This window comes from Tympanuchus pallidicinctus, unplaced genomic scaffold (genome assembly GCF_026119805.1).
Source record: "Tympanuchus pallidicinctus isolate F22 unplaced genomic scaffold, pur_lepc_1.0 scaffold16, whole genome shotgun sequence".
NCBI lineage: Eukaryota > Metazoa > Chordata > Aves > Galliformes > Phasianidae > Tympanuchus > Tympanuchus pallidicinctus.
The window spans coordinates 16,311,730-16,383,382 of NW_026294679.1; the positions used below are offsets into that span (position 1 = coordinate 16,311,730).

Genomic DNA, 71,653 nt, shown 5'->3' on the forward strand with positions numbered 1-71,653 from the left:
TATCAGACCCATAAACTGCATGGGAGACCAGGAAGCTGTTTAGTCCTGGCATTCCTTCCCCCCCACCCCGGGCTACTTCTTTCTGGAGGAAGCCATTGATCTCTGACAGGCAGACACAGTTGGGCATTCAGTCAATCTATCAGTGACAGGCTAACATAAAACAGCCGTAAACAGCCTCGAGCAATACTGGGGATGGGCTCCCTGGCTGGAGAAGCACAGATTCAGCATTCATTCAAACTAAACTTTGAGGAATTTTTTTTATTACAGGAAACAACAATGATAATAATAATCTGGGGAATCTCTGTCAAGAAAGAGCTTTTTGGATAATCTCAAACCAAAGACATCCAGGCAGGAAATCCCTCTTGGTATTGTTCATTTAACAAGAACTTGTAGGTCTTCAGAAATATATATATATATATATATATATACACACACACACACACACACACACACACACACACACACACACACACACATATATATATATATGTGTGTGTGTGTATATATATATATATATTTTTTTTTTTCTCAGCACAATTTATAGTTGAATGAACAGTAGTAGATAAATGTAAATCAAATTCAACTTTGCATATATTTGAATGAGCGTTCCCAGAAGATTCTGAATTTCAGAAAAACCTGGAGATGATAGACAACAAAAGCTTCCTGGGGCCTTTCTGAATCCTTTTGTACAAGCTGAGTCCAGTTTGCCTTTTCTCTTGCGTGTGTGTAGTATAAGTAACTTTTTACCAGTCTAGTTTTATGTGATTGAAGTAGGGATGAGATTATTCCTTTGAGTAACATCAGTAAATTCTTCCTGATAGCCATGCTGTTTTGTTAATTTCCTTTCTCTATCCTTTCTTATCCATCCTTCTACCACCTCATTGCATTTTTCTGTCCTCTTTAATGGTCACACTGTAGACTTTCAATATCTGTAAATAATTGCAATAATTCCATACCTTCCCTTGATCCCTTTGTCAAACTAAGTGGCCCCAACCCAAACAAAACACTTCTGCATATCAACATAGCAGCATTTTATAGTTCTGCTGTAAGCCAACCCCTCTAAAGATTGCAAGACGATTACTTTCCTAGTTGATACGTATCATTCCTTCTACTTCTTGATTACTTTTCTTGAAGTCCAGGTCTATTGGAGGAAAACTTTGTGTTTGTAGCTATACATTGTCCTGTGCTCTCACACCTTTGAATGGACTGTGTGAAAAGATATACTGTGCCTTTATGGACATGATTCTAGGGCTGGCCTGAAGGGGTTAGGTTGCCTTCTGCCTTCAGATGATAAATGATATGACTTCCATTCCTGGGAAATGTTGCAGGAGAGTGAGTCTAAACCATGTTTGTGCCTTTCCAGTGTTAAACTCCTGCAGAAACTGGAGAGAGCCCTACTGCAGCTGAGGCCATAAGGCTACCTCAGTGAAGGTGTCCTCTGGACTAACATGAAACTTCTGGATTCCTCAGTGCTGTTGGCAGACTTTACATACAAAAATATACCTATCATCCCAGATCTGAAACCATTCACAGCAGATCTTGGGAGGCAGCAGAATTCTGAAGAATTTTCCCACCACTGATCCTGTCACACTGTTGATGTTCAGTAGGGTGAAGAGACTATTGCAGGAAGAAAGAGCTCACCTAACATTACTACTAGATCAAGAGCAAGCAGAAAAATATCTGCATGGAATCCACTGTCTTGTAGCCTGTGTGAAACTTATTTAATATAATCTTTCCTTTTTCTCAGTAGAAGTTTTGTTATATTATTCCACTGAACTCTCGTTAGCTGTAAACACTGTAAAGGGATCAAGGATGTCTGAGGAATTGTCAATACGCAGCACTCATTCCTGGCATCACTGGACTTATCTGGGAGGTCTCTGTTGCAGGAGTAAGGCATTTAGTATTTAACCTGGTCGTATAAGTTAGAACGCAGTAGACTGCATGGCTTGTAGGACTTTCTGGGCTAGAAAGTGATTGTATTCTTGCAAATAGCTGATATGTCTGCAGTATGGTCAGTATAGTACAGAATGATGTAAGATGTGGGAATTCGAGCATGTTGTAAGGGCAGCATGATGAGCAGTTTGAAGACTAAGGGATGCCCGTTTAATTTGTGAGCAAGGTGGAGACACTGCTCAGTGCACTGGTGAGTAGAAGGCTTCCCTCTTCTATCTCCAACAAATCAGAAAGCAAGTTGTTAATAATTGGCAAAGTTGTGCATTCATGCATGCACATTTTCAGCTGGTAATGCTGATAGGTGGTTGTTTTATGCCTTTGCATTTTTTCATATTCTAACTGATGACAGTTGCACTCTGTGTTCCTTATTACTCTTCCCCATCAGTTCAGAGGCCAGTCAATTGCCTGTGTCTGCGATCTGATACCAGAAACAAAATAGTACGAAGTCCTCATTGCATATTTGCAAGGGAGAAGCTGGTTACATTGCACAGACATATGGGATCAGACTCCTTGGAACATGAGATGTGTGTGGGTGAGCTTGGCCAAACGAGGCAGCCAAGAAGACAATTTACTGGCCCACCCTTGAAGAACATGATGGGACTCTAGAGGACAGAAACAGGGGCCCATACAAATAGTTGGAGAAGTTAATAACTTTTTTTTGTATGTCAGTGCTAGAATTTTAAGCTTCATATCAATTATCTTTCAGTAAAGAGCATTTTACTATGGAAAAAAATTACATGCATAGTGGGAGCTCACTGAGCACTCCACCAAAGCAGCTAGAGTGCTGAAATTTTAATGAAGACCTTCTTTTCATGTAGGATTTTTCAGATGTTGAGTTAAACCACTGCTAATAAAAAATAAAAACAAAACACAAAACAAAAAACCTGAACACAAGATAAAAATATATGTATCAAAATCTATGCTTGCCTTAATTTCAGTGCGAGTATGAAGGCCACTGTCTTCTGATACCATAATTCCACCAGTTCTGAAAAATGAGAAAGGGGAAATGTTTTCACAGCTAGTAGAACAGGGATATTTCTTATTTCTTATTACTTTTATACAACCAGGCAGGTAGCAGTCAAGCTCTTATCCAATCTGATTGTCTTAATCCTCAATCAAATTTTGGTAGGCTGAATCTCTGTCTGAGGGTGGAGTTGGTCTTTCATTCACGAACAGCTAACTCACAGTGGAGCTTTGCATCTAATCAGTTTAATAGAGTTCAAGAAATGTTGCCTTCCTGCATTCCCTCAGGATCTAGGACCATAGAAAAAATGTTCACTTGCAAAAATATCTTGAGGTCTTGCAATGTATAGTGGAACTTTTCAGAATCTGGACTTATCTCTACTTGTATGGTCTTCAAACTCTTATTCAGAATTTGTATTTCTGGAATATGGTCCTTTTTCTCTTGTGGGGGAAACAAGATAATATTTCCTTTTGACTTTAGCAAGGTGTTTATATCATTTCTTTTATAGAACCAAAATGGAGAAATATCCTTTTAAGTCAATAGATATTTCAAATCTACTCTATGTATAGTAAAGAACAACAACAAAATAATATACATACATATCATATAGCGTGTGTTTTGTTCTCTTTTTTTTCAAGTTATTCCTAAGAAATGAGATTTGCTAATGTGTTTTAGAGATATTACCTGCTTCAGATAAAAGAGTTGGCTTCCAGGATGCTGAAAGCTGAGGAGCTTTTAGAATGTTCTCTTGGGCCCCAGATCACTGAAATCCTAAAGGAAAGAGCAGCTGCTTAAAAAGAAAAATACAGAAATAACTCACTGAAATCGGTGCTGAACTCACACACTTCAGTTGCATTCAGATGGAACATTTCCCTGTCTGTTTCCTCTCTTATCCTAAATGATGATTCATATAAGTTTGCAACTGACAGCAACGTTTGTCAAAGAAATCTCTTTGCTCTTCTCTAGCCACTGTGCATTTAATATTTTTAGGTTTTGACATATCCTAAGAATATTGGCCCATTAAATCTAATTATCTACCTCTGGGAAATAGCCTATACCTTGAGGCTTTTGAGGAAGGAAAAATTCCACAGTTGCACCTGGTCAACTGGTTCCACATGAAGGAAATGACCCCCTGACCCTTTTAGGTGCTCTGAACATAAAACTTGTTTAACCCTCTCTTACCTACGCAGCCATAAACAACATTACTGCTCTCAAATCTCTGCAGCATATTAAAAAAAGAATATTTGACTGAAGAGCAGCAGGGATTCTTCTGGGTGGAATGAGAAAGAGCAGCAGAAATTAAAGTTGCCTAAATTTGAAAGTCTTATAGGGTTAGGAGATGGATAGTTCTGTGCATAGGTGTGGACCTTAAGGTTTTCCAGGCCCATTCTGGAAATCAGCAGGCAAAAATCAGCATAAGATATGATACAACCATGATAATTGCCATGATGAGAGTGCTGTCTTATTACTTTTTCCTGCATGATAACCGTAGAATGGCTTAGGTTGGAAGGGACCTTAAAGATCATTGAGCTCCAACTCCCTGTTGTGGGCAGGTTGACAATGATGCCTCATTGTCAGAATATTTATTTTTTATGTAACTGAAGGAGTAAATACAGTATTTCCGTTATGAATAATTTCACCAATAGTATATGGCAGAAGTAAAAATACTGTGAATCCTCTGTATGACAAAGTGTTTTCTTGGCTTCGTCAATCAAAAAGCATCACAAAAATGCATTGGTAAATGAGGCCAGATCATAGAGACCAAATTTGCATCAGTCATACAGTCTTCCAGGTCTCCCACAGAATGTAGCATGGGAGAGGGTTGCTATGGACTATTCTATTATTACTCCTCCCATTTTGGCTCCATTATATCATCTCTGAGTTTGTTTTGAATTATTTCTGAAGTTAAGGATATGTCAGAGTGGTATCCATTCATAGCTTAGTGTAATTCCTTCCTGAGTGTCCCAGAGAAGAGGAAAAAGTGAAGTTGAACATGCAAGAAGATACCAGCCAGAGACAAGTTTTCTAATTGGAACTGTGCTTGTATCTGTTCTAAGTACATAATTTCAGATTGAATATTAGGAAAAACCTACTCTCAGAAATAGTGATCAGGCATTGGCACAGGCTGCCCAGGGAGGTGGTGGAGTCCCTGTCCCTGGAGGTGTTAATGAAGTGTGGAGATGTGGCACTGAGGGACATGGTTAGTGGGCATGGGGGGGGGCAGTTAGTGGATGGTTGAGCATGATGATGCTAGCAGTCTTTTCCAACCTTTTTGGCTCTGTGATTCTATGGTAATTAGAGTGTTTGGCATACCTGCCTTGGACTGTAGATATATTTATAAGAATGTATAAGAAGTCCATCTTACACTATCTCATGTATAAGTATTTCAGTTTGGCCTGCAAAAGGAATAGGAGTTCGTCACCAGCAAGGAAAAAAAAAAAAAAGTAAAGGAAAAACAGTATTCTCCCGCCTAGACAAAACATATACCTCAGAATAAACATGAATAATGAGCTATGAAAGCACAGCAGTCAGGGGAGAAACTGTTAAGCTGTGTCAAGCAGTCACAACCCATCCATAAGGCCGGGCTCTCGCACGTCAGGGTTACAGGTCTGTGGTTTCCCATGAGACGCGCCGTGTTCTCATGCTGCAGGGAAGAGCCTGGCAGCGTCAGCCCCGCCTGCTAGACGAAGGCAGTCTCAGTGTTTCCACTGTTTCTATTTCAGGGCACTCTGTCTACTGAGATGATTTGTCCAGGCACAAGGGATCTTGAGCCAAAAGCAAAACTTCTCTTCTGGTAGAATTTTTATAGAATGGATTCTTGCAGAACTCTCTTCATCCGACATACGGTGATGGTGGTTGCTTTATCTAAGAAAAGTTTATTCTGGAATATAAAAGGAACATTGAAACTGATGGGGATCAAGGTGGCCTCTCTTGAAAGCAGTAGGGCTTGCCACGGCAGGTGGCACTAGCTGGGGCCTTGATGCTTTGGGGGATAATTAACAAATCCTGATGCTGTCAGCTGGGTGTGAGCTTACCAAGTGAATCAGGAAGGGCTGCAGAGAGGTGGAGGATGATCTCTTTTCCCAGCTATCAGATAGGATGAGAAGTAATGGCATCAAGGTAATTGTACCAAGGGAGATTCAGGTTGGATATTAGGAAAAAATTATTCTCATAAAAAGTGAAAATGCACTGACACAGGCTGCCCAGGGATGTGGTGGAGTCACTATCACTGGAGGTTTTCAAGAAATGTGGAGATGTGGCACTGAGGGACATGATTAGTGAGCATGGTATGGGATGGTTTGATGGTTGGACTACATGGTGGCTTTTCCAACTTCAATGATTCTATGATTCTATATAGTGAGTACTTTCACATGGTAAGAAGTTCATGGGTGCTATCATGGTTCTGCAGTCAAAGCAGTTTCCCTTCATACAGTGTGGCTGTTGGGTCTCCATGCCAGGCCTGCCCCTACTCACAGGTACTGCATTAGGGCACTGGAGAAATGCTGTGGAATTACAATGTGGCGTGTTGTTAATAACACAGATTCTGCATAGCCTTCATCAGATTTCTGAGACCAGTATTTCATGTTTGGACAGTGCTGGAAGATTTGGAAGGCCTTGTGATGTGCCTTCCCAGAATTAATTCTAAATTTAGTGGGAATGAAGAAGCCTGAACTCTATCTCCTGTTTGCTGTTATTATACATCTCTTCCCTTTGATAGGCAACTCCAGAGGTGAGGGAACGTCTTTCTTAAGCCAAGGAAGATCACAGAGAGAAAAAGAACAATTTGAGGTGGGCATTTTGTTTTTAAATGAGCCTAGAGGGTCTCAGCTCTCTCCCTTAGTTCAAGGAAAAGAAGCAGCAAAATGCTACGTCCCTCTAATCTGTAGAAGATTTACCTCTCAGAAAATTTAAAAGCAAAAGCTCCTATTTTCACTAGGAAATACAAGGAAAGTGCAGTAACAGGGAAAGCAGTCATGTTTCTTCACCGATATCATCATCTTTTGCTGAGCAGGGATCTTTCCAGCCTGTATATCTGATACACACACACCAGCTGGCTGGGCTATCACCGTGAGTAAATACATTTGGAAATGAATGTGCTATTGCAGCGTCTTACAAATACATCAAAGTGTGCTGCAGGCACAGCTGGGGTTTGTCTCCCTTCTTGCTGCCAGGAGCGTGTAGAGGTTCCAGCTTCTTCCCCTCTGTTTCTACAACCTTATATTCTTATTCTCTCCTTTTTCCACTCAGAAACAAGCTAAATGGCACGTTATTAATGATCTTTTAGCTAATAGTCACACTATTATGGAATATCTGAAGGGAGATCATTCCACATGCCAATAGCCTGCATAGCAATTCTTCTTGGTGTTAGATAAGCATGTAAAGCATCTTTATTACTATTTGAGTTAAAATCAGTTCTCAGGAAAATAAGAGGCCCTGACTAGCACTGGGGGATAGTGCTGGCAAGCAAAATGAGAAAGAACAAGGCATTTCGATCCCAAACTTCATAGTTAGCAAGTGATATCACCTAGGGCTGCTGGCTGTATTAGGATTGGTCCAGCAGCCAGGCCTGGAGAGGAACAGGATAGCTGAGCATCAGGGGATTCTGTTCTGGACCAGGCATGGAAATTTTCAGCTCTCCTGTAAAAAAAAATGCTAATGCTACATTTTAGACGACTTCCTGTAATCTGTGTGACACGGTTTGTGCACCAGACCCTTGAGAATCTTCGTTTCCAAAAAAGCTCCCTTGGTGGATTTCCAACAATGCAGCTGGGCGAGAAACTGGGTCCATCTCATTTGTAGCAAGGATTACTGCAGTCTCTGTTAATTCTTCTTTCCTGTGTTAATAGTTTCTTTCCGACAAAGTGCTCAGAGAAGTTTCTCTTGCTGCATTAAAGTGATACAAACCCACTCCTGCTGCCTTAGATCAGCTGCCCGTTTTTGCTGAGCCAGAGGGAAGTTGGAAGCAGAAGGTTTGTGTCATTCCAAATTTCTTGGACAGTGTTTTTTTTTTGTTTTGTTTTGCTTTCTCCCATATGGTTTGTGGATACCTTTTACCCAGTTGGAATGCAGGTTTCCCATGCTGGATAATCCCACTAGCTCCAGCTAGGATTCTGCAATGCAGGAAGCTTACAGAATTAAATGTAGAACCAGAAGTCGTTAACTGCCTCCAGAAACTTCTTCACCCACTTGGAGGCTTTAGATACCTGAACTACAGGAGCTGGTGTAAACTGTAAATTCCTTTTAGGTGCCCACACAGAGCCCCTGACGCTAATATTTGAATGTTTTCAAACTAATGAGAATGTTTTTCTGCCTTGTCAGCCTCAGCCACCTTGAATTCTGGTTTGGGCGAGCCCTGGGATAGAAGAGCATTTCTTAGGAACTGGAGGGGGAGAATCCCCACATCACAGAGTCATTTTGACACTCATCAGAAACATCCCGCCATCAATGATTGTCCTCACCCAAATCAGATTATTTTATGAGGTCGATTATAACCACAGATATTAAGGGGAGAGCTCATACAATCGTAGAATTGCTCAGGTTGGAAAAGATTCCTATCCTTTAATGAAGGCTGGCACTGATCCTGAAGCCCTCAGGCTTTCAAGCCAGGACTGCCTTCAGGCCACTGTGAGTGAATAGAGATATCAGCTCTGGAACATACTGTAGAAACTCTGTTATGTGTTGCTCAGAAAAGTGGTAAAGTTTGTATTTCACAATCATTAGCTGCAGCGGTGCCCATCTGTTAAGCACTGGTAACAATTGAAGTGTTTCATAGCAGATGTTCTTCTCCCTGAACAACTGCCCACACAGGGTTTGCTGATTTCCCATATCACAACTGTTTATCCCAAATAACTCTGCAAGTAATTGCCTAAGGTCGGTTCAGAGTAAATGCCCGTCTTCCGAATTTACCTTGGTATGAGCAATGCTGTGATTTAGCCCTGTTCTCAAACACTGGTGCACATCAAGAGGAGAGTCAGCAAAGTGTAAAACAGATGGAAGTGAGATCAAAATAAATCCTTCCACTTTTTCCTTGAAACACTTCAGATCACAGATGGGAGAGCTGGGATGCAGACAGAATATGACAGAAGGTTACTCGAACATCTGGAGTCCAACAAATGCTTCTTTATGTAAAATAATGTTTAGCAAAGAATGCCTAGGAAATGTGAATACTGGACCAGATCTTGGTCCCATGTAAGTCACTGTCAACACTGTTACTCACGTCAGCAGTCTTGCTCTGATGACATTACAAATGTCGTGTCTGAGTTATATCCGATGGTAAATGCAATTTTAAAAGTTTTCTCTGAAATTTTCTGGTAAAACTGATTTTGCCAAGACCAAACTGTGCAACATATTTCAGGCAAGATCCAAATGACCCGTATTTGGATTCTCTCTTCAAAACCACACATACCTATGAGGTGTCTCCCTCCTCTCAAGAGCCACTAAGAAACAGGCTCTTAGTCCTGCTTTGTGCCTTTTGAAATGACCCATCTGATTTAGATTTTGATAGAGCTGTTAAAATGGCATGGCAGTTTAAGATACACAGTTGTCTGACAACTTGTCATTGAACCTCTTCTCCTGAGAAGAGATTATCTCACAGCAATCCAGCTGTGAAACAGATTTAGATGAGCACTGCTTGTGCCTCTCAGTACAATACCAAATTGCTGCTTGGAGGTGGCATATGCTGACCTGAATGGTTTTTCTTTGGAGCTTATGAGGCGTATTCATGTGGGCTGTTGTAGCAGTAGAAAAGCAGGGGGCGCGACATGTTTTCTGTTTTGGAAAACTTAGAATCGAGCTCACTGAATGTTAAGATCTCTGCATGTTACACAGCTGTACTTACCCCAATGGCAATGTCTACATGAAGCCTCAAAACCAACTTTTTTTGGGAACCTGGTATTTTCATTTCTCAGGGAAAGATGAGAATTCGGTGAGAACAGAAGTTAGTTTGCATACACTTTCAGGAATACATGTGATAACAATGGTATTTAGATTGCAGTGGAGGAATCTAGAATTCTTAGTAGATATTTAGAGTAGATGAGCTCTGTGTGTCTGAATGTGTGTTTATGTTTCATACACCGAAGGACAAATAGGCAGCCCAGCCTCTACCCAACTGTAAATCTGTGTGTGATTAAGGGAGATGTGCTCCCCTCACTACGATTAAGCAGGGTTCTCTCTTATATCACTGTCATGGATCTGAATCTGATTTAAACCACGTGCTGTTGCTGGTAACCTAAGATAAATCAACATGTTCTGCCTTTCTAAGGTACTGTCTATCATTGTAGGATTTTGAACAAACTGCCTGTGTGGGAATTACTTGTTTAATCTAAAGCAGAAATACAGCCATCCAGGGGTGGGAAAGCAGAAGCAAGACCAACAGGACTCAACAACAAATAATTGGAAAGTGTTAAAGTATGCATGAGCAGACGTACATGGCCACAGTGGTGATGGGACTTCCCTAGACCTGCCCTACTATATGGCATCTTGCTGACCAACCAGGAAATGGGAGCCTAATTGGAACTATATCAGCTATGATATCAATCCCAGGGCTCTTTTGGGTGCTTGCTGCATTTCACTGAGACTGTGCTGATCTTGTAGACCCCTTAGGTTTGAGTTATTTTTTGATCTTTTGGTGAGACTGACTGGGGGTCTATAAACTTAAAATTCTCATTTTGCTGCAGAATTTAATGAGGAAATCAGATGAAAAAATGTATTTTTCAGGCAGCTCTACTTGTATTTCCAGCTGGGGTGCTCATCCAGCTCCTGAGAAGGGCAGAAACAGGGGATCAATGGAGAATTTTTCTTGGTCTATTGAAACTTCATACATAAAATCCCTTTCTGCTGTACAGCAAAAGTTGCCATTTTGTGTTCAAATGCAGTCTGAAAGAGATACATGCTTACACCTCAGGTTATTCCATGATTGTTCATCCAGATTCAGATGTAACTGCCATTTTATGTTGCATTTCAACTGCTTTTTAAGGCAACCAAACTTAAAATACACCAAAGGCAAAGAGGGAGTCACTGGAACAGACGTGTTATGTACAGAGTATGGCTGATGTTAAATGCTGTTAATTGCCTTGGCTGGTCAGCCTGCTGTTCTCTGGTTGCTTTCTGCTGTGATCCCAGCTTTTGTTCCTCTTCTGCAGTGGAAACATTTCTCCCTTATTTATTTTTGCGTGAGAAAACATGTTTCCATTTGGAGCCTCTAGATACCACTTAGGTGCCCCCCTGACCTCTCCTTGTGGGCCCAGCTCATGGAAATGACCAGACGAAGGAATGTGGATGAAGGAAGTGCCATAAAGCAGAAATATCGCTGGCTCGTAAATTCCCTCCACCACAGAAAGATTTCTAAATAAACAGAGCTACAGTCACATAGGACAGCATAACTCAGTGGGGCAAAATTCATCACTGGCTCTTGTGAAGGAGAGCAGCTTGACATCAAGATGAAACTCCTCCAGGAGTCCTTCTCCGCAAGCACTCCTGCTCACACACCAGGATTTCATCACTATTTTGTACAAACTTCACTTGGTTTTGTTTTCCATATTATTCTTATCTTCACAAACCATATTAAGCCTATTCCAAGGTGGAAGGACAAACTACAATGAACTTCAGGTCACTGGCATTTAGTGTCCACTGGCATGTTGTCTGGATGGCTTTTATAAAAATGCCCTGCTCTTGATTTAGCTGTGCTCCTGTAGCCTGTGGAATATATGTGCCTGTGTCTTCAGTATCTGAGATTCCGAACACAAGCGCTGCCGGCTGGAGGATATCAGAACTGCTTAGGCAGGTTCAAGTGTCTTCTCAGGGCTGGATCTGCTCAACCACACTCTTGCTTCTGCTCCAGGGACATTTCTGTCTCTGTTCATAAGGGCTCAAAACTTCTTATTTCTGAAATAAGGTTATCCAGATACCGGAGAGCTTCCAGGCACACAAACAGGAGGCACGGTTTATGTACAACATTGTATCTCATCTTCATGTCGCAATATTTTGCTGTCAGTTGTCCGTAAGAAGAGGAAAGTTTCTCCTTGGATTAGGAGTTTTGGAAGAGAAGGGAGCTTTCTTCTGATATTACATGTGTCCACACTTGTAGGGAATGAACAAATGGCCCTCTAACCATTTCCTGAAATCCCATGGGATTTCAAAGAGTGTGATCAAATTGGGAATACTTGAAACGGAATTTCCAGACTGGAGCACAGCTTCACACATGGACACAAGGCTCCACTCAGAAGCCTGTGCTGTGAATAACAGCAACAGAGTCAACAAACCGACCACCAGTTGTTAGTTGTCAACATTACTTGGGGCTGACATCAGAGATTTTAAGAAGTTGGAATTAAGGAACATCTGATGATCTACAAGTTGTTGGAAAATACTCTGTTTTGACACAAAATATACTGCTTTTACACTGAGACTCAGTATCCTCCCGCTCTTCTCCCCTGACTCTGTTCTTCTTCTCTAAAAATAATTTGGTTTGTTTACTGAGTGAAAAACTGAATGTTTCCAGCAACGCTGAGACCCCCCCTTTTTTTTTTTAATTTTTTTTTAATTATTATTTTTTAAAGTTCATCAAGAGCCCAAATGTCCACTGAAAAAGCTTTGATGGAAAATTTTCCATCAAACCCAGTTAAAAAAGGGAAGAGATGGGGAGGAAAACATGATTTTTGTTGTTGATGTATGAAGCATACATCAGAGTTCCTTAACATTTCTGGGAGTGAAGAAGAAAGTGCCTGCCTTTGATCTGAGGAGAATCCTATCATTTTCCTGGCTTCTGCCAGCTGCTCCAATTTTGCACTTCCACTCAGACAAAATTCTACGTTAAGATTGAGTCTGAAAGCAATGTAAACATTCCTGTGCCCTTTTAGTCTCACTGTTAGAAGATGGAGTATCAGTGGAGCTGAGAATTTACTGAATACATCTAAATTAAGTGTAATCTTCTAGAGCAAGATGGCACCAGTTAGATAGCCCCAGTCATTGGAAATAGATGAAGAAGGACACTGAAGATAACATGACAGGGCTGTAGCTGATGGTCTTTCTCGTGACTTCTGTACTAACTCTACTGGACACAGAATCACCAACAAGTTTGAAGCTGCTAAATCTATAAAAACTCCCCAAAAGACTAACTAAAATATCTGGGAAAAATGAAGGGCCAAAGAAGTTAAAGGAAAAATAAAAAGAAAGAAAACCACAGAGTATAAATGTGTGAAGCAAGCTAAGAGGTGAGAAGGAAGAAGAGGTTTGCAGATGCCAAAATGGATAGACAAAAAGGCCAGCTGTTGAGTATGCCCTGACTATGCCCTGGGTTTGCTGGCAGTGGAAATTAAGTAAGCTACTCTGTTTGAATCAGGTCCCAGCACAGGTTCCAGGTAGATCTTTCTCATCTCTCTGTGCCCCTGCAGTCTCCTATCTTACTGCTGTGGGCTGATTCCCCTGTTGAGCATGAACCTCCCACTTTCTCCCAGCCTCACTACCCTGATAGAGTAAATGTTTGGGAAATTCTGTTCCTCTTGCTCTGTAGCATCTGGAGTTAGGGCTGAATAAAGCCCTTCAGGCTGGGAGGTTTTGGAAGGAAGCCCCACACTCACTGGGCCTTCTGCCAGCGAGTTAATCCTCGCTGCATTGACCCTTCTAGAGGCAGCAGTCCCAGGCCACCAAGGATCTGATAGCCTTGAACTCTCCATGCCTGGAGCTGTGCTTGCTGCTTTTCAGCACAGAGTTCTTCCCAGCAATTTCGTCTGGAGGCCCCAGGCGGCAAAGCAGAGCAATGCAGATCAGCCATAATCGATGCTCTGCAATTGCCTTTGTGTCAATCAAGGCAGAAGATATTCTGCCATGAGCTTCAGTTGTTTTTGTTTGTGTTGCTACTGCCTTGCTAATGTACATGTCAGAAACTCTAGGCTTCCCTGTAGAGCCCTCAGATACTTTCCCATGGCCACTGGATGGAAGCTGCACAGATCATTGCAATATCCCTTACCCCCTACACCAAGCATGAAATTAAAATGAAATTGGGCTTAGGCAGAGCTGAAGGTGCACAGAAATAAATGGTTCTTGCTGTGCTGCATGCACATATGAATGTGCATGGGAGTTCAGCGTAGCACAGACCTGTCCAGGGCAAGTTAGTGCACTGTGCAAGAGCACACATGCAGTGGGGGCTTGGGGTCAGTTCTATCATTTGTAATAGGTAGATGGAAGACACAAAGTATTAATTATCTCTGGCAATGTCTGCAAGTCTCCCAGCATTCACAAGGAGTCACTGTGGCTAAGGATCACTGCAGCTATGGCAGAAAACTGTACTGCTTGAGAGCGTGGGCTTAGCCTTGTCTTCCATACAGATATTCTGTATAATCTCAAATTCCATAAATAGCTCCTGGTGCCATAGCACTCCTTCAGCAGCTGTTTGCAAAAAGCCAGAACACTTGGACCAAAAATGAGGTCAACTGGAACCAGCAGCCTGCAGCATCTTCAGCAAGCAAAGCCTGGGGTCCAGCACTACTTCCTGCTTCCCACAGGGCAAAACTCCTCACTTAAAGTCTATGCAGTGCTAAGACAACCCCACAGTAAAGTCCACATAAAGATACATTTTATACAGCCAGCCTGCCTGATTTCTTCTTCACCTGCAGCATAGACAAGTTTGAGGTGAGTTTGTTCTCACTGGCATTCATAGGAGGAGTGCTGAGAAGCATCTGCTACCCTTTCTCTCCCCCCTTTTCCCTTCTTCCCCCCCCCCCCCCCCCCCCCCATTTCCGAATAAAAGCTAAGCCCAAGGGACTTTACGACCTTTAAACAACTCAGTCTTACTCCTGCATCCCAGCTGCAGGCAGTCCACCTGGTGAGGGTATTTGCTTGGGAGGAAAGACCACCTTCTGCAAAGAGATCCAAGAGGCTTTTGTTTCCCCATTGCTACATCAGAGAGATCTGCTGTTCGAGAATGCGTGCAACACCTCCATGAATTGTAAAAAGGAAAACTATAGCCCCCGCAGAATGAGCAGGGCTATAAATCCAGGGAAAATCTTCCTGTGTCGTTTATAAGCCAGCACATCAGATACTGGCCTCTGGTGAAGAATCGCTAGGGCCAGACACATTCCTTCTGCTCCTTTCCCCTGTTACAGGGGACATTTGCTGTGTTGTTCTGGGAAAGGAGGTTGCAAGAAATAGTATTTCAATCAGATGGTCACACTTAGATGGTTGCACTTCAGAAATTCTGTTTGCTCTTCACAGGAAAAGTTGGTTAGCTATGGTATGTCAGCTGGATGTAGGAAGAAAGACCATTGTAATGTCCTGCGCTCAGTAGGACCAAACCTAAAGCCTTTCTTTGCTGTGGATTCTCTGGTGCATGCTGTCCTGGCAATTCTTCCATTTTGGCTTTCTCTATTAGATTATTGATAGGTATTTTAGCATAGGGATATTGCAGTCAGCTTCTTCTAGAAAAGCAAGATTTCACATTACTCTTGTTTTCTTGTGTTCCTAACTTTATCTTCAAAATGTTTTTTATTTGCATATATTGCTTCTGTACTTTTTCAGATATTGCAGGAGCTGGATAAAGTCCTTAAATTCAGGGGTGGATGTGGAGGGATAAAGTTGTGTTTGGTTTGTCAGAGACAGCAGAGCAAATTCTGTAATAAGTAGGGTCTGCATCATAGTTCTTTGTTCCCACTATGTTTCTAATTCCCTGTGGAGATCACGATGTGACACCTGATTGGAGCTGCCATAATAGTGGCAAGTTCAGAGCCCCACATTCCAGTTGGAGCAGAGCTCAGACACCTGGCATGCTTCAGGGATTCAGCCCTGGTTGCCCTCCTGCTCAAGTATCTGCTTCTGACCACGGCTGGGGACAGGCTTCTGGGCTATGTAGTGCTTTGATCTCAAACAGTGGAGTCTTTCTACTGCACTCACATGTCTTCTTTGGGTCCTTTGCCTCCCTAACTGTCGTAGGGCTTGTTGCTGGTTGTGCTGTCACTGATGTCTGATATCCAGCCCCTCTCTGGGCTAGTGGCTTCTGTCCAACCCCTCTTGGGGTTAGCAGCAGTCCTGACCCAAACAGACACTTTCCCATGTGCAACAGTATGTGAGTTCATGCACCAGGGGACTTGTTCCAGGTTCCTTATTACATGGGAAGCATTTCCCATTATGGGGCTCAAACAGATGCCTTCACCTCTCACCTTCATGCTGTGTTTGCTCTGAGGAGTCAAAGTAGAGCCAGGGATTGGGCCCTCAGCCTTGGATATGCCAGCAGAGCTTCATGTACATGCTAAATTAACACCCACCAAGCAAGGTGTAAGTCAACTGTGATACAGCTGTTGGGGATATGAGAGGAGAGTGACTGTGCCAAATTGAAACACCTAGCTTCTTCCCTTGTGGGAGTCTGATGTTTGAGCTTAACATATCTGTCATGGAACAAGACGATTCCAACATTTCCCATGAGAGAGAAGGTGCAGAGTGTACACACGCACAAATATTTTCAGCTATGTCTCCTTCCTGAAAACACAATCAGTGTAAATGAGTAGGAATGCAAGACTGAAGTATTTTCTTCTGAACTGCCTTCTTATTTTAATCTTGATGTTTTTCACTGAATGAAGAAAGTGTTGAAGATCCAATTCCTTCACTCATATGGTTATGAATGTGGTGATTTTTTTTCTGAAGTCAGTGATTTTTGACTATCTGCAGCTCCTAAAATTACGAACTCTAATCAGTTGTTCATTATTTGCACAACTGTGTTCCGCTCTAGTTAATTAAAATCATGGGTGAACTTCTTGATGTGAAATTCAGACTGAGCAAGTCCCTTTCCCTTATGCTCCTTACTCAGCTGAAAATAGCATACCTGGCTGCCTTGGGTGAGCTGACAGAACCACAGATGCTTACACATTTAAAACTATCTGCATGTCAACAAATGTCAGTCTCTGTGAACTGAGATGCAGTGAGAACAAAATGCTGGAACTCATGTACAAAGAAGTAATATGAACAGATATGATTTGGTTGTGTAAGTCAAATAAGAAATAGAAACTGTGTCCAAAGAGGAATATTGTGAAGTAATAAATGAATGTAAGTGGAATTTGTACACTCCAGTAGGGAGGAATGAAAAATAGAGACATTAGGGAAAAAAATGTTTTCTGATGGTGAGGTCTATTAGGCTATAGAAAAGACTCCCGAGGGAAGAGATAGAAATTGAATCTCTAAAAGCTTTTAAGAACAGATTGAACAGAATGGCAATAAATCTTCAGAATTAAGCCTGCACTGTGAAGAAAAGTTGGCTAGATGGCTTTACTGTACTTCTCTAGGTCTTGTAACTGAGTCACTCTTTGATGTTCTTTGTGGATGGTTGAAGTTTTATAAGCAGCTAGGGATCCATTAGGTTCAAAGATAGAGCTGGAGCACCAACTTGTCCTGTTGCCTCTGTGTTCCAGTATGTACAGTGATAGTCACCTGGACCCAAATTCTGACGTAGAATTGAGGATGAATGTCTATGACCACAAGCCCAAACATACTCGGAATAAGATAAATGAGTAGCTGATAATTCTGCTAACATACAGGGAGAAGGGCGGCTTATGGGCTTGTACTTCAGGGACTTGTTTCTGGAGAGTATTTCCTGTAAATGAAGCAAGGTCTTAGAAGTTGGCTTTGGAAACCTGGTTTATGCAGTTGGCTATTGGTAATAAGATCTGATACAATTCTGAGCAGGACACAACTCCAGAGAGTAATCAAACAGTGGGATTTGGCACATCACAGCCGCACCACAGCTAGGTCTGGTCCTGCAAGGCACATGTCCTTGTTCTGTGAGTGACATGTATGTTAAGTGATGTTAATGATTGTTTATTGCAAACTAAACATTTTTACCATCTGGCAACTCTAGACGACGAGTGTCAGACCAATTCCAGCGAATGAAATATTTCCATCGCCATAAACAAGCTGTTTGCTGGACCTCGCTTCAGTGTGTGAGTAATGCAGCTGCCTGTAGCCCAGAGAACAAATCAGTAAATACAAACTAGGTTGAGTTTACATTATCTGCAATAAAATCATTTGCAATACCAAAAGTGAAATACGAAGAAAGTTTTGAGTCTGTCCCCAAATGCTGCAAGGCTTCGTGCTTCCAGATCAGTGCTCGGAATGCAGTCGCTAGAGGGCACCAAAAGACCCCTAACCTCAGGCTGCAGCATCTCGACTGCAGCTTCACTCCGGGCTGGCAGGTGGGTGATGCTCTGGGGTTGTATCCACGCCAGGACTTAAAATGGATGAGAAGTGTGCTCCTGGAGTGGGCTTCTTGAAGCCATATCCCTAATTACTTTGTGTAACAGGTGTTTCTGTGTGTGTGAAATACTTTGCTTAAGGGTAAATCTAAATCAGAAAACAATCTCCAGGAGGGCATGTATGCCAATCACTGAGGAGGCATTTGGGTTTTAGGACCAGACTACAACTGTGGTGAAGCAAATTCATGTAATGGGCCAGAGACATTTCTTTGCTGTGTAGATCTGTTCTCATTTCATCACACAATTTGTTAATGTAGACAAAAACTTGAGGCCCCTAGACTTTGCCCAGGGAGAAGGTGGCTAGAAAGCTTGTGTCTGAAAATCCCCACCATGCATAGATATTTGGGTTATGGTTTTTTATGAATGCCTATCTTAAATCAAAAACAAGTTTTAAAAGTCCCAAGAGACAGATGACTCGTATTCAGCTAGTCAAGGGAAAGCCTCAGAGAAATGAGGTGGGTGCCATAGGACCTCTGGCCATTCTGATCTGGTGTTTGGGCTTGGATCTTTTCCCTTCAGGCACAAACCTGTTCTGTTGTGATGCTATGGTCTTAAGCTCTTATGCTCTGGTGCATCAAGGCAGCACTGAGCATGGTCCTAGCCAAGGCTCCCAGATGCCTCCTCTTGCTGGGAGCCAGGAGCCTTTATTGCTGAGCTCTAGGTTCCTCAAAGTGGCCTGCAAGCTCAATGAACCTGAAAGCTCCAAGCGAAACCCAAGCAAAGCCACACAGCTTTAAGTGTTCTTGGAATAAAATCCCCTCTGCGGCGTCGGGGAGAGGCAGAGCAAGCCAAGCTTGGCTCCGCTCTACCCCAAGCTTTCAGGAAACTCCTCGCTGCGAGGCCAAGAATATGATGTTTGTAACAAAACCTAAAACCAAGCAAAATGTATCACGTTTTGAGTTTCTTCACGAAAGGTTAGACCATCTTGGGATGTGCTCTGCTGGGATGAGAGGGGGGATGAATTCTGCCCTAAAGGGCCAATTTCACATGCATTGAAATCGCATGCAAAGCTCCCAGGGAAGCAAACTTAAACCTTTAAACTGCTAAAAAAGCAGCTACCACCGTTCTGTCACTTCAGTTAACCATCTATAAACAGTTACTCACTTGACCTCTATTTGATCTCTCCCTCTGCCCTCCAAGGAATCTTTTAGGCCAACAAGCTTTATGGATATCTCCACATACATAAAGGTTTGAGGCTGTTTTAGTCCAATGAGTACAGACTTCTTGCAGTTCTATCTGAAACCTGATTATTCAGGGAGATTTTATTCCTTCTGTTAGGACAGACAAATCCAACATGTCACTTTTCGTGGTTTATGCTGCTTTGTGGAAAGTACTTAGTACTAAAAGCTCTGCTCAACACGTTTGTAAAGGAGGTTGGAATCTTGACAGGACAATAAAGAAGGAAAATAATCTTTATTTTAAGCACTTTAAACAGTAATATCAAAGGCAGGAGCCAAGAATGATTTTCAGTCACTCTTGAGTTGTTGTCTTCTGGCTCTGCGTTGGGTGTTCAGCAGTACTGTGAAGCCTCCAGGCTGTCCCCTACTTATGGGTGTAGGCAAAAACATCACACACTGGAGTGTTGCAAAAATAAGGTTATTTTTAAAGCAAACAAACAAACAAACAATAACAACAAAAAAAAATTCTTAAGTAAAACAAGACTGTAAGATAGAGATAAATGTAAGGGTATATAGTCAGTAACTGAAGAAAGAAAAGCTTTATATGGATTATTTGTTTTGTTGTTGTTGTTGTGTTGGTTTTGTTTAGTTTCTTTGAAAATGTGATAAAGGAGAGAATTTCAGTATTAAGTTGCAAAAGAATCAATCTTCAAGCAGCTGAACTCTGCACTGTAAGATACTCTGCAACAGTCATGCAAGTTTAATATCAACATTTTAGTTTCCTTTCTCACGTGGCCATCACAGCATTGTGCAGTCTGGAAATGAGCAGTTTCAGCATCTGTTTGTTTGTTTTTGCAAAATTGTGTCTTGAAAAAGAGCTGCACCTATGGATGAGATAATTGTTATCCAGTTATTTTCACGTGGGCTCTTGTGTGATGTTAAAACAAGGCAGAGATAAGGTCGATTTGGTATCTTAATTATGCAGCCCCACAGCCTAATACATATAGATTTCTAAATGTAATTAACCTTAACTCTACACCACTGAGTTTCCTGGAATTAATGTGCTTGGTTTGCAATGTGTTTCACTCCATTGAGAGATGTGCTGTAAATCTTACCTCCACTTAAACAGAGATGCCGCGTGAACACTGTGGCCATCCAAAAACTGTGGTTAGTTTGGTTACAGAAAATAAGCCCAAGAAGCATTAGGGGAGGTCGCAGTCAGATGCTATTAGTGTAAACAGGATGAAATCAGGCATACTCTTTTCCCAAACTTATCTTAATTCTTAACTCACATAAAAAATGTTTCTTAAGAATATTAGTTTGTGCTTTATTGGCCAGAAATGTCTTCAAATAATCTGTGGGGGTTTAAAACAATTTCTGATGGCAGTGATTTCAGTGCTGGGCTATGCCAGTCTAAAATTATAAGCAACAGAAATTGTGTTATCTTCTCATATAAGAGGAAATGTAATTTGACTCAAATGCAGCAAAAATTTGGAATTTGGTATTATTAGAAAAGGCTGTCTCAAGCTGTGTTGGAATCCACACCAGGCTATTGGTAAGGTTTCTGAATTCATCCTTTCTTTACCAACGTTCGGATAACAGATCGGATTTAGCAGCCCCAGGGAACTTCTGGGGGCAGTTGGGTGGTGGAGGAGAAGGTTCAGCCCCCAGCTGCACCGGGTTTCTGCATCCAGAAACCCAGTGGTTAATTCTGTGGGAGTTAACATTAAGTTAAAACGAGCTTTTCAAGGAATTTAACACTTGCTAAGCCATCCGATTTTCCCTTCAAAGTGTAGAATTTGTTCAGATTACCCCGAGTTCCTAATTTTAGATTTGGGAGGCAAACGACAAAACCCCCGTTGTGAGGTGTTTTTTTTTTTTCTTTTCCCTCTCTTTGTTTCTTTTTGCATCCTATTTCTTGCTTTGTTGCTATCTGAATCTTAGAATCATTGTGTCGCAGGTAACACTTAGTTCTTGGTGGAAAACCGCAGTTTGAACGAACCGCATGCGGCTGGACTGAGCTCCGTTACTTTAACATCTCTCTCTCCCAGTAGCGGCAGCGCAGCAGCGGAGCGATGGAGGAGGACTGGGGCTCAGCGCCGGGTGCGGCGGTTCTTCTCTGTGCCCCGAGCACCAGCAGACACTTTTGGGGCAATGCGGCCTTCCCGGTGTGCCAGCCGAGCGGTGGGACAGCACTGCTCCCAGCAGTGTTTGCACTGGGATTAAGCCTCTCTTCTGCCACACCTGCAGAACGTCACAGCTGTCACCGATCTCCTAGCAAGGCTGGGGGCACTGAATGGGATTATCGGCCCTTTCAGTGCAGCAGGCTCCTGCGCTACTGGGCTGGCTTACCTAAAGTAAGCAGGGGAGCAGGATCAGCCTAAATATATTCAGGTCTCCCTAGTAAACAAGGAACAAGAAATAGGTTTAGGGGAGCTGGGTGTGATAATCCTTTGCCAACTGCTGCAGGGGAGGGAGCCAGTTCATGGCTCAGAGCACTGCATTCCCCCTCGGACATCTGTTTCCATCCTCCTGAGCTGAGGGGGTTTGAAGTTACCCAGGGTACAGTCCTCCTGTGCTGCTGTCCAGTGGCACCATGGCCGTGTCCTTCAGCCACCTCCAGGCCAGGATTAGCTTTACCCCGCCGTACCCCGCTCTAACCCAGCCCTTCGGAGGGCGCCTGCTTTCTATGCAGCCCAGGGGGTCCCAGTTCAATCAAAGCCTCGATGTTTATTTAAAGTGCTGAATGGCAACAAACAGGGCCCGGTGTGATGGGGCTGCAGACGGAGGACGAGCTCAGGGCCATTACCCTGACGGTGCTGCGGGGCTGTCAGCCCAAGTGCCAGGGAGCCCGGCAGCATCTGCACCACAAAGGAGATGAAATGGGGCAGCAGATGTAGAGCTAGGTTCGGCTACTGCGGTGAAAAGATGGTGTTTGGAGCTAAGCGCGGAGAAGCAAAACTGAAAGCTTCCTTCTCTTTAACTCCCCCTTCTTCTCCCCCCCAAAAATCCCCTGGAAAAACTATGAAGATGCTTCGTATGAGGCGCCGGATGCAATGTCCAGGGTGCCGGTGTAAGTCTAGATTTGCGCCCACGGGAGCGGAAGGGGATTTTTCTCCTCCTGGTTTGAACACTGGGACACTGCAGGATGTCCCCCCACCCTTCCAAGGCATGCAGCTGCGAATGAAGCGCTGGGCTCGGGCTGCCCTGTGCCAGGCGGACAGAGCCCGCGGAAGGAGCTCTCCTCCTGTGATGCCCGCGGTTCCGCTGCTGTGCAGAGCCCCGAGTGGGGGGGGGGGGGGGGAGGAACTCTGCCTGGGGGGGCACCGCGGGGCTGACGGAGCGCAGAGAGGAGCCCTCGTTCTTTTTGGTCCCTTTCCAAGCATTTTTTGAGAGGAGGAAGGATGTAATAACATGCCACGGGCAATAAATCATAGGCTGGCTACTCCCCCCGCCTCCCCTCCCCCGGCCCCTCTATAGACGGAGGGGAGGAGGGGACTCCGGCAGAGTGCTGCTGCCGCCGGGACGAGCTGAGCCTCTCTGAGCCTGCCCGCCTCCCCCGTCGCCAGCATGGACCTTCGCGCTCTGGCTCTGCTCGCCTTTGCCCTGGCGGTCATCTCCCTGTCTGAGGGTAAGTCAGCCAAGTCAGCGGCCAAGTCCCTGCCCGGAGCTGGGAGTGGGTGCGCTGCTGCCCCGGGGCTGCTCGCTGCAGGCTGCTCCGTGCTGTTCTCCCGGCCCGCGGGCTGCTTGGGGAAGCTTGCAAAGGCGCTCGGGGCACAGGGAGGTGTGTTTTTTTTTTGTTTGTTTGTTTGTTTTTCTTTCTTCATTTTTCTTTTCTTTTCTATTTTTTTTTAAACATATGCATTTTTATTTCTATAAAGGAAAAAAAAGTTACAGAAATGAGAAACAGGCGGCTGCTCGCTTCCTCTCCAGTCCTCTTTCGCGGCCGTATTTTGCCTCGATCGGAGCCAAAGTGGGACGGGACTCCCAGCTCCGGAGGTTTCGTGCAGGGGCTACCCTGGGTATCCCAGGCCGGCGGCAATGTTTGTCGTTGGGACAGTGGCACAGCGCTGCATGTCCACGCGTGTTGCCCGGACCTGGCCGCGGCAGTTGCTTCCTCGCCCGGCTCGGATAGCCCCTGTCCGGCTGCAAGCTGCCACCTTTTGTCCCTTCATCGAGAGCCGCCTGCTCGGTAACGCCTTTCCCATTCGGGGACCGAAACTTGGGTGTTCCCTTGCCGAGGCAGGGAAACGTGCACCTTTGTATAACCGGTGGGAGTTAATTGCTCCTGATGATCTTAATAACGCGGTGCCGAAGGCAAAGCTCGGTCTCGAGCCGGCGTCGCAACGCTGCGGGGCTTTGTGGCACGATGAGACGAAATCGTGGGGTGGCTGCTGGAGCGGGGAGACGGCTTAAAGCTGCCAGAGAAGATCTGGGTAATGGGAGAGACCACGAACTTGCAGAGAGTTTTCGTACGTCCTGTGTTGCTTTAAGCCCTGCTGCAGAGTTGCCGGGCTGCCTTGTCCTGCAGGGCAGGTGAACTCTCAGCACTTCTCAGCCACCATGGTGAAGTCGTTTCTGCCTACCGCTGCCTTACTCCTTAGGGATATGGAGCTGTTCTAGTCTTAAGAAGTTGCCAGCCCTCTCCTGATACTGACAAACGCAGACCTGGGTGAGCAGCAGTAAAACGATGCTGCCATCGAAGTGCCCATAGCAACCCTCCTGTAGGGGAGATCTACAGCATCTGCTCTATAGGGGATTTCTGTGAGCGTGTTGTCACTAGCAAGGATTTGTCCACACAGGTGGCTGTTTAGAGCTAGCAGAACTTTCAGTTGGAAGACAATCTAGAAATTCTTCTAGCCTAGTCCAAAGGGCTGTTTTCTTTGTGTGTAAGGAAATGAGACTGATAGGATGGCAGTGAGATGGCTGAATAGGTTCTGGCTCCGCTGTAACTTCTGACTATTTCAACCAAACATGCCGAACTTCTCAAAAGCTTCCTACAGAGTTAGTTCCATGCAAACTGGTGTCTTCGTGTAACAGTACCATTAATAGTCCGTACAGGAAGGCAGCCTAAGCTTGTATTCAGTGTCTGTTACACATAGAAAACCCCCAGAGCTTTCGTGCCTGCAGTGCAGTTTCAGAGAACAAGTAGCTCAATCAGCTCTACTATGCGTGGAACAATTGGATTCAAATTTTGAAAGGCAGTAAGTAAGATATGTGTCAGCCTCGAGGTAGGAGCCTGGCTGTGCTTCCAGCCTCCTGCTTCAGGACAACAGGATCCCCGTGCTGTGGGATGCCACATGCACTGGGTGTCCCAGCAGGAGCCTGACTGGGCTCAGAGCCGGAGCGCTGGGCAGGAGGTGTCAGCTCATTGGGAATGGTGCTGTTAGCAGCCTCAGTGCCGGTGCTGCTGTACCTGTGACTTACTGACCAGTTAGTGATAGTCACAATTTCTCTCCTTCTGATTCCAAGTGAGTGGGAAGGGATTGAAAGTCCCTCTCTTGCTCTCGTAGAAGACTGGATTGCATTCTCCATCATAGGACTGAACAGTTTCTCACAAATGTGAGTTTGTCTCTCACACGTTGTTTAGGGTGAAGCTTATACTCACTTTGTTAGCTCTAGTTTGCGGATTGTGCAGCTGTGCTGAGTTGCTGTATGGCTGCATGCGATGTTAGCCTCCCTTTCCTATACAAACATGCTGATACGTAGCTATCAGGCACAGATCCTCATGCCTTTCTCCATCGCTAACACCATTCAGCACAACCCATGTCTTCACTCTGAAGCTCTCCTTCCAGCTGTGCATGACAGACGGGAGCTTCTCCTGCCGTTTATTGACTCATGTTGGACTGACTGATTGCCATGAAACTGATGGAAAATATACTCCAAATATATGAACTTCTAGTCTAGACTCAGGTGTGAATCTGTAGGAGCTCCACAGACGAAGTTCTTTGTGTTTGTCCTGATCCTGACTCAGAAAAAAAGGTGCTCAGAAAAAAGGCTTTTCCCTCCTGCGGACAGGGCAATTTCACCCTGTTGTCTGTGGTTATGCATGCTGGGGTCAGGCACTGGCAAATGTGCAGTGTGCGTGCCCATCAGCTGCACTTAGAAGAGCTGTGTTTTTTCTCACCTTCTGCAGCTTAGGGATTCTCAGCCCTTCCCACTCTTTATTTTCACTTCTGCCTTTAAGGCAGCAGGGCTCAGATGCTCAGTGCTCCATGTGTATAAACAGACTGGAGGGGCAGATTACCCTGTGGGATCTCAAGCCCTATCAGATGCAGCTCTGACCAACAGCATGAGCCAGAGCTGATGGCTTATGTCTTCCTTTATCAGTTTGGCTCTTCGCAGAAGCTGAAAACTGCTCCAATGGGATATCACTTAGAATTTTAGGCAGCTCGGTCTTGACTTCCAGATAGCGCTAGTGTGTTTGTGTTTTATTGTGTGGGGGGCTGTGAAGCTTCCACACCAAGCAAAGACCTAATTTCTGTGTGCTTGGTTGCCAGTAATTAAATCTTTCCATGGAGAAACCATCTAGTAGGACTGCATCAGATGCTGCGCAAGAGCCAGGTAGCTTTTCTCCATTCGGCATGCATATATACCGCTGACTTCTAACCTAGGGAGTAAACTTAATTCTGTCCTTGTGGTGCTAGTGTTGAGGCACTCAAACAGCCTGGTAGTCCCTGATCCCTGTATGGAGTGCACACCGTTGAGAGCTGTCTCCGTGAGTTCTGTTCCTTTGACACAGGCTGGAGGGGGTCTACGGCACTCCAAATCTCTCCTGCAAACCCACTGCAATCTCGCATTCCCGGTTGCATGTGCGAACTTCTCTGGCAGCAGTTGGGCTGCGGTGGAGAAAGGTCAGGCTCTGGGCCCTGGGAAAGTCGGTACCACTCGGGTCTTTTCTGCAGCCGCTAAGTCCCCGCTGAAAGCTGCACCTGAGCCCAGCCGGTTTGATCGGAGCCCTTTGGAATTCATCGCTTTCTTCTGGCTACCTTCTAATTTGGCCTCGGGTCAGAGTCGTTTGGCGAGAACAACACGGAGGACAAGTGCCCCCTCTTTCGGCCTTTATCTTGTCTAATTACCAAGAGCATCCCCGCACAATGCAGAGCTCCTTATTCTAATCTCTTCTTTTCTTATCTCCATTTTCTCTCCCTCTTCTTTTGTCTTTCCCAAATCCCACGCGCCAGGATTAAAGGGCCGGAGACTGAGGTGAAAGGACTGCGCTGCGAGCTGGGAGTAAACGCTCCTCTAGAGCCACAGCTTTTTTTTTTTTCTCTCTCTCTCTCTCTTTTTTTTTTTTTTTTTTTTTTTTTTTTTTTTTTTTTTTTTCGGGAGCAGAGGGAGTAACGTCTCCTTTCTCTCCGTGTCCTGCAGAGAAGCCCGTCAGCCTGACGTACAGATGCCCCTGTCGATTCTTCGAGAGCAACGTGGCGAGGGCCAACATTAAACACCTCAAAATCCTCTCCACCCCCAACTGCTCGCTTCAGATTGTGTAAGTCTCTTACTCTTTCCAGCTGGGTGTCAAAAGGGAGCACCACATAGTTGGTTCCTGCTCTGTGTGTTGGCTAGCATTCTCCATTGCTGCAGTTAGGGCTGTGTCACATGCCCTGATTTCCAGTTCACCACTTCTTTCCTTGTATCAGATATGGCAGGACCATTTTTTACCCCTCACACATGTTTCTAGTAGGAGTTTCCACCTCTGATCCATGTGGTCCCGTGTCCTGCTTCTATCATGGGCATGTGGACAGGAACATCAGATGGGTTGCCAATTGCCTTCACATCTTGAGGTAAAAACTTTACTGAGATCTGGCTCTTCCAATAATTTGCATTTCCACAAACAAAACGAATTTCTAGATTTTCTGTAACCTTCCCCAGATGTACAGCTCCTAAACAAGTGCTGGCCTGACCTAAGGGCACCCTTACCAGGCAGAGTCTGACTCCACTAAGTCATAGATCATAGCAGGACAGAAATGCTGTGTTTCCAATGGAAAATAACCTCTTAATCTTTGATGAAAAGGAAACACCAGTTTTCAGGAAGAGTGGGATCATTCTTTTTGGAGTGGTTTGGTTTGGTTTGGTTTTTGGTTGGTTTTTTTTGGGGGGGAGGGGGGAGGGGGACAGGGAGTAGATTTAAGAAGGTCTTTTGGGTTGGCTTTTTCATGGTCCAGTCATTCTTCCAGTATGACAAAAATGAGCATTCATCTTAGGACAAGGAGGAACAATTTTAAACTGAGACAGGAGAGCTTTAGATTAGATACTAGGAGGAAGTTTTTCATTCAGAGGTTGGTGGAGCACTGGAACAGGTTTGCCCAAGGAGGTTGTGGATGCCCCATCCCTTGATGCATTCAAGGCCAGGATGGATGTGGCTCTGGGCATGCTGGGCTTGTAGTTGGTGACCCTGCCTGGTTCAAGGGGGTTGAAACTAGATGATCATTGTGGTCCTTTTCAGCCCAGACCATTCTATGATTCCATCATCAGCTTCTTCTGATCTGTCTGAGAGGGTCTGTGTGACTACATGGGCTCCCATTGTTGGTCCTGTGTGGATCCATGTTGAGCTCTTCCAGTTACAATTTAAAAGCTGGAAAAATCCATTCTTTAGCATCCAGAACATTTCTGCACTGAAAAAAACTGATGAGGTTTCATGATATTTCTCAGGGATACACAACCTTTTGTTCATATGACATTTTTTCTTTTTTAAGCCACTCTGGATGGATCATCCACATTTTTTAATTTGTGCTCCTGCCTTAGGATTTGATGGAGGACAATGAGAAAAAATGTAAACTTACTTGAGAAATACTTTTGTTTCAGAAAAATTACAAAACCAGCTGTGACTCTGATCTGTACCTATAAACAATTCTGGAGGCAAGCATCCAAAAGGAAAATAGCGTATGGATTTGTGTTCTGGGACTGTCAACGGATGCTATGAAAGTCCTAATGCTGAGGCTTTGTAAAGGATTTTGAATTTTTGAGAGTAGTTTCAAGAAGATAACAGACATTTAACCTTAGATACAGTGTGGTTTTCTCTCTTACTTATCACTAGGATCATAGTCATTAGACTGTTAAAAACTTGAAATGGAGAACCATTGACAGTACATGTTCTTGCCCCATACCTGGTCTGAGTTTGTTTGCAGTGAGATTCAGTGGCACAAACAACACGTGGATCTGTAGGTCACCATCTTTCTTTTATTTAAATAAGTACTTAAACAAAAAACTTACCTCCAAATGCCCCCCAAAAGCTCGAGCTTAGGTCTTCACTAGAAGAAGAGTTGACAATCAAAACTGATTTCTCTTATTGCTGGTTGAGATAGTTTCTTAACTAAACTTCACTCTGAACTCAGCAGATCTGTTACATAGTGAAGGTGTGAGTGACTTCAAAGCTATTTTCAAGAACAGAGAATGTAACTGAATTCATATGGTTTTAATGTGGATTTTTTTTTTAATTTTTTTTTTTTGCTCCAGTCCATTTCCCTTTATGTTGAGGGGAACTGTACCTGAAAAAAAGTCTAAAAGCTTTGTCTTCAGTTCCTCAGGGAGTCAGCTTTCCAAATACAGAAATCTGCTTTGTGAATGTCTATTTTTACAAAGCCAATCCTAATTCCCCTGCTTTTCAGCAGAAGGAAATCGGCATGTTTAGCATTGATTTTAGTTATTTGCCTCCTAAGAAGACATCAGAACATCTGCTGGAAGAACATTCCCTACAGAAACCTAGGTCTCCACTGTAACTGTACGAGGGAAGGGGAGGCTGAAACAGATGCCTACAAAAACCAATGTCTTCATCCTTGGTCTTCATCTCTCTCCCTCTGCATGCAGTGGGGATACGTGTGCTTTTGGTTCTGTGCTCCTACAGCCAGCTTAATAGTTCCCAGGCACTGCTAACATCAGCAAATCCATTTGCACTGTAGGTATCACTTCACTGGAAGTTCTCCAGCTTGGCACTGCTTTATGGGAAATATGAATTAGGCCCATTCATCACTTTATTGGCACAGGGCTTCCAAGGCTGGATCTTCAATGCGTTTATGTTACAACTGTGTCGTTGCATAACTTCAGACCGAGGAGACTTTTTGACCTGTTACTTCTTACTCCACATTTTTATATTCCTCAGGCTTCATTTTATGAAGTAGGGAATATTTTGGCTTTCATCCAACAAAAGGCTTAAGCAAGTACTGAACTCACTCCTATGGGCATTTCGCTGAAATTGCTGTTCTTGGCACTTGTGTGGCAAGGCTGTTTGAGGGGAGGCTTCTGAGCAGCAGGGCACAGATGCTTTGGGGTAACTAAAACACTCTCCTGAGGTACTGGGGGTCACGCCTGCTGATAGGGGTGAGGAGCTGTTTGTACTACTCATGTGCAGGTAACCCAAGCCTCCCCGGCTGCCACAGGGAATTGGCTTCAGACAGGTTTCCAAAATTTGTCTCCTTTTCTGCAGCTTCTTAGCTGATTCAGATTAGCTAACAGCTTGGCTTGGAAAGTGCAGCTCAGATATTCAGGAGAAATCCCTCAGGAAGTTTCTGCTTTTGTTTCTAGTGCTGACTGAATATACAAGGAGAAATTTGCCTCTGGCACTTTGGTACTTCCAATTATCTTCCTGCCTATAACCTGCTGGTTCAGTCTTGAATAAAACAAAAAGTGAAGGAGTGATCAGACCTTTTCAGGACATCCAAGAGTTATGGCTTGGTATCCGTTTCCAAAGCATGCAAAAATTCAATTTTGGGTTCAGTCTGAAAGCTGTTCTTAATTAATTTCATGCAGAAGTGACCTGTATTTACCACGCTGTTATTCTGAATTAAATTTAGCTGTTCCCAGCCCTCAGTTTGTAGCTGTCCAGATAGGAATTAGATTCATGTTCTGCGTCTCTCCCTCCCCAGCATGCATCCCAGCACAGACCACAGGAATCAGCACAGACCACAGGAATCAGCACAGGGGAGGCAAACTGTACCGGTGCTCCAAAGTCAGAGATATTTATGGAGGTGTCTGGAGGATCACAGGGATACCCCAGCCTCTTCATGGGGTACCCCAGAGCAGCAATGATGCCCAAGGACAACAGCTTAACTGTAATGCAGTTGCAAACCTATGAGTGAAGTAAGGTGTATGGGTGTGTGCGGGCTGAGGAGTGTCATGCATGGGACTCACTCTGACTTCTCTCCTTTGGCAGTGCAAGGCTCAAGAGCAACAGCAAGCAAGTGTGCATTGATCCCAAGCTAAAGTGGATCCAGGAATATCTGGAAAAAGCTTTAAACAAGTAAGGCGAGAGACAAACGGACTTAACAGCTAACACATCCTGAGTTATTCAAGGGTAGAACGTTAAGGGCTGGCTTTAACCATGTGGACAAAGTATTTGTGAAATCACATATTGTTTTGAAGATGGGTTTGGAGTTGGCCTAGTCTGTATTAAAACAACACCTTCTAGCATATCCTAAATGTTAAACGAAGAATTTTGCCAGGATATGAGGCAAAATCTGTCCTGAAATATCTGTGCTGGGGTCTCCAACTCATCCTCTTTTATAAAGAGCCGTTCTCCCAAGGAAAAAATGCTTCCTTTACAATCCCTCTTCTCCAAGCAAAAGTACAATTACTTCAGAATCTATATTGTTACAGTTTCTTTGGAGCCCCTTCTCCATGTCACACTGGGGGTCTGCTTGCACAGGCGGATGAGGCTAAGCGTGTCTTGGCAGTAAAAATTTTTTCTCCACTGGCCAGTGCAGAGTGCTAATAATATCAGCCAAGGCAAGATGTTGTGCTATGAATAAGGCTCTCACACAGGGCCAGGGGAAAACCAACCAGGCTTGGCAAATCCAGACTCTTTTTAATTCATTTTTATTCCCCTTGCAAATGGCTGGTCATATCTATCCTGAGGAGAACCCAGCCTATCTCAGTCATATTTTACAGTGAGCAAGAGCAGCACAGAGAATATTTCTGTGCTGAGATGCAGGGGTGGACTCCAGCTTTGTTGGAGTGGAAGATGAGATAAGTGATGGGCCTGAGCCTGGGCTGTGGTTGGTCCTGCAGCAGCATTTTGGCCAGCAAGCCCACCTGTGCACTCAGAGTCCCTCCCATCACTGCCACCACATTGCCACTCCTCCATAACCATGCCATAACCATGCTGAACCTTGTTGCCACTGCCTCTGCAGGTAAAGGCAGGGTTGGAATCAAGTCACTGACAAAAGCAATGCATCCTTGGAGAAAGATGGGGATGGGTATGGCCTCAGAGCAGGTTTGAGGCCATACAGGTAGCTGAATGCCCTCTACTGTCTCAAGGAAAAAAAAATGCTTGTTCCTCTGTGGTTTTACAGTACGAAGGAGGGAAGGTGGTACCAGAAGTAATGTAATTTTTCCATCTGGTGTTTCTGGGACCATAATAGGGCCAAGAGTTGAGGAGTGGAGGGAGGGAAACCAGCTAACACAGACTGTGATTCCAGCCCTGCCAGCTCTCCCCATCTCATCTGATGCTCAGTGCCTTCTTTGCTGCCAGCATTCAGCCCTCTTGTCCTTGGGCAAATTCTCTGCAGAGGTGATCCAAGTTAATGCTGCCAGGATGGCTTTGGGTTGGCTGTCAGGCATAGCTGAAGCCAAGAGCAGGATGTGTCCCATGCTGACTATCACAGGGGCTTTGTCTATTCTTCCCAACCTGGAAAAATCCTAAAGCCCTTGCCTAAGTTTCTGTTTGCTGCCAGCCCCAGTGAAGCCCTTTGTGCTGTTCATAAGATGTGAAACTTAGGAGGCGCTAAGAAATTCGCAGGGTTGGCCAGATGTGATGATAAGCTCATATCTTGCCTGCCTGCCTGCCTGAGGGAAACAATTTGGTTGGAGCACCTTCTGTTCTCATTTCCACCGGAGAAGGCCTGGGTCCAGCTCTGCTGAAACCAGTGAGCCTGCACCTGTTCTCCAACTAGATTCTGGGTTTTGCTTACTTAGCTGTTATCTAGAAGCAACTCTGCTAATTTCTGTGGGTTTCATCCTGCTTCACATTGAGTAACAGAAGAGAATTTGGTCCCAGTTCATTAAATAAGATGACAGAAAGCATACATCTCCATCACCTAATCCTGGTCATCATGACATTATTTTCATTTTCCAGCTATTAATGCTAGCACCAGTGGCATTTTCACACTCTGTAGACAGTCAGGACTCTGTCTATAGTGCTTTCACAAGGCATGTTTTTGATATATTTTAGTGCACAGTTTTGACTTCTTCAATGAAATGTATTTGGAATATATTTATAGCACACCAAGCGATTCATATATTTGAATTGGAGCCATATGAGTGTTGGTAGTTTAAAACACCGATATCCTTCTGAACTACTAACAGCTTGTAAAATAAATCTATATAGATCTATAAATGTTAATGTAGCTATCAGTTTCAATCAGCCATATATTATATTTTTTCACTTGTACTGAAATTGTATGAAATGTGACATTACCCTATATGCACTAGCAATAAAATGGCTAATTGTTTCATGTTATGAAAACCCAATTGTACATGGGAATTTATTTTTCTGGAATAAAATTAATACGTTTTGTAGAAAGGGCTCTTGTAGTTGATTAAGTAAAATCCAAACTGTCAAGACATCTTAATCTATACCAGTGTTTCAATACAAGAGTATCTTCTGTGTTATAATCTGCAGCTAAAGGCAAGAACAAGTTTGTAGAGCATAGCAATCTAATTCAGGTCACTGTGAGAACAGAGATGGTTTTTAGTAGGGAATTATTTTGCTCATTAATCCTGCTTAGCCTTTGTTATTGCTTTTTATTCATCACATCTCCATGTAATTTACACACTTATGAGACATCAGTAAAATGCATTCAAGCTGTCAGGAATCCAAATTCCATAAATGGCTTTAAAAATCATTGTGCAACTGCTGTAGCCAACATCATTCAACACTCATCCATTTTATAGACACGGGGCAAATCAGTCCTTTCTTGAAATAGCTAACAAATCCTTTATCACTTCTAGACAATCCCAGTCCTCATTTACACTGCCTCCTAGACTGCCTTTCCCTTCTCTCTTTGCAAGGATTTGCAAAATCAGGCCCTTGCAGAGTTAGCAGAGCCCAAAATAAAGAAACCAGAGAACAATGCTGGCTCCTAAACTATCACGATGACAAAGTCCCAGCCCAAAACCTCCCTCAGCCTGAGATATTGGAGTGCATTAAGCTCAGCTGTTACTGCTGGCACAGATGCTCTCACAGATGAGTGCTGATGGATCTGGAGAAGACAATGAAGTCAAATAGGAAAAGCCTTTCCCCCATCCCTCTGGGAGAAAGGAAACTTCCAAATTCTAGTGACTGGCTGTGATGGTAGCTGAGCCCTTCTGCTGCCTTCCACCAAACCACTTGTAAATCCAGGTGTGGCAGCTCTTCCTAGTTCCTGGTGTAATATGTAAGTATCAGCTTGAGTACAAGACACCAAACCATCAGCCTGCCAGTACTCCATGGTGTGTGTGCAGGGTGTCTGCCCTGCAAAGTGAGGACAATGTAGGGAAATGTCTTCACAACCTCACTTTAAGGCACTGAATGCCTATAAATCATGTAGAGAAAAGCCACTGTTTAATGAAGATGTCAGTGGGAATGGTGGGTGGAAAGCCAGAAATCTAGTCCCCTCCACTTCCATTCTACCTCAGCAGGTACCGTGTGGGTAGGGGGAGTGGGCATGTGAAGGGGGATGTTATCTTCATTTGCACCCTGCCAGCATATGGAAGGGCAGTAGGATAAATGTGAACAAGGCCTTTGTATGTGGATAATTTATGGCAGTCTCTTTGTATTTTTCTTTTAATTTAGACCACGTCATCGCACTCATAAAAAAAAGCAACAGAAGAAACGGGGCCCACTCTGCCCTTCCCGTGCAACACCACTAAAGTCTCCAGGGAGAAAGAATGGTAGGAGGCATTAGTTTCTGAGCTGGGATACCCCAGCTTCAAGTCCCTGCTCTTACACGGACCATCCTGTGTGACACTGGACAAACAGCCTGCCTGGGCCTCTTATTTTTCTCTGCTGTTTGTTGCAGATAGCAATCGTACTCTCCCTGCAAGGGGGTACTATACAGATACTCATAAAGCACTGGCAAAATTCAGCCACAACAGAGATGGGGGGTAAATGGGACAGAGTTTTTGGACCCCATTGTAAAGCTGTAGTGGTTGTTGGGATGTCAGTTTTATTATATCATGGTGGAGGTTTGGCCAAATTATTTCACTCTCAAAGTGGCCATGCCTTAATGTCAATGCAAATTTCATCTTAGCTGGTCTTGTTCCTCCAATACCAAACTGGTAGAGTTAAGCTATAAGTAATAGCTGTGAATTTGTCACTGGTGTTTTTCAATGACAAATTCAGCACAAGGCCTGAAATATCACATTGGTGATGGGATAAGACTTCTTCTATGGGAAATTTTAAGTTCCAGAACTTGGTATTACATATGCCAACTCTCTGGATGTCCCTAGTTCTGGCCCATCAGAATGGTGTATCCTGTCTTTCTGCAGTAAGAGGTGGTGTTACTGGTGTGGGATACTGGAAAGGGTATCTTCAAAGAGGAAAATTTTACTCATTGTTTAGTTACCTTTTTTATGCCTGAATGAATTTTCTGAGGCTACCTTCACCAAGAGTAGTCACATCCATCACTGGCTGTGGTCACAGAGTCTTATTTGCCCAGCAGGCATTGGAAAGGCTCTTCATCCTGAGTCTGCTGGCTAGATGGAACAGGCTGAGGCATCAGGATTTTTTGAATCTCCAATGTTTGCCCTCTGACACATGTATCTCAGCCTCAGTGAGCTATTCTAGATTGTAAAAGGTTGATCAGTCTGGACCAGGAATAGGGATCAGGTAAAATCTGGAGGCTGGCAGCACTGCCTGGCTCCTTGTTTTGACTGAACCCTGCCCATATCCATGGCACATTTGCACTGTACTGTGGTTCCTAACCCAATGCTCTTCTTGGGTACTTCTGGTATCCAAGAATCTTGGGTATCACCCAGTTTTGGGTGAGATTCATTTCCTTTGCCTCCTGCCCTATGCTTCCTACCTCCGCATATACAGCTCACACATCTCCCATGCAGCCTATGGCTGCTCTCCGTCCCTGGGACCCTCTTCACTGGCAAGTGGTCACCATATGGTGTGGCGTGCTGCCCACCCACTCACAGCTCTGAGGTCACAGATGGAGATGGTTTCAGGGCTGAACAGCACACGTGGGGCCTCTGCTTTCCATCCTCTCCATCATGGAAGCTGAATACCAACAAGAGCAGAGAGTGGGCTGCCTTCTTTGTCCCTTCCTTCACACAGAGACCTGGCACTTCTGCAGGCCTCTGTGGAGCACAAGGGATGCAGTGCAGGTTCTCAGCAGAGCTGTGGGTTGGGGGAAGGAGTGGAGGCATTTGTAGTGTCACTTGCTCCACTACAGGGGCTGCTCACGTATGATTAATCCCTCTTTACCCTGTTATTTTTTTTTGCTGAGTCTCTTTGCTCGCTGATAATTATTTGCTCTGGCTTTCAAGTCCAGAATGAGCTTTCTAGCCAGCCTTTCTCCTGTGTGAGCTCTGAACACCTTACTAACTGTGATGAGCACAACCTGCCCAAAATGATTCCCAGTGCTGGGCTTGCCCTGTCGGCCCCCATAGCTCCTTGTGGAGAACTTTCCCCAATCTCTTTGGCACATACTGATTAGAGGGACTGGAAAATAAATGCCTTTGTGTTAGTCCAGATGCTGATTTGCTGTTTGACTAGGCCTAATGTCAGAACTTTTGCAAGTGAATAAATCTTAATAGTGTTTCACTCTGTTCTTCATCAACAGGAGGTTCAAGATGTAAGAGGCAAGCATTGTAAGCCGTCTACAGGATTTCTTACTGTAGGACCCAGAAAGCAGATAACCAGTATTAGGGAAGGAATACATTTCACTGTTATCATACAGCACAAAAGCAACGCTTCATGCATTTCCAAAGGTGTTGTTTTGGGTTTTTTTTTGTCTTTTTTTTTTTTTTTTTTTTCTTTTTGCACAAATTGGCTTGCTTTCACAGTGCTATTTTTATGTAGTAAGATGTATTTGATTTTAAGAAAAATATGTTTTTATACAGGTTGGTTGATTACTTAGCACTGAGGGCAGATATGAATTTAAACTAACCCTATGTTATTATATAATATTTTATTTCCTTTGCTATGTAGAGGTCCTGCTTTATTTAACTTTCTTTTGGTTCATGCAAGTCTCCTGGAGATTTAAACCTAGAAGGACATGAACTGTATAGTGCAATGATGTTATGTAAGTAAAAGAAGAGTTCCTTGCCCCAAAAGTCATTAAGGCCAAGAACACAGGAAGGCTAAAAAGCATCAGACATCAGTGAAAGAGACCAATATTATCATGGGCAGTGAATATATGTATTTTGGCTGAGGGATTAAGTTCAGGATTTCAGAGCTGAAGCCATTCTCTGTAGATTAGAGATCTTGGCGACAGCTGTGAGCTTCTGAGACAATGCTCATGTGGTACTGCAAGGTGCCAGTAGTTTGTAGAAGCCAAGTGTTAGGAGCCAAGAGTGTGTTAGAAGCTACAACACTGATCTGATGTCACTTGGCATTTCCTATGTTCCTGTCTCTGATGACAAATTTTAGCACAAAAAGGAATGGATTATTAAAGAGCTAGCAGCATAATCATGTTGCAAATCACTGGAGGAGTCAGAGGTGCTGTCACGCACCAGGTGTCTGTTCCCACTCATCTGCAGAAGGTGACTTCAGCTCTCTGGACTGGCCTTGTGGTGAAGCAGGTGGAAGAGCATTAATGTAATCCTTCAGTAAGTGCTTTACCCTCTGTTACTGAACAGTCACACCTATCCGAGGGCAGCAGCACATTTGATTGTTCTGGGTACATCCAGAAGAGGACATCTGGCCACGTCTTTGGAGAAAACAGATGACTGGGGCAAGAGAGGAAATTTTGCCCAGTTTGCACGCTTCTTGAGTGTGGAGATGAAGGCCAACACTCACTGTTCACTAGTGGTCACAGTTTGCTGGTGAATGGCATAGCCTCTGAAATTTCCTTTGCAAAGCACACCTGAGGACAGTCCTTGCACCAATTCCTTCACTCAGCCAGAAACTTCCTTCTCCTGGTTCTTACCTGTGTAAACAAGTATCTTTGCTAAATAGTGTATGGAAAAAACGCCTAAAATACTATGATAATCATGTTATGCCGCACATGGAGATCCAGGGGGGAAGCACATTAGTGCAGCACAATACTTGTTTTTATATGTATCTGTGTGTCTATTGTAAACAAAAATGTCATAACATTGTATTATTTTTTTTGGAGCTGGTTGCTTCAAAGGGAATCTTCCTTCTTATCTGCAGCCTGTGTCAGGAACACTGAAAGGACCATTTTGGTAAGCATGCCTTTCCATGGCAGGCAACTTTAAGGCCAAAAAGGCATTTTAGCTAGCTGGGGTTACCTTACTGCCATGTGGATTCAGGTAAAAATCTTGTAAGTCCTTTCCTCTCTGCAAAAAGGTGCTATAACAGAGAGTGCTTTGGCTGGGATACATCACCTCATTTACTTTAAATGAAAGTATTTTGAAGTAGAAACCAACTGCTGTGCCTAAAAATGTGTGTGTGTGTGTAATTTTGACATTCCTTCTGTTGATGCCATCTCCAAGCTGATGCTTTGAGTATTCTTTGTCTCTGTTTTGGAAGGTCTGGTACCACTGTACTTTATGAGAATTGGGCTGTTGATTTCAATGTGAATAGGATCAGAACCCTGTTGTCAGGTTAAAGACAGGAAGAACTTATATAAGAAAATAAGTTTTTTGTATCCTCCCTGGAATGTGCTGTATATCCTAGGGTCTACCTCCTGTCCCTGCACATGCATCTGCAGTAGCAAGTGGTTTTTTGGGAGGCTGAAGCTTGGGTTGTCAAAGCCGAGAATGATTTTGAGGAAAGTGTGGAAGAATCTTCGTTTTTACACAGACATGAAGCTTGTCCTTCTCCCCCATGAAGATGCAATCTTAACATGTTCTTCCCAACTAAGGGCAGCTTAATGCCTGATCTATTTCCTTTGGAATCAGACCAGAGGTAAATAATCCTTTTTGTTTTGATTCAACAGCATCCCTTGTTAACAAGGATAGGGGTCATGAAGGTTTTGTTTCTAGAAGAAACATTGGCTTTCCAGTGACTAGATGTGGCTGGACAACCTTGGAGCACTGTGGTGCAGCCCCAGTTCACACATCAGAGCCTGGGCAAACACAGAGCTTGGCACAAACATTGAGATGGGCACTGCTGGAACACCTTAGCTAAAATGTAGGAAACTGGGGTCACCTGATGACCTTTTCCTATAGGAGCAAACTTGTGGGCATTGCAGGAGCAGTCTGGGAGGAAAGGGACTACCCACAGGGAACTTATATGAGAACCTGAGCAAAACTTTGTCTTGCTTTAGTCCTAATGTCAAACTTGAGCAGGAAGCTTCGCTTTCGCCTGGCGTTATTTGCAAGAGAATCATTGCATAAGGAAGAGCAGCTCTGCCCTTGATACAAGGGACATCAATCACTGGGCTGCATCAAGCTTCCTTGCTACCCTGTGAGTCATACTCTGTTCTTCCTGTGCACACTTAGCAGGCCAAGAAGCTGCACTAACAGAAGCCCACTCAGGGAGAGCACTAGATTTCCCTTTCTGCCTTTAACTGTTGACCAAAGATTGAATCAGGGACCAAATTGGAAGACGGGAGCGATGTAGGGACCACATGTGAAGGATAGGAGGAAAAGGGGTAAAACTGAACTAGTGCCAAAAAAGCAGCTTCCATAAGTGTGGAATGGTCTTGTCATGTGTGGTATTTTCAAAGTGCAGCTGTCAAATCCTAAGGTGTTTTCTTATTTGTTTGTTTGTTTTGGGAAGAGAATAGATGGTATTTATTGCTGTGCCATTTTTTTAATTTATACTAGCTTTACACTTGTATGTATGAATATTTTATCTGAATTCTGCCTGAGAAAGCATGAAGGATGACTTTTTGATATGCTTTTAATGATGTGTTTGAGCAAAGTGACTGTTGGTCTTTTGCAATGAAGGCTGTGTTCCAATTAAAATAGACACATTCTGTTGAAAATGCAGCTCCTACAGAAGTTTCTGTTGATATTTTCCCTTTCTTAGAATCCAGAGAGTCTTTTTTTCTCTGGCAGTTTGTTTTGTTTGTGTGATGTACAGTAATCAAGGGTATCTGAGACCTCATTACTAAAATCTTGTATTTTTATTTGCCAACTTTCCACCAAGATGAGTCGTGCCTGCAAACATGAAATTCATAGAATTGTAGAATGGTTTAGGTTGAAAGGGACCTTTAAGATCATCTAGTTTCAACCACCCTTCTACAGGCAGGGTCACCTCCCATTAGACCAGGTTGCTCAAAACCCCAGAATTCTGGCGGCCGCAGAGAAGAATATGTTTGTGGTGATGAAAGGGCTGCATGAACCTTCCTCCGTCTTCCACTCTGTAAGAGATCAGTGTAGTCAGAATGTGTTGAATACTGTACTTATTAAGTAAAAATAAATCCTCCCTAATAATGTGAAAAGAGTTTTGTATTTGCGTTCCTGTAAGGCAGCTTTTATGGAGGAGTTATATTATGCATTTGAAATTACTCCTTTCATAGATTATTTTGAAAATAAACACTTTTATACTGTTGTAATGTCTCCAGTAAATGTGTATGCACTTATAATTTTCTTAATAAAAATTCCTATCTGAACGAAATGATTACTTGCTTCCCATGGTTTGTCCTCAGACATGAGCTGCTGAACATTTCCCATCAGAAAGCTGTTCAGACCTCAGCTCTTCCACTGTAACAATAAGAGTGATTCCCAGCCCCTCATAGAGTTCTGTGTACAGCAAAGGCTGGAGATAATTAAATAGCTATGACAGTGAAACAGTGCTTGAGCCTTCCTGACCTTCATATTCAATAAATACTACTTAGCCAAATTGACGCAAGTCAAAAGACATGCAAAAAAAGAAAAGGGAAGCTCAGATGACTGATGATCCCTTTGCAAATCCAGCAGTGATTTAGTAAGTGGTTGTGAAAAGCTGAGCAGGTAATTGTGCATGCAGATGGCCAGTGAGAAATTCCCAGGCCACCCGGAAATAGATTGCAGTAATTAGCTACATAATTACAGATTAATATTAAAGAAAGGCTGTGTATTCTCTGCAATATTTTGCTGTGTCTTTCATCATTTCACTTGGATGTTAATGTTGGGCTTTTCACTTACTTGGCAAATCATTATGGCAACATATTTGTGAACTGCATATTCAAAGGGCTGCCTTGAAATTAGTGATGAACCCACCTTATTAGCACATCTGGCTCTCTTCAGAGGCAGCATTCCAATATTAACAAGCTGAAGGAAATCAGCTGTGTTCATGGCTTCTTGATGCTGATTATGAGCACGATATATCAGGCCCTGATGTAGCACAGGTAAGAAGACAACACACAAAATGCTTCTGTTTCAGCAGCTGCATGAAAAGTTTCACACAGACTCATCCTCACAGATTGTCTTTTTGCAGAGCCTGAAGGATAAGACACATGGGGAAGGTGGTTGCAGAATGGGATTTACGGTCATTAGAAAAGTGTGATAAGAGTTTCTGTCTCCAAATTTGAAGCAATGAGATTGATTTGAGAAAGAAAACTTGTTGATTGTTTATGTGTCTTTCATGCTATTGCTGCTTCCCTTTTTCACTGGTGCACTTGAAATGCTGAGTCACAGCTTGAACCAGTGATTGAGCACCTGGAAGGAAGGCAGAACCAACCCAGGGGAACTCAGGTGTATGCAGTACACCTGAGTGACAGGAGCACTTGGTGGATCCTGGCTTCACCCTTCCCAGACCTCATTTAAGGGCAGTAGTGGGGGCAAGGGTGTTATGCTGAGAATTGTTGTGTGCCTAAGGCCTTTAGAAGGTAAGTAACTTCCTTACTTTATTTCTGTGCCTGCAGCTGTTGCATTTGAGCAAATCCTCTCTTGTAGCCTGGGACCTTGCTGCACTATTGTCATTGCTGTACTTTCTGTTGCATTACAACCAGTTCCTCTGTTTTTTTTAATGCTGCAGGATTAAAGAATGCTTATGACAAGGGAAAACAGTTCTCTTGATGCTGTAGGTGAAATGGGTAGAGCAAGGAGAAGAGGGTAACAGCTTTATGATGGGTAAAATGAAAAGGAGTGAGCTAGAGAAGTGATCTCTGCAAGGGTGAGGATAAGTCTAAAGAAGATGGAGATAGAGTAGATGTGCAAGGTGAAATACAGGAGACTTGAGACAGTGGAAACAGAAAAAGGCACGGAACTCACATCAGGAAAAAGAAGGAGAAAGATAAGGACTTGTAGAAAGTGAAGGATGCTGCAAGAGATGGAGGTGACAGTTGTGAGAAGAAATCAAAATAGGAGAACAAAGGAGTGAACAGAGGAGAGTCAAAGGAGAACAAGGAAGCAGCCTGTGGAGAAGAGCAAAGGTATCTCTTGTTAGCTGTGGGAGATGGCAGCCTGGCAGTCTGAATTCTAAGCAGGTACCTGGAAAAGGCTGCTGTAAGGATCAGAGTCTTCAAGAGATTCAAAAAGGTGAGAGGAAACAAGCAACAACTTTAATCCAGAACTCCTCCGGGTACCTACAGAAAAGAAGCACCATCTCTTCCTATGCCTTCCTCTTGTGTCCTTCCTACCTTAGCCCAATCAGATATGCTACGTGCTGAGAATCTGTTATCAGAGGTCCCCACTTGCCACTTATCATGCCTTATCTGGCATTGCTGTTACTGGGCAATGAGATTCAAAACTAGGTATGTGCCCTGTGATTGGAGCTTGGTGGAGCCCAACAAGGCTGAATAGGAGGCTGAAAAGCCCATCTTTTTCCCCAGCTCTCTGTTCTGCATCAAGTTGTGTCATAAGTGAAGAGTGGAGTGGGAAAACTGTTAAAAGAACAGCAGCACTTCCTTCTGTTGGAATAGCCCAAGTGCTGAGGATGTTACCTAAGAGCTGCTATGATGCTACATGATGAAGGTCACTCCTAGCTTCTGGTAAACGTCTTCCTGTTTTGTAAAGCTACTTACTTTTAATTCATCCAGAGTATTTCAGACAAAACAAATAAGTAGCTTTGAGACTAGCAAAGAAATGAGGGGAAAAAAAAATTGAAAACAAAAAGCAAGGTCTAGAAGCTGAAGCCAGAGACATTCAAACTGAAAACAGATTTCTAAGTGTGGAACTGATTAGCCTTTGGAACAAATTCCCCATGAGAAGGGGAAAGCCCTGACTTTTTTTTTTTTTTTTTTTTTCCCCTTTCTTCCTATGTCTTCAGAGCAGTGCTAAGCACTGCTCTGGTGTTCACCACATAGAGCCTGATGGACTCCCAGGGGATACTGGGTAAAATACTCTTACCTCTGTTATAGATGGGGTCAGACCAGATGAGCTAATGATTCTTCTGGCCTTGGAAACCCATCTGCAGAAAGCCCCGGCTCCAAGGGAGCATTCCTCAGCTTGTGTATGATTAATAACACCAGTACAACAGCCATCCCAACTCTGCTTGAGCTGAGGCTGAGGATGGCTCCTGCTGTTACACAGGAGACAACTTTGGGGTAAAATGTCTTTGCTTTTTGTCACAATGGTTACCCTCCAGTTGAAGAAGCAGAGGTGTGGCAGAGAGGTAAAGCTGAAGCCCTGGTCCTGATCCATGCACCCCTGATCTGGGAACAAATCTTGCTCAAAAGGTTTTCTCTGTCAGGAGTGCTCATACTGGTGATCTTCTAGCAAATCCTTGAGCTTCTTCCTTTGTCTCTTATTGGTCCTCCATTCTGTCCTCTGGATCTTTGAGGATCTCCTCTTGCTTCCCAATTCTAATTGCTGCAGCTCATGTGATAAGTCTTGGTGATTCAAAGTCATCTGGTGGGCTCTCTGCCCACCTGCTTGTCTTCCTTGTTGGTGCTCTCTGGCTACTGGTTCGTTTTCCACCTCTGAGAGAGGTGGTGGAATATCTCTGTTTCTGTCATTTTTTCGTCCACTCTGTCAGATCAGGATCTGGAGTCCTTTCAGCCTGAACATTGTTACTGCATGCTCAGCTTATGCTCTTGGGCTTGTTCCACTGCTTGGACAGCTTAATCTGTCTTTCATTGCCTGCCACAGCAGCACCACCCTTTGGCACATTAATATGTCCTTGGTTTACATTCCTTCCATCTCTTCTCTCCAGCCATTCCTTGCAGAAGCTGTCTAGGAAAAGTGGTGATCTCCTATTTCTTCCTTCCTCCTGCCAATGACTAGACAATGTAACCCTGATGTGATGGACTCAAGCAACCAGGAAGGTGCTTGAGGATTTTGGTAGACCCAGACCACACTATTTTGGCCCTCATCCAGCTTGAACAGAGAGCAGAGTTTACCACAAGCTGTCAAATGGTGGAATAACACATCTTAAGAACAGGACAGAGGTTTAAAATGCTGCTGTAGCTGACTGAAACCTCAAAAACTTGATTTTTTTTTTTTTTTTTTTTTTTCCACCCTAAAGATCTGTGATCCCTTCCATTGTCTAATGTGCACTGTGATTTATTGCAGTGCCTGGAAGAAGATTTTTGACTGTGGTGAAATGTGTCTGTGCATTGACTGTAGAAGAGGAGGAGCTGAAGAAAGGACTTACTAATGATGATTAGAATGTAACAAAATCCAAGCCACCAGATAACCAAACTGTTTGACACAGTGCTGCACACAGTGCCACAACTATATGTAAAATCTATAGAAGTTTAATATCCAGCACACGCTGTTTGTTTCTGAGCACCACAGAAGCACATAAAATACTTCAGATTACACACTACAATTCCTGTGAAGAGGGAAGACTATTTACATGAGCAAATGCCAAGCCCCATTGTATGGCTAGGCCCATGTTTTCTAAATTAGAGTCTTTCCACAGGGCAGAGCATGAGGAAAAAATAGTTCTGCATAAAAATATTTGGAAAAGCATGAGGGAAAGAGGAAATATTTTCTTTCTTTAAAAATCTGAATGTTATGAAGGCAAACAGGAATCAAATTCTGTATGATGGAACTTCAGCCATGAAGGCAGCTGGATGGCAACCATTGGGCTCAGTGTCCACATTCAGGCTTAAGATCCTCACGTTCACTTTCAGTCATGTCCTCAGCCTAGCTGTTCTAGATTTTCTCCTAATTGCCTGTGGAAAAAAATCTATGCTCAGTCTACACTCTCCTGTTCTTGTATCCCATCTCCTGGTCTGAGTCTTTCTCTGTGGTATTTCTTGTAGCTGTGTTAAGGTTCCATTGTGCATGAATTGTGCAAATCAGAATGATAGTATCCCTACCTGGTAAGTTTCATGGCTGGATATTTGCTCTGCTGGGCTCCTGTCAGATATGCATGTTGCAAGGAGTGCAAGTCTTTATCTCTTTTTTGGGTGTTGAAGAATCATTACACTGGCCATGGGATGGGATGTCAAGTAAGTAAAGAAATACAGATCATCTAGTATCACATTTACTTCACACCATCTGCATGGCTTGGTTAACAGGAAGTATTTCAGCTCATTGGAGGGGTAAAGTAGTGTAAAAAGATGGCAGAGAATTGTCAAGGAGTAGCAAGGTTTCCCAGTCATGCTGTTACCAGAGATAAAGCCTAGGGAGGGATGGCTCCAGGCAGGAGGTGAGCAGCTCAGTGTTGTGCAACTTGCTCCTTGTGGCCTGCTCCCATATGAGCCTCAGCAGAGCTCACTCTGGGTATCACTGCATTGGGTATCAGGCCATCTTGGCTCCTCCACTCTTCCTCTTCCACTCCCTACTTCCTCACTTTTAACTGCTGTAAGTTTTCTCTTTCCTGCTGCCACGCTACTTCTTGCTGACTTCAGACATTCTTTATTGCTTTTCATTGGGCTCCCCAGTGCTTGCATACGTTGTGTTGGTTTGGCCTGCTCTGCCTTTTGTCTGTGCAAAAACAAAAGTTCTATCTGCTGCCCAGAGACCATGGTGACTTCAGGGCTTTCCTAGTGCCAGCAGCTAACTGGAAACAGATGGAAGACCACAGCCACGTCCCCAGCAATACTGTGTCTTAGATAGAAGGGCCTGATTCTGCACTTTGACATTGGTGAAATGCTCTTGGTTTATAGCTGTGTATCTGGGAGTGCCATCTGGCCATCAGGAATCAAGCTACCTTGGAAGAGAAGGCAAAAAAAACATGACGCTCATGATGTGAGTATCTCCAGTGTTTGGTTTCCCTCAGCCTCAGTAAATAAAGGGTAGTTGATTGCAATGAGCAACCTGGACGCTCTTAAAGAAGCCTCACAGGACACAGAAGCAAATGGCACAATGCTTCTACTCCATTTCTAAAAACCCACAGAGGGCTCAGCAGAGCTGCTGAGAACTGAGACTTTCAGCTAGGAGAAAGAAGGAGATTCCTAATACTCTAGTTCTTGTTTTTACTCTGAATTAAGACTGAAGAAGTGTAATATTTTCTTGTGGAATGGAGAATTTGGAAAGAATTCTGTCAGTAAATGACAAAACTGTTTTGGTTTTTTTTTTTTTTTCTGTTCTTATTATCAGATAACTGTGTGTCAGAGTGACTTAGAGCCATTGCAGTTCCAGCAATCCACGCCATTCTGGGTTTTCTGTTCTGTGCTGCTTTTGTGGTCCATCTATGGCACCAGAATATGAAAGCCAAGGATACTTTATGCCGTTTATAGTTTCTTCTTACAGTTAGACTAGGTGATCTTTTTGGTCTTTTCCAGCCTTGATTTGATTCTATGATTCACATTGCCCAGTTCATAAAGCATGAAGAAGGATCTGGGAGTTTGGATAGGCACTGAGTAAGGTCTAATTCGTCTGACATCTTTCAATTATGATTTTTTTTTCCCTAAAAGGAAATAGTAACAAAATTAACTTTCATTTTAACTTGAAGGCTGTCCGGTCCTTGTGTGAAGTGTACTTTTCATGTGGAGGAATCGCTCCTGATTTCTGTATTGCTTCTCCACCTCTGTCCCAAGGCACCTTCATGTACTTTCTGTGGGATCTGCCCAGGCTCATTCCAAATAGCAGTGCTCATCCTGTGTGATCCAGGGTAGCAAAAAGGCAAGAGGGAGGACTATTTTTCTGCTCTTTAGCAATCAGACCCGGATGAAATTTTTGTTGTTACACTGGTTTCCTTGGAATCCCAGCACTCAGTGGGAACATGGCTGTGCCGGTTAACCTCCAATAGGAAAGTAAAAATGCTCCAAGATGACCCTTTCAGTCCCATCCAATAATGCTCAGATGTTTCACTTTCTTAACATTGAAACGTAGTGATAAGATAAAATGGCTTGTTTTGACTTCTCAGCTTCAAATATAATCTAATAATATAACACAATACAGCAACATGAAAAGTAGGTTTTTTCTGTCTTTTGAAGTGGAGCACCCTCTCAAATCAAATGTAACTTTTTGCAGAAGGATATTTCCTGCAAAAATACAATATTCTAACTTCCCCTGAGTCAGTTAATTATGGAATCCAATGGCAAAGCATCAATAATTCTCAGGAAAAGGAGGTGTGGTTTTTTTTGTTTTGTTTTGTTTTAACTGGCTCTAGCAGTCTCTCCAGACCATAGTTTGGGAAGGAGGGACTAAGGAGTAGGCCTATTTTACCATCTTGTCTTATGAAACACTGAGGGCAAGTCATCATGGTGCTGCTGGGTTTTGTCTCTAGCAGCAGCGAGCCTCAGTTGTTGGAAGGAGAAGGCAGGAGAGTGCCCAGCCATAATGCTTTGGCAGTGCCAGTACCTGAAAACTGTGGAAAGAAATACATTCAGCAGCCAACCTGGATGAATCTTTTATATACATTTCCCTTCAGGGGCTGTTCTGCAACAGATCTGAATTAAGCTAAAGATTTAATCTATAAATGTGGTATTTTTGGTCATGCTGCCTGTTTTGCATTAAACCTCTGCAGCTTGCTTCTTCCTCTTATTTTAATTTTAGCAGCTGCGCGGGGTGCAGAGTACTGCCTCAACATCATCAGGAAAAAAAGTTGGTGAGAGCCAGGTGAGTAGAGGAAAGGTGTGTTGTGCTCTGATTAGCACAATATTTGGGGTCTCAGAAGTTGTTGAAAAATCACAGAACCACCTTCTGTGGGGCTCAGAAAGGAGTCTGTGTTGAGAACTGCACCCATCTTCCCTGCAACCAGACCACCAGAGAAGAGAATCTATACAACATGGGCATGCTAGTCCTTGCTATGTAGTGTGTGTATTGGCACAGTATTTCACCAAAACAAGAGTCAAAGGAATAGTTCTTAATGTAATTGTATTTACACTGAGAAAAATCTATTTTTTTTTTTTACCTTATCTGTCTCCTGAATCTAATATATCTGTGAAAACCATAGTTCCCAAAGCAGTGTATTTGTGTAAGAAATTGACCTAATGCTCAATTCCTTTCTCACATAGAGCTTGTTTCTAGTACAACTATGTGTTATCACCTGTGATACACACCAGGCTCTGCAAAGGAGAATCAGGTCCAAAGAACTGCAAGTCATTTTGTTCATCTAGAAAAAAAGAAAGGCCTAAATATTTTCAGGTACATGAATTTAATGACATGGAAGACAAAGTCTGTGGGCTTGTTTTGGATTTATGCTGTATAACCAATACCAGAACTTGGCCAAGTATGCTCCCCTTGGACTTTTTAGATGTTTTACTAGTTGCTCAGGACCTGTGAATCTGAGCTCTTTAAACATTTGCTTTCAGAGGAATTAAATTAGATTATCTTCAGCTTTCATCCTGTGGTCCTGATTGCTCAGACTTTGGCAAATATCCTCCCATAAAGGATCAGCCCAGGAGACATGAAGAGCCCCTCACCACTCAGACACAGGGTCAGGACTTAGTCTCGGGACAAGCCTGTTTGCTAAAAAGAAAGAAGGAGGGAGGGCTGAGACAAAATCCATGCTGATACGCTGTGAGACTGTCATTGGTAGCAAAACAAGCTGGTAGGGCTGGAAGGCTTGGAATCATAGAATCATGAAGGTTGGAAAAGACCACTAAGATAATCTAGTTCAACCATCAACCCACCCCGTGCCATGCCTACTAACCATGTCTCTCAGTGCCTCATCTCCACATTTCTTGAACGCCACCTCCTTAGGCAGCCTGTGACAGTGCATTACCACTCCTAAGAAGAAGTGTATCCTAATATGCAACCTGAATATCCTACTATCCATCCAACTTGCAGCTGCTGAAACACAGCCACAAAAATGAGCAAAATGGCCACCAGATGCTGAATGCCCCTGCACTGCGTTGCCTTTTCTCATTGTCCCTTCTTGTTCTGCTCACAAGCGTGTCTAGAGAAGACACATCTGCTTTTCTAACATATTGCTTGAGCTTGCATGAGCAATTCACTTAAAATAATTGCTAGTGGAAGTAATTTAGGAGAATTCCTACAGAAATGAAGTGTGGTGTGACCCCTTCAGCCACCAGCACTCCCAGTTGCGAGGCACTAGAAGTCTGTGCTCTCAGAGATGTCTTCTCCTGGAAGCCAGCCCGGAGCAGGGTTGGAGCAGCCAGAGCCCTTTGGCAAGGTTTCTGCTGATTCTTTACAACTCTGCAGAGATAAAGCACCAAAATCTTTGGTAAAGTCTAAAATTTCTTACTGTGCTGATCCCAGTGGTGTGTTGTACTATGGATGGACTGTCAGCTCTCCGATGCTATTGGGCCTCCTTTCTTTGCTGATTCACCACACGTTATCAAGCTCTCAGAATCTTCTTTACATATTTCTAGTGGTCTGCTTCTGCTGGAAGAGAGATGGGCTGGTTATGAGGAGGCTGCTGAATTTGAAGAGTCAGGAGCTACATGCTCAGCACAATCTGTAAGCACGGGACTGTCTATTTCCTGCACATTGAAATCCAGGCAATATTTGCAACTACTTCTTTTTTACAGCAAGAAAGAATAGTGTTATGACTATTTACTTTGTTGTTGTCATTTAACTGCCTGGAAGGAATTTGTAGCAAGGTGGGGTTCATTGTTTTCTTCCAGATAATAGCTATTGGAATGTAGCACTGAGGGATATGGTTAGATGTCATCATGGGGGTGGGTTGTTGGTTGGACTAGATGATCTTAGTGATGTTTTCCAACTTTAATGATTCTATGATACTATGAATCTGCTAATATTTATTTATAATGTCACCTGTGAGCAAGTGCTACCATACTAGAAAGTACCCAGGTGCAACAGGAATCTCCCTGCAAGCACCTGCCCTGGGATGAAGAGCCATCACAAGCTCCCTCTTGATCTTCCCCTGTGCGTGACTGCAACCCATAGAGTAGCTCTAACAAATACAGAGAGGAAGCAGCAATTGACAGGCACTGCACACGGTCAGATCCAATAAGTAAGAGCAAGGCTCAGACAGCACAAGAAATGAACTACTCTTTACATTTGTCTCTTCAGTTTTCAAGTCAGTCTATAGATTTTGTTTGGTTTGATCTTGACTCTGTCAACTGACATGCTATGAACGTTAAGAAAACAAACTGGTCTACTCTGATTTCCTTACCATTTACAGAAACAGGTCTGAGTTTATTGCTCTGAAATTTGCATTTATGTATGTATATTTAAGCAATGTCACGGAATGCTTCAATGCCTGCTGATCACTAAGTTGTAAGGAAACAGGAAGCCATAAGCGTGCCAAGCATTCTTCCTAAGAAAAATGTGTGTATTAGAGTCATATGTCTATGCATACATATATAAATGTGTGTGTATCTTTTTATGTAAAGATAGTCATACCTACAATTTGTTCTACATGTGTGTAAGAGGTGTCTGTAAAAGGCAGCCAGCAATCTAACAAGCCAATAAAATCTCACCCCAGGTGCTCCAGCTAGGAAGCAAAGGGAATTTTATTAAATCTGTTACTGAGCTTGGCACGTAAATCAACCCTTACCTAGCACTATCCATAATATTAATTAAGAAATGGCACCATAGAGAAATTTGAGCACATTCAGTCCTTGGAAGGGACACATGAGATCTATATTAGACTATCTGGTGGGAGCATAGCGAAGAATGTAAACTCTAGACAGAGCTATTCTAGGGATCTGCTTTTTCCCATTGGAAATCAGAGCTGTGTCAAGACTGATGTCTTCTGTGGAAGTAGATTGATTTTGGCAGCACCTTCCCTTTGGGAAAAGCGAAGCAAAATGTCTTGTTTGGAATCAGCAGCCGTGTCTCATCCATGCCAGTCATCCAGTGCCTCACAGAGCCTGTTTTCTCTTAGGGCTGTGATGGAGGATGTTACACTACAGACTGGGAGGCCAGTGGAGACCAAATCCAGTACAAGCAGAACTGAGGCAGGTTGCAGGACAGGCAGGGAGCATTGTGTCAGCTGACAGCAAATAGCTCCCCAGTGCTGAGAAGAGCTCTTTAGTTGAGGCTCACCCCAACTGCTCTGACAGTCCTTCTCCCTGATTTTCTCTCCAGTTCCTTTACTTTCTATATTCATATTCAATAGTGAAAACAGAAGAACTTGCTGATGCCTCTTCTATGGCATCTAGACATTGCAGGTCACACACGTCACCACCTTCCCATAGAGCTGCCCCAAGCGCTATCCACTCCAGGTGGGAACTGGCACTGAACTGAGTGGAATGGGGCAACATCTCACCATAGGAATGAAAACATGGATGCTTTAATTCCCAGGGAGGAAAACTTCTTTTTCTGTCTGACACTTCTCCATGAATGCAGTTTGTTGTGGTCTGGGAGGCTGCCAAAGACAGGGTGGAGTAGTTAGAGGCATCAACTCTTTGTTTCCCAATCCGTGCAGTGTATTAACACACCCAGCTGAGCAAGGGTTTGCTTCCACAGGTGCTTCCTAGCTTTCTCCTTGTCTGAAGTAGTAGGAGCCATAACTCTGTGCTGCTCTGCCATCCCAGTCACCATCCATGACTTCTCCTGCTCTGGGGGTGACTGTGGGCTGGCAACAGCTGCTCCACATCTGTCCCTCAGTGCTGCTGGGTGACAGTTGTCTTTTTTATTAAACAAACACAACCGAAGCTCAAGGGGGTTGAAATTAGCCACATGTTTGGCTGATTCCAGTCAACAGTTTCAGAAATCAAAAATGAAGCAAGCTTCAAAAATTCTTTAGCATTTCAGTTTTCCCTTTATATATTAAAATGATTTGACTTTTCCTTTTAAAGAACCCTTCAGAAAGATATCTATCAGAAAGACAATTTGAGCTAAAACAATAGATTCTCTGTTGATCAGTCTGTGAAAACATTTTCTTCTTTAACTGCTCCATTAAAGAAATTCAGCTCATTCTGAATCATTTATCTTATTCCTTCCCTTAGTTCCTTATTAATTTACCAAAAAGTTGGTCTCTTTCCAGCTCCTCTTCATCTACGTTCTCCATGAACTGTCTCTTCCTGATCTCCTCACCTATATTTATTGAAGCTGAATGACCCGACTGTAACGGAAGCTAAATTACTCTGAGTATTTCCCATCTTCCCTTTCTTGTCAGCAGGATGTATTTCTTCTTTTCATTCCTCCTTTGAAGAATGTGTCCTTTCTGCACCTTGATCCTTGGTCTCCTCCAAAGATTTTTTTTCTTAGGCTCATGTCTTTTTAGTGTCTCCTCTCTAATTCGCACATCAAGCATGTGGCTCATGCATTCCAGAACAGAGTATGTCCCCAGGAATGGCCATTCCCTAAAGGCCATTTTACCTGTGAGAGTGAAAATGGCCAAGCTCTCAAGTGCTGTGTGCCAGCACATCCCCAACACCACTATGTGGGTATAAAGTGTTTTACAGTCCTCTGAAGAAATGGTTCATCAAGAAAGATTACTAAATACTTTACAGGAGAAGAGCTAAGGGTCACCTTGCCTGGGGCTGATGTATAGTCAGTTCTAGTCTGTTATGTCTATCATTTTTATTAGACTTGCTTTCCTTACAGGCAACCTCCATACAAGCTTCTTATTGGATAATCTGCTCTTCATCATGATGTACATTTCAATCCACATATTTACATGATCAGGGCTGTATGGGAAATAAGACCCACATCAATCCACATTTGTACTCCCACTTTGGAAAATATTTCACTGCTGAGCTGTCAGGAATCATTACAAACCCAAGGAGCTAATGCCCTCATACAAATGCTATCAACTCACCTCCAGGACCAGAGATGATGTATGAGCTGCTTTAGGCTCTCTGCCTTCCTTGGTGCTCAGAAATGCTGTTCCTTTCTGGAAAGGAGAATGCTTATTGTAGCAGAAGCCTACACATCTGCACTTAAGGAGCAAAGAGATAAAGCCTTGAGCTGCGAGGACTCATCCTCCTTGTGCAGCTGCACACCATGTGCTGAGTTCATTGGGTCTTGTGCTGCAGTGCTGACAAGCACCAAGCACCTTGCTGAGACAGTGATCATTGCTCATGGCACATCCCACAATGCTTCCAGGGCCTTTCTGCCAGCAAAGCCCTTGCCTTCTCTTAGCTTCCTGGGTAGAAACAGGATGTCAGTGTGTAATCACACCATAAAGGCAGTAGGAAGGTAAATGTCTAAATGTGAGAACATTAAAGCCATAATATAACATTATTCCAGTCAGATGGCACTTCTGTAATTCTTTTAAATACAACAACAACAAAAACTGTGTGAGGGGGAACTGTCATGTCATGGCCTGAACTGATGATTGAGCATCTGGTGAAGGCTGGCCCAGGAAGCACAGGTGAAGGCAATTCACCTGTGCCTCCTGCATGACCAGAAGGGGTGAGCTGTAGACTCATTTAAAGGCTAGCCTCCAAAGGGAGAATCTCTCCTAGATGGAGGTTGTTTTCTGAGAAGGAGTGTTCTGTAGCTAAATCATCAATCATCACCAGTTAGGTGAGTCAATTTTTTTTATTTTTAAACTTTATATATGGTTGCTGATATTCTTAATGATACTTTGCCTAGTATTGAGAAGAGTTTGTCAGAAGTTGTTTTACTGCTTCTAAGGACCAGTACAGTGCTTCAATTTTTTTTCTTGTTTCTCATATCCATTTTGGTAAAGATCTTCCTTTTTTAGTGATTTTTTTTCTTCTGGTAATTGACTTTTAAAGAAAGGGATGGCAAAGAACTGACAGTAGTGAAGGAAGGCAGAATGTGGAGAAGAAGCTTCAAAGCAAGTAGTACTTTAAATAGAATTTTCATGCTTTATCTGAACGTAAGTGCTAGCTGTGGTAGGTCCTCAGGGACCCTTGCTATCTGCAACACAGGAGAGAGGACTCTTCTGTAGAACTTGCTGATCTTGGCAGCTCCCCATTGTGCACAATGGTGGGATGCTCCCTCATCAGTTCCCTCCCTCCGATTGGATTTGTGCTCGTTGGAAGGGGTTTAAAAACCAGAGAAAGAAAAAAATAAGGGTCTTGGAAGGGGTTCCACATATGATGGCACTCAGTTTTCTATCAGCATGTGAAATCTAAGTCTTCTTTTCTCAAAGTTATTGCCTATTTAAAAGGGTTTCCCTGTTTTATGTCAGCTCTTGGATGACACGTCAGACTCAGAATTAACAAGGATAATGAGGACTAGAATGTCATTAGACTAAATGCAAATGTAGTGCTCAGAACTGGCCTAGACCTTTGCCCCAAAGCCAAATGTATTCAAGGCTAAATCCTGGGTGCAAATAGTCCAGGACATGACCTGTATCTTAGACTAAATCCAGACACTGAACTTGAGAAACTCGTTGTGTTTTTTTGCTTTTTATTTTTATGCACTACTTAGGTTCTGCCTGTATGATAGGTATGAAAGAAGAAATGCAAAAATACTACAAAGAGGGTCATCCTTCAGCTTCCACTAGTTGGATCAGAAAGGGAAGTGGCTAGAAAGTCTAGATATGTTTGAAAGGTTTCCAGGAGTCATTTGCAGGCTCATCAAGGCTAGTTGGATTCCTGGTGATCACCCAAGTTGCTAGGTCTTCCGTGCTCAATGGTCTCAGGGAAGTCTATCCCCCTGTGTGAAAGGACACCTTATCTTTTCTTCTGCCAAGAGTTTTCAAAGAATGGAAGTGAAAGTTCTCAGGGAAACCTGCGTGAGTGGTTTCTATCTGATATATTGCCTCTGAAATGAGCTCAGGTTGGCCACTGCTTCATGCTGGTCCACAACTTCTTTTGTGCTGTGGCAAGTGGGTGGAAATGAGACTTTGTAGTTCGCACGTAACTCATATTTCTTTTTCTCTTTCATTCTGAAATGGATTAAAAGCCAAAATAGAAAGATCTGATGGGACGGGACAGGGGGGGAGAGATTCTAAAAAATTATTGAGAAAGAGTCCAATGGATTTCTCTTTCTAGACATGAAAGGTCTTAAATGACCCATTTTGGAAAAGGGTTTCAATTCCAAATAGTCAACTTTCAAAAAGGAAAATAATTGTAATGCGTCTTCTGAGAGTTTTTATTTGCTACAAAATCCCAGGGGTACACTTCTCCCTTCTGGTTGCTGATTTCATTTCATATCTATCTTTTCCTCTCAGGCAACTTGAGTGTTTCCTACACTGAAACTGTTGTTTTTGCCTTTCTAGTGTAACTTCTTTCCTTCCTCACATAGGGATCTCCACTACTGGCTCAGGCCTGAGCTTATGATCCCACATTTCTGAAGCATCCACAATTGCCACTGACATCAGCGTCTTAATGAAGCTAAGCTGCAAATACAGGATTAAAATGAGGCTCACATTTCAGCTGTATTGTTTGGAAGCTGGGCTGGCTTTTAACTGCGTGCAAAATGAAGCATTGAGCATGTGGCTCCTTGCTGTTAGGTACCAGGCTGTGATTGCTATCCTAACACTGCACTCCATCAAGAATCCTTGTGTCCAGGGACCTGTTAGGTAGACCTGCTGCACAAAGAAGCAGGTTCTTTCTCAAAGCTCTGTATAAAACTTGCATCTGCACATATCCTTCTTGTTCTCAGGTTAGCTTTTATTGCCGATGGCTACTTGCCAGGGCAGGGTTTACTAGTAAAACTCAAGTGGGAGTAGTTTCAAGAGACTAAAAATCCATCAGAACTTTAAGACTACTTTTTCCCCATTTCTGTAGGAATAACACCCCTTCACCACCCTCCCTTCTCCCCTGCTTGTGTTGCTCTGGTAAGTTATTTATCAATAAAAATTCCTCAGCCAACACATAATTGGATTTCTATAAAAGCTTTCAAAACTGAGCTTCACCAACCTGTGAGAGGCTGACAATTAACTTGACAGAGGAGTTAGCACTTCCAGCTCTGCTGTATTCACTGCCTGCCTTTTTCAGAACAATTGCTTTCCCATTTTGTTCTGGTTATAGGAGGAGCAGGTGAAAATTAACTAGTTTTTTTTTACCAGGCAGCTCAGGTGGTTGGCTGACACGCGACGTGCTAGCAAATAAATGCTCTGGGAATTGCTACTGGCAGTGGCTTTTAAACTGGTGCTCACTGGGTAAGGACATGGGAGGAAATATGCATATGAAAGCTACAGGCAAATTTCAGGGAGTCTCTATTTGAGGGTGTTGGCTGGGCAAACTTATGTCAGAGGTGAGATGGTCCATGGAAGCTGGGAGGCATGAACTGCCTCACAGAAAAGCAGGAACTTCAGTGTCACTTGCCATCATCATCACAGGCAGTGGTGTGACTCGTCATTAATGTCATCATCTTGTGGTGCCCAGTGAAATACCAGGGTTCTGCTCTGCTGCGCTTTGCAAGGAGCTTTCAGGTTTGTACTGACAAGAAAGCAGTAGCAAAGCCAGGTGTAATTTTGTGCTGCTGGGTAAAAATGTCTCAGAGCCCATGATGAGCTCTCCCTCACTTCCCAAGTGCAGATATCCTGTGGAAATGGCATCTTGTCCTGCTGGGATTAAGATGGTCTTCTGCAAGTAAGTAGAACCAGAATCTCTTCTTCCACATGGTTGATTCTATCAGTTCCCTCCAGTGGCTACCATCTGCTCCTCTCTCCATGACCTATTTCAACAGTTTTTCTTTCTCAATTTGGGGCTCCAAGTGACAGCTCTTCCTGTTGTCAACATCCTCCAGAAATTTGCTCTTCTCTGCCTGTTAGCTTCCATATACACAAATCCTTCTCTGTTTCATGTAACCAGCCCATTAGTTATCCCTGTGCCTCTGACAAAGGCTGGGTCTGAGTTTGATTTTTCCAGTGGACACCAAAAAGTAGTGGACTGCCTTAGGGCTGTAGGGACATGCAAACATTTCTGATGAAGCAGGCGGAGGTTACAGACCAGATTCAGGTCTAAATCAAACTCCAAACACTTTTGAAATGAAGCTTGAGACTGAATCTGGGCTAGAAGTTCACCACGGTTCCTATTGTGAATAGGAGCCAGAGCTAAGTTAGTACCAAGCAGTTTTGAACTCTCCAAATAAAACACATGGAGCACTTCTGACTCTGAGGGAGAAGAGCTGGAGACAGAGCAGAGGAGCTCTGCAGCAGATCCTGAGGTGGAACCTCTTCTGAGGGCTGGTGTCTTGGCCTGGGCCACCCACCTTTGCGTCCTTCTGCTGGTGGTGGCTGAGAGATGGACTGGTTCTGCTGCAAGAGGAGTAATTGCTTTACATTTGGCTTCCTGTTTGAATAAAGCCAGAAGGCCAAATTACCAAAGCATTTTGAAGGCAAAGAATTCCATGAGAATTGAATTAGGAGCATGGACACAGTATTTTTGAGGCATTCTCAACAAAGATTAAAAAAACAACGGCAATACTGATGAGAACAGCTTTTTCCATCTTGACTGAATGTTTTGAAACAAAATAGCTTTATTCTGCTCCAAAGCTCAAGTGGAGGCAAGTTTTCTTTTTGCTTCATTTCATCTCCTCTCGCTGGAATATTGGAAAACATCTGTCACAATGGCCACATTCCCCTTGTCTCCCCCTAAACGTATATTGCTTCACTTGAAACCACATTTTCTGATAGGAAAAAATATTCGGGCATAATCACTTTGTGAGAAAAGACACCAAGCTGTCTGGGAACAAGCTGTAACTCAATGCAATGTCTCTGTTCATGAAGAACTTCTCCAGGCTTTTGGTTCCCCTCTGCACATGGGCTTGTAAATAAAACATCAAGCTTGCTTCCCTTGCAGCCCCAGCAGATGGAAATAATCTGTGTTGGCTGCATATTGTTTTACACCCTGGGGAAATCAAGCAGGTGGTGACACAGTTACCTTTTGCTGGGACTTTAAAGCAGTCCCCTGTGTGGGGGGACTGCCCATGGACAGAATTCCATGCTAGAGTTGGATGTTGGTAGCAGAAAGCACTGGTGGACGATTCATGTTTTCTGCAGCTCCTTCTCTCTTCTGATCCCTTGAGACTGTCTGTGTGGGGACACTGTGCTGCCTGAGAGAAGGCAGCCGCCTGCAGCATCCCCTGCTTTCCCAGGAACTTCACCTTTTTTCAAAGCAGAGGCTGCAGTCAAAACTGAATTGCAAATTGTGCTTCCAGCCTCTAATGTCAACCTTTCTGCCTGATTTCAGCATGTGTTTCCCAGTCTGCAAGTGCTAGTTTCTCTTACTGCAAAATCCTTCTGGGTTTTAAGACTATTCTTTCTTCCTCTGCAATACATTTTACTTATTCCTGTGTGTATAGAAGGTCATCCCAGAAGGCAAAGGTTAGGTCATGTGGTGGTTTGTGGGGAAAACAATGAAGCTTTGGCAGGGTCTGTGCTCCCCATGCCTGGTGAGGTTTAGATAAGGGATAACCAATAAGCTGTCTGTGCTGGGAGAAGGAGATTTGGAATCTGCTCATCTCCTTTGCTGCATGATTAGGAAAGATTTCAGAGCTCCCTCATCTCTGACCCTCTGGTTGTGTTTGAAATATTCCATAGGATCTGGAGAGAAAGACAAGTATTGTCTTTCATAAACATAGCAGGCTTTGTAAAACAACTTCTCAGTTTCTTTCTCCTCTTCAGCTTTCCAGGGAGTCATGGACAGGGAAACAAAAAAAAAAAAAAAAAAAAGAGTGGGCATTTAAAAAAAAAAAAAAAAAAAAAAACTTCTAAGTAAAAAGTTTCAGGTTTTGACTTTCAGTTTTCTCAAAATAAAAATAGGTCAGAAAGACTGAAAGAAAGGAAAATGGGAGAGGGAGGCTGCAGGGGAGGGGAAGACACATTCATCTTTGTCCAAGACAAAATCCACCTTGAACTGTGAAAAATCATGCAACCGATCCTCTACCCATCACTCCCTTTTCAAGCACAGAAACAAGCTAAGCTTTTGCTAACCCAGAATCTGTCTGCACACAACTATATGTTGTTGTAAGAGAACACATAAGCTGTACAGATCTCAAGTGATTTCCATACGTATTTTTTCCCCCTAGAAACGTGGCTTTTAGCTGGAGCCTTAATTCCAGCAGGCAGCTAGGGATGCGCTTTGTATTTATAATGTTATCTGTACCAGGTGTTCTGTTGCATGGGATTTGCACTCCCATCTCACAGAGATATACAGTAAAGTTTTAGGTCAGGGCATAAGAACTGCTATCAAGCAGACACAACAAGGGCATCAGAAAGAAAGGGCTTTTTGGCATGTGCTGGTGTTATGATGGAGAATAATCCAGGCAAAGCATCATGCTACTACATGTGTCAGGGAGCCTTGGTCTCAAAAGGAAGCTCTGAAATCAGTAGTGTGATTAGAGGCAGGAAAAGCAATTAGTGACCAGGAAGGCATGTTGTGCAAAAAGATACTGCAAAAACTGGGACTTGCTTTGCGGGGGAGATTAAAACAAAACAAAACAAAAAACACAAAAACAAGGGATGTTATGGAAGCAGATGGAACTAGCAGGGCCATTCAGAGACCAGATCACCACAGAGCTTCTGCTGTTGCATCTCCTGGTGCATGAATTCCCCGAATGTGCAGGCAATCCTGAGACTCAGTTATTGTATCTGAGTGTAACTAGGAGAATGGCTTATCCGCTTGTTGCAAATAAATATGAGGCTTTAGATGTGGGGAGATCAGTGAGGCTCACAGTGACATAGGGCGTTCCTCAAAGTTAAGGGGAGTATTCACAGCGATATTAATTAAGTTTCAAAAACAAGAGTTTGGGGAAAGTTATAAAACATGTTGGCAGACAACTGCTAATAAAGAAAATTAGTAAGGCACTTCCCTAGTGGGCAATTTCTCCTTTTCTTTAGCAGCACCTGGTTCTGAATATAGCTGGAGTTGGGATATTGGCCCAGCTGTCCAAGGCAATTTGGCAAGCTGGATGTTCTTCCCTTCTGACTTTACTCCTATAAGTCAGTGAAAGTTTAAAATGCTCTGCTTTCTGACTTTCCTTCCATGTGTTTTCGCAGCATCCATTGCTATGTTCTTTATTTATACATCCAAGGCCAGTGTTTACATTTCAGTTTTCTCTAACTAGCGCTATATGTCTATAAATTCTGAAGTCTGAATTTGTAGAGCAGTGAAGAATAATTTCATTTGGAGTTTTGATTTTAGGCAAGGCTGTGTTCATCTTGTGACGTTTCCAGACCAATTGGAAACCTCAGGAGGAAGTGGGGGCTCGAGAGTTTTGCAGATTAGTTTTGCTCACTGTAGAAGATGGAATAACTTGGATAAACACTGACTAATCAGCACAGCTTCTTAGTACTTATCTGCCACAGATCCAGACTGCTTACTCCTTACTACTCCCCTAGCACTAGTTTTTGCCAGACATAATCACAAACATTCCTGTTTCCTGATAACACAGAGAGAAGCAAAATTGATTCAGAGAAATGTTGGTGCATGCAAGAGCACGGGCAGCTGGTGCTTCTGCTTGTGCTGGGCTTGTGTTGGAGGCTCATCAGATGTCCAGACCAGATGTGGCTGGGGAGAGAGGGAGTGGGAAGTGTGGCTTCTGAAGAACACAGATAGCTGGGGATAATCTCTGCTGTCAGCTCCTGAATTTCACTTCCAAATAGTCCTGTGAGGTGTGCTTATGAGATGGTGACATAGAGATGAGAAAAAGACTGGCAGGAGGTGGAACCTTCTGAATGTATACTGCAGTGCTGTTGACTTTGGCAAACTCAGTGAGCTTCTAACCCGAACTCATCAAATCTGAAGTTCACAAGGAGATTTTTTCTTTTTTCATGACTGTTTTTATTTGAAGACCAGAAAGGTAGCTCTCGTACACTGGCTGCTGCTAAACCTCCCACCTCCAGAGCTGTTCTGCTGTGCTAGGAGAGAAAGGGGTGCTCCAGCCTCCTGCCCCCTCATCTCTGTACACACCATCCACAGAGACAGACCTCTGTGCATGGACACCAGGGCGTAAATCCTGAGCAGCAGGAGATGAGATTATATTGTCATATCTACCCGTGTCTTGACTTATATCTGTGTCTATAGTTCTCTTAGCCTTTTTGTGAGGATACTTCTGTTCATTTATTTTCTCATGTTAGCAGTGACATTAATAGCTGAGCAGCAGCTGCTGCCAGAAGAATGATCCTGTTTATAGGCACAGTGAAGAACGGTCTTTGAGATAAATAAATCTTTGTTCTCCAGGCAGGAGAAATGATTTGATTCAGGAAGGTAACTCAGCAGACAAATGCCTTCCCTCCAAAGGGCTCAAGAAATGCTGGTAATAAAGAATGTAATCACCGTAGCAGATTTATTTATCCGCTTTCTCTCCATCACTTGTCATGTACTTCTAAAACCGAGCTGACTCCCAGCGGGACCAATTCGCAAGACATTTATGGCAAAAGTTATGTCCAGCCAAACCAGATGGAGAGCAGAGAGCACAGTGCACGGCAGGAGAGCAGATGTTTTATAATCATTCCTGCATCGTTCCTGGTCACTAGCCAGTTGTATTGGGATTACTTGGTCCCCATGCATGAGCAGTATGGCTTTGCACTCTGCGGAGATACATGCTTGTCCAGATGCCTGCTTGGGAGATATATCGGGAGCCTCAGTCCTGGTATTTTTATGATGCCTTGGTGCTGCACCTCAATCTCTGTGTTGATGATAAACAAAGGGAGTGAGCATCAGAACAACTGCAATCACAATTTTCACAGCCATATCCAGCACCAGCGTGGCTGCTATGGAGCTCTCTCCATCTCAGTCTGAGACTATGTGTGACTCCTGGATGGCTGTCAGCCCTCACTTCTTGGAGGACCCATCTGCAGAGGAAGGAGCTGCAGCCTCTCTGCTTTGCTGTGGGTAGGGCACATGGCAGGCCGGGGGGCAACTGGCACAAAGCAGGTGTGATGGCAAACTCCTTATGTTGTGCTCAGCACCTCCAGAGCTCTCTGCAAAATGCAGAGAGAAAAGATCCTGTCCTATCTTCTTACAGCTAGAGCTGTCTTTTTACAGCTGAAGCTGAAAGGTCCAGGAGTGTGAAGGGGGATCTGAGGTACCTCAGGTGGTACAAGAGGTTGAAGGCTAAGAAAAATTTCTCCAAGAGAGTGGATGGGCACTGGAACAAGCTGCCTAGGGAGGTGGTGGAGTGACTGACTGTGGAGGTATTCAAGAAAAGGGCAGAATGCTGTACTGAGGGACATGGTTAATGAGTTATATTGCTGGTAGGTGGATAATTGAACTAGATGATCTTAGAGGTCTTTTCCACCCTTAATATTCTATGATTCTTTATATGGTTCATGTATATCTCTGTTGCTATTCATATCTATGTATCTATATATTCACGAAGAATATGCTGGCATTTTGGTTCAGACAAGCACCAGTCTGAGAAACATGACTAAAGGAGGTGTCTACATTAAGGATATTAGGTGCTACAGCGAAAGATTGGTGGTCCAGCAGATGATTTCTTATTGTGAGCACAATTATCTTTCTAGTTCCTGCTGTTTTCAATCAGGAAAGGACCTCAGTGCTGAGCGTTCTTTGTAGCAGGCTCAAGACAGAAAACAATTAGAGGGCAAATAGAGGTGATGGAGAGTCCACCAGCCAGCTTGGGAGCAGCAGTACTGGGCTACTTGGGAAAAGGCAGGAAGGCAAAATCCTAATGCTCAGGAGCCCAGAAGTACGTACAGTGCTGATAGTGAAACAAAGGGCTGAGAGCAGCTGGATACGGTCTGTGCAGTTTCATGCTGGGACTGCATTGGTGTAAAAATTTCCATCCCTTAACTGGATTCATCTGGGACTTGGCTTTCAGTGAGCTGTGATTAACGTGTGGTCCCTTCCACTGCCCTGTTGGGAAGGAGGGAGGATGGCATGCTCCCATTCCTTTGGCCAGTCTTTGCCAGGAACTGTTCTGTGGAGAGAAAGGTGTTCAGTTGCTCTCTGAGGCTGGAGATGCCAATTGGCAGGGGAAGTGCATGCTGGAGGTAGATGGGGAATCATGTCTTGTTACTGCCTCATGTCAGGGCTCTCCGGGTGTTCAGAGGACTCTAGGTTGCTCAGCCAAGTGCTGATCATGAGGGTGCAATTTGCAGCAGATTTGTGTGGGTGGGTCTCCTTGGAGAAGATGATACTAGCCCAAGACAGAGCCAAGTGATCTCGCTTTCCCAAGGATGACGAGAAGATAAAACATGTTATGACTAAAAAATATTTTGCAGCACAAAATCTGGAAGCTGTTGCAAGTGTGGAATTGCAATTAAAATTCTGTCCTACTTGCAGCCTCACCATTAAAGAGCAGGTCACCAGGACCCTTTTGTTGATGACAGCCAGGACTATTGGTAGCCAATATCTATTGCTCATAGTGTGGTGGCTGCAGAACTGTCTTTAGGCAGGAGAATTTCTTTGCAGAGAATAATTTTGTTATTTCCACCTGGAAAATGTTACTTATTTTAAGAGTTAGGTCAATCAGGAGGTACAAACCCTACCAAGCAATAGATCTGCCTTGAAAAAATCATATCCAAATCTGACCTTTCTAGCTTAATCTCTGGGAGATTGTTTCCCAGGGGTAAATAACAGAGGCTTTCATCCTTTGGGCAAGCACAGCCCTAGTGTGGTCTTCCTGAAAGCTTCAGTTGTCCAGAACCGAGAACATATTCCAGCACTGCAGGCAGGGTTACAGTGCATAGAGCAGAGGAAAAATGCAAAAACCTCTCAAGTGTTGCCTGTGGTTTTAGTTCAGCAAAACATGAAGGCATGCGCTTAGCCTGAAATTGTAATACAAGCAATAGTTACTTGTCTACTTAAAGTTAGGCATGTGGTGAAGTACTTTGCTGGATTGAGGCCAGCATGTACAGCATGATGCTACCAGATGAGTAATTGGCAGCGGGGACTGACTGCACACACATGGACTGATGGCATTCTCTAATTTGCCAGCTGAGCTCCTAGGCTGGGCCCATGGGCTGGAGGCTGCCACACACACCCTTAGGAGATGTACAGCTGCTGGGCTGGGTGATGTGCTTGGGTGATGACAGCTGGGTGACATGGCCATCTTGCTGACGTGATGCCAGCAACACTGACAGCTCTGCTGAAGAAGTGCACTGACTGTACCAGAGACTGTCACCTGAGCTCTATAGGCACAAGCAATTGATGTAAATATCAGGGGAAACTTTTTTTTTTTTTCACAGTGAACATGTTTGTTTTGGCTTTATTGCTCTACAACAACAGCAAAGATCAGGTGAATTAAAAGCAGTATCTGTAAGCAGGAAAATGAGATGCTTTTTGCCTATTTAAGCATATCTGAGATTAGGCATATGTGCATTCCATTAAGAGATTTTCTTTAAGGAAAATACATAACGATAGCAGAGAGAAAGTAGCTGAAGGAAGTAACTGCTAGTGTTACACTGTGCCACCTGGGTATTCTCTGTGACCTAGTGCCAGGAGCTAGCTTTTATTCATTGGAAGCCATACACGATTTGACTGAAGTCTGTGAATGAGGGGATCTGGCTTTTCAATCCTACAGAAAATGCAGCACAGGACGTCAAAAACACCTTCATTCTAAAATGAAACAAAGGCGCTTTCTGGATTGCTTAAATACCTGCAGAGAGATTCACATCACTTCACTTCTCTTTTGTTTTTTAATGCTTAAAGTTTTTTTTTTATCTGCTTAAAATTAAGGGATTTTTAAAAAAATAAATCTTTCCCTGAACTGGTATCATTTAAAAATGGTGCTTCCCTACTTCTGAAATGGAGTTTCTTCTCTAAACAAAATGCTAAAGCCAGCTTCCAGAATTTTTTTTCCACAGTGAAGGAAATACCTTTCCTTAGTTAATGATTCTTTCATTAAGGAATATGGAATGTACTCTGAAAGCCTGTTTGATGAAAGATGGGCTTATTTTACAGCACGCTGGAAAGCAGTCAGCTCTGGCAAGGGTGGTGTGAAGGTTTTTAAAGGACTCAGGAATTTACGACGATTAGGCACTTACACTAAGATGCTTCCCAAAAGGGATTTGGAGCATGGAGCTCTCAGCTATATTTGGTCATAAATATTACTCAGATTTTAATACCATGTGTGGCAAGCCATCTTAGTCTTCAGTGAAACTCAGGAATACTGTCTTGTGGGTCTAAAAGAGATCTTTACTGCCAAATATTATGTCTTAAAAATGTATTTGAGAGTAGATCTGTCTTGGATTTAGCAGAGTGTATTGGGATGTAGCTCACCCAACAGCATGGAGATGTATTTCATCAGGAGATTTGAGATTGGATTTTTTTTTTTTTTTTTTTTTTTTTTTTTTTTTTTTTTTTTTTTGATTGCTTGTGTGCATTTCTTTGGATTGAAAAGCAATATATGAAGCAAAAGTGAAAAATTTAAGGAAAAAAATCAGCTAAACTTGTTTTGATGAATTATACACAAAAGCAGTCTTTTGTGTGTGTGCATATACATGTGAATATACATATAGCTTTCGGATACAAAGTGGTCTTTGTTAGGAAATGTTCTGACTTAACCCTGATCTTAGGCAGAGGCTTCTTATCTACAGAGCACCTAGCAATGGGATAATCCTATTAGAAGCATTTCAGATACAGGTAACTTCATGAAAAGCACTAAAAGTGCTATTCTGGAGCAGGACTCCTGTCTCACTGCTTAATTATATTTTCTTTCTCTACAAAAATGCAGCTATCTGAAAGGGTAATGAAGTGCTTGCTGTGAAGAAGGGGAGCTCACTGGTTCATTAGCAAAGCAAATGATTTGCCTTTGGCACTGGTTAACCTTCAGGGCCAAATGCCACTCTCAAGTACAGCAACAGGAAAATAGCGAGAGGCAGTCTGGGTTTTTGGAGGCAAAACTTGGTCCTTACACTTCAGTGGGAAAGTAAATACAATATTGCTGCTTTCCATCCATCATGTCAGGTACTAGATGGCTCGACTAGATTACAGAGGCCACGCTAACAGTAATGTGTATAGGGTCGAATTGAGAAATGCTCATTAAGATGGGATTCTTGGAATTTAGCAGGAAAACAAAACATTTCCCCTCCAAACTCATTATGCTTACAAAAAAAATTGGGTGATAAATGAGAAAGCTTTAAGGACCCTCCTACCTGTATTTAGAGTTGAAAGCATTAAAATACAGTTGGGTGTCTGATTGCCATGGTTTTATGACAACTTTTGGAAATTTCTGGCTTTATTCTTGGAAAATTTGTAAACCTTAAACCTTTCAAAACTACACATTTTTATCATTTTTTGTAGAGTGTGTACTGATAAGGATCTATCTGTGTGTCAGTTTGTGCAGCAGAGCATTTCACGAATCAGATTCTGCCTAAAGGCCAGGCCAACTAAAAGGGAGTACTGGGAACTGGGGATGATGAGTCCATGAAGGACCATCTGTACAGAACCAGGAACAGAACCATGGTCCTTTCTCCTTTCTTTCTGCAATATTAGGCTCAGATTTCTGTGGAATATCTCTGTATCAGAAACAAGCATAGAAACATTTTCAGCACTAGCAAGAAAAAGTTGGCCATCAGCAGAGTGTGGAGAGGAACTAAAAAAGTGAATCTACGTAGTGGTGAGAGGAGTACAGAGTGACTTTTCTTTATTGACTTTGAGGATCAGAAGAGAGTTGTATGTCATTTGGGCACCATAAGGCAGGCTCTTGGTCTGTGGCAGGCCCTGAAAAGCTCACCGTGTTCTTTAAAGTTTTCTGCCAATCTATGTTTCTGAATTAGGTTTCCCTTCCGTGTACTGTTGTTACCCATATATCGGGTCTCTCCATTGCTCCCACACATGTTTTCCCAGCCTTCCCTGTTGTCACAGGAGGTAGGCGGAGATTTGTCCTCCAGTGTGACTTTCAAAGGTATACAGGGAAGGATTCCATTATTATTAACTTTTCTCACATTAAGCAGTTAAATTTATTGTTAATATGGTACAGTTCTCTCTTGGACTCACAGTCCTTTTGCATGTTGTGTTTGAATCCCTTTACTGCCAGTGAAGTCTAACTTTGACTACATCTAAGAGCATTCCCAATAAATAATCTAGATCTTCATTTATTTCCCATTAAAAAGGCCTCTGTTTGTAAAACTCTTTTCTTATTTAATGGATTTTTTTCCTTGCGTTCAACATTTCCATCATTTGTAACTAGATCTGGTGCAAAACCTTGTGGAATAAGTTTGATCCCACTGTATAAATTGAGAGTAATTCAAGTGTCATTAGAAAGGCTACTCCAGATTAGCACAGAACAGTGAGAAAGGTCTATTTAAAAAATCAATAGATCTGAAATTGCAAAATGATGCATTGCATGCACTACAAAGCTGTAAACAGTAAACTTAGGTACAGTATGCAGTGCAACTAAAGGCAGTGTTTCCCAAGGCATGCCAGCTTCTTTGTCAAGCACGTGACCAAAGGGCTAGCAGCAGCCCAAATGTATTTGAGCAGTTACAGTGCTTCTCGAGTCATTTCATAGAGGCTTCCTGCTGCTTGTGCAGGAGGGCAGCAGGAGCGGTGGGACGCTGCAGTAGTCACAGAGGCTGGTGGAGCCTTGACAAAGTTCTCAAAGTGAGGAACAGGACCCGCACGTGGCTTTCTTCATGGGCTGTCTCACTGAGCTCTGCATCAGCAGAATGACTGTGATTCACAGCCACCCCTTGCTGTGGGCAGGTTGTCCCCTCCTCTCCTCCCCCGTCATGGGTGCTCCAAAGCCCCTTCCAACCTGGTCTTGACCACCTCCAGCAATGGGGCACCCACAACTCTCTGGGCAGTAGACCAGGGCCTCAATCTCCTCTCAGTGGCACCTTTCCCCACACATCTTATCTAAATCTTCCCTCTTTCTATTTAATGCCATTCCCCTTTGTCCTATCCCAATCTAGTTGTGCAAAAAAAAAAAAAACAAAAAAAAACCCAGATTTTCCCAAGTTCTGACTACTCTGGTGACTTTTGTCTTGGATGCCATCTTTGGGTTAATTTTAAGGAGAACTTTCTTCAGAAGTTCAGCTGCTTCCATGTGAAAACATGGAAAAGGGGGGAAAAATATGCTTTGTTCTGTTCAGTGTTCTTATCATAGGTTGGTTGGGGTTGAAAGGGATATTAAAGATCATCTAGTTCCTTTTAAATTCACATTTTTAAGACTTTCCTTTGCAATAGAAAGACTATAAAATTCCCCTGGGGTGTGTGTGTGAGGGGGAGGGGGAATAATTACTTGCTGAATTTCTTGTGGAGTCATGTGATTTTGGGACATTAGACTCCACATAACTCCATAACTCTACATGTGATTGAACTGCAGGCTTGGTGACAAACCTTCTGCAGCTGGCCTGATGTGGTGCTTTGCATGCAGCCAGGTGTCCCTGCAGAAGCTGCTGTGCAGGCAGGCACATATTGACCTCATCCTTGGGAGCTTTGCAGAATCCTCCCCTTTCAGAGCACATGTGGCAAGGGACAGGCACACTTTAAACATTACTGGCTGTGCAGGAGATCCATGTATTTCCAATTGAAGGATCACACATCTATGTATCTCTCTTTTCTGCTTACTTCACTGAATTGGAATATTTATGATTCCTTGAGGTTACTGCTGGCTTTCTCTCTTACCACCTGTCTATGGGGGGTAAATAAATCCTGGGTTTTGTCCTAAAGGAGAGGATATCTACTCATTTAATAGTGAATGCAGATTGTCCTTCTTTTGAAGTCTCTCAACCACATGGTCTCCAGCTTTGGCTAGCTCAGGATCATGAGCCCAGTGCACGTTTGGCTAATGTGGGTCTCTGTGACTGTCCTGTGCAAGCCATTTCCTTAAGCATATTCAGCAACACTGATACCTGTGATGAGTCAGTGATTGCATTAGCAATCAGTGTGTTTTCAAGCTCTGAAGGGGGCTGAAAAGACTCTAAATAAATAAATAAATAAAATCAGGAGAAAAGCAGATCCAAGTAAGCATTACCTGGGCTGTTTTTCTGGCCAGAAAAAACTGCTGAGTCTGTGCTCTTTCCTTTCATTTGTCTGGACCATGACAGCTTCTAAGACTGATGCTAAGGGTGAATTGAGATCCCATAGACAGTTGGCTCAAAAGTTGACCATAAGTACAGCTACAGGTGTTGATCCAGGGCAGAGCTCCAGCAGCACCTCTGTTACTACCAGATAACACATACAGCTGGCAGCTAAGCAGACAAAAAATTATATCAGAAAGCAAGATAAACATAATTACTTCTCTGTTTCACAGACAGAATTATGTCCTGGCACACAGAGGTGGTGGTGAGCAGAAGCCTTTGCTGTGGCCCATCTGTCCGCAGTGCACACAGCTGTCTGCAGGAAGCACAGCAGTCCGCATGGCACACAGCTGTCTCTATGGCATGCAGCTGTCTCCATGGTGCACAGACATCTGCAAGCTGCTTCTCATGGCACACAGCTCTTTGCATGGCACACAGATGTCTCAGGGTGCACATGTGGGTGGGGATGAACATCTGGCTCAGAGCTGGCTCAGGGTGTGCGTCTGTCTGCAGCAACAGAATTCTTGCAGCCCCATTCCTCCCTCAGCAGATTCACCTTAACAGAATTTATTGGGACTTATTCAGAGTCATGATTTTCCTTAGAAGGGGTTGAAATTCCAGGGATTTGCAGCATCTGAGCCACCAGGGGCACAGCTCTTCCAGCCCTTGAGCCAGGTGAAGTGTGGACAGTGTGTTGTGTGCTGGGGGCTGCCAGACCTTGCAGATGGTTTCACATCAGCTGCTGACTTGCCTGTGAATACAGACTGCCTAAGCCCTGGTGGAAGCCAGGATTACCTTTATGTGACTTTATGCAGGTCAAAAACTTGGAAGGACAGACCCTGAGAATGGGAATTGGATGTGACAAAGTGGTGTGACATGTGTCAGCAAGGCTTTAGATAAAGCTGGTCCTGCCCTGAGCAAGAAAAAAAGATTAGAGGAGCTCTTCAAGTCCCTTTCAGTGCTGTGAGAAAAAGTGAAATCTTGACAGCAAGTACAGAATGCAACTGTTACACATGGCCATGGACAAAATATTTAATAATACTGAATAATTAATGGTACCACTGCCAGCTGGCTCAGAGACTCACTGGAGATGGGTGAGATGCCAAAGCCATTCCCACCCTACCTGCTCTCCCACCTTTCCTACATGTGTGGCAGAAATAGTCAGGGCAGAGAGGCTGCTTGGCTGTCAGGAGTGCGACAGGTATATGGGTTCTGGTGTAAGTTTTCTCAAGACCAAAGCATCCCAGGAGGGATAGTCATCTGGTGAAGAGAGCAGCTGCCTCCTGCATTCAGGGGAGAAATAATCCTGTGGCGCAGCAGGTTTTCTTCAACCTTGTTAACTTCAGACCTTTCCTCTCTGCCTAATGGACTGTTCTGTATGGACTGACAACAGGATTACCTGCTCCATAGGTGGCAGCACCCACCCAGGTGTGCAGGGATTAAGGTCAGGAAGACAGCAGAGCCAGAGAGGATGGGATGCTGGTGGGAATACACCAGACTGCATCCAGGCGAAGGTAGTGTTCTGTTACTCAAAGAGCTGAGTAAGCAGACATCCTGCTGGGTCAGGGAAATGTAGCTTATCCAGAATATCCCAGGCTTAGGTTTAATGGTTTTCATCCATTGCCTGCTTCATTTACATATTACAGCAACTGACTCAGATCCAGGTGAAATTCAAAACCACAGGCTGGTATTATTCTGTTCCTCAGGGTTTCCTTGGCAATCACATGACATTTAATAAAATAGCTAGAAGTGAAATAATCCCATCATAATCCCGGAATAGTCCCAGCAGCTCAATAACTTTGGAATGCAGATCCTTTCCAGGGGATATTTCCTTTGCAGTAGGCAGGCGCTGGTATCTAGCAGGTAGGGAAGAAGTGTTGAAAAGAAGTTGGCATTTGATGTGAAGGCTTAGAGTGTGCTCAGCTCTGCTGTGGTCAGACTTGTTCTTGATTGAGACAAGGGGGTAAAAGCAGCCAAGAAAAGAACTGTGTTAAAGTGGTGGTTTCCAGCTCTCCTTACAGGTGCCTCAAAGTAAGCACCCAGGTCTGTCCTTCCTGTTGCTAGCACAGGATTGGACTGGAAAGCGAACACTTGTCTCACAGAGGGTTGGAGTTCTCCAGCACCACCTCCTGAGTGACTTTAACCAATGCTACGCAGTGGCTGATGGGTTAGAGGAGCAAAATTGCCCTCAAAATGGTCAAGTTGATTGAACTCTTCCAGAAAGTGTATCTATACTGGACTTTCTCCCTTACCTGATGCTGCTGATGGAGTACAGAGAGCACTGAGAGGTACCTTGTGCTCAGAAGGATCTTTTCCTTTCATCCCCATCCATTCTGGGCAAATGCACAGCCACCAGGTACAGCCATCCCACAGTGATCTGTCATCATTTCTGCCAGAGGCTATTAGGGGTATTCAGTACTGTGCTGGTACACAAAAACATTAATGAGAGACATCTGAAAACACTGAATCTCTGTCCTATGGGAAATGTGGGTATTTTAGATGCCTCTTTAATCTTGAGGCAAAAAGAAAGGAACTAAGAAGAAGGAAAAGTCATAAGAGTTAACATTTTTGTTGGATGGGAAGTCCCTAGAGATGCGATTTGAAACCTCAAATATGTTAATTTTCTATGGATAAGAAAGTGCTTATGGCTTTGATGTGACAAAGCCTCTAGCAGTAGCAGCATTTGGTATTTCAAAGGAGTGATACAAACACGGGATAGGAGCACAGTAGGGTAGGGCCAAATGATTCATGTGCTCCACATTCCTGCTATCAGAGGCAAATGCACTGTAAACCCAGTAGTTGTTTATACACATTAAACTCAATCTAAAAGTAGACTTATTTTCCAATTTTCATTTGTAATGTCTGATCTCGAAAACCATTCCTTCTGGTTTATAGTAAAAAAATATTTGTGCACATTAGCTCTTGTACCAGCATTGCTCTTTGGCTCTTCTTCTTATGCAATTTCTACCCAAGAGTATCCTTTTGGAAGGAATAACCACACTGCCTCTTCACCTGTGATTTGCTAAGTCACGCAGGCCAAGCAGGGTACTTCAGCTCTTTCTTGCAGTAAACTCTCCAATTTACGAGCATCTTTGCAGCTCTTGTTTGTATTGGATTATGGATGACCAGATGTGCAGACAAAGTCTCATTAGATCCCTGATTTCTGTATTTACTATTTTTCACTTTATGTGGAAATACCCCTCTTCGAATTTCTCTTTCCTCAGAGTTCTGCTTTCCTCTCTGTACTTTCCTCTGCAGTGGTGACTCTAAGACATCTCGTGTCTGAGAGCTGCAGAGCTATGTTGGTTCTCAGCAATGTCCAGTCAAGCTG

At 43.5% G+C, this 71,653-nt stretch overlaps 1 protein-coding gene and 1 long non-coding RNA gene across 2 annotated transcripts; both read left to right on the forward strand.

Annotated features, from left to right (window-relative positions):
• The first annotated feature begins 22,749 nt into the window (after positions 1 to 22,749).
• CXCL12 (C-X-C motif chemokine ligand 12) lies at positions 22,750 to 39,942 on the forward strand. Its single transcript, XM_052677244.1, has 5 exons — positions 22,750 to 22,896; positions 26,637 to 26,754; positions 30,415 to 30,501; positions 34,033 to 34,130; positions 36,029 to 39,942. The coding sequence occupies exons 1-5, from the start codon at positions 22,836 to 22,838 to the stop codon at positions 36,058 to 36,060; spliced, it is 396 nt and encodes a 131-aa protein (XP_052533204.1). The 5' UTR covers positions 22,750 to 22,835; the 3' UTR covers positions 36,061 to 39,942.
• Positions 39,943 to 41,063: 1,121 nt separating this feature from the next.
• LOC128077740 (uncharacterized) lies at positions 41,064 to 49,002 on the forward strand. The gene is made up of 4 exons (XR_008205161.1): positions 41,064 to 41,131; positions 44,456 to 44,515; positions 45,305 to 45,386; positions 48,920 to 49,002. It is a non-coding gene; the product is annotated as an uncharacterized LOC128077740 (long non-coding RNA).
• The last annotated feature ends 22,651 nt before the right edge of the window (positions 49,003 to 71,653 follow it).

Bases quoted from the DNA above. Each gene is read 5' to 3' on its own strand.
- CXCL12 (XM_052677244.1), top strand. From the start codon at position 22,836: ATGGACCTTCGCGCTCTGGCTCTGCTCGCCTTTGCCCTGGCGGTCATC. The intron at 26,755-30,414 runs GTAAGTCTCTTA...CTCCTTTGGCAG, and splicing joins AACTGCTCGCTTCAGATTGT to TGCAAGGCTCAAGAGCAACA. The intron at 34,131-36,028 runs GTAGGAGGCATT...CTTCATCAACAG, and splicing joins GTCTCCAGGGAGAAAGAATG to GAGGTTCAAGATGTAAGAGG.